We start from the raw sequence: 60948 nt of genomic DNA, 5'->3' as shown, positions 1-60948 counted from the left end.
TGACCACCTAGCTTTCAGCACATCACCTCAAGTCACTTCTCTGAGCCTCGGAGAGCTCATCTGTAAAATGGGTTGGCCAGGTCTACATCACAAGGTTGTTTTGAGGATCGAAAGAGATGTTTGGGAAGCCCTTGGGACACCCAAGCTCTACAACCCTTGAGGGTTGGCCAGGCCAGCAGCAAGGGGGAGGGCTGGGAAATAGTACTGACTGTGAAGGGGTAGTGTTTGCAGGACTGTGGGCAGTGCTGTGTTCACCACCCTGAAGGAAGGTGGGGATGGGCGATTTGACCTCAGGCCTTGGCTAACGGGTCAAAATGCGATTGCATTGGCCGAGCCCGTTATCCCCGGTAGAAGGGTAAGATGTGTAGGTTGAAACCCACTTGAGAGAAATCAGGGGTGCTTTTTACTTGTAGATGTAAATGATTCTAGCGAGGCTGGGTTAAAGCTCTACCTGCCCGCACAGCTCGCCCTCCCGCCCCGCACCTTCCAGCGCGTCCGCGGGTCGGGGGCGCTGAGCTCGGGTCGGAACCGCTCCCCCGGGCCCCGCCCCGCCCCTGCCCCGCCCCCGGGTCGCGGGCCCGGGTCCCCTCCTCCTCGGCGGGCGGGGCTCCGCGCCGGCTCCGGGCCCAGAGCCTGGTCCCCGCCCGCCCGCCGCCCGGAGCAGCCCAGCGCCCGCGGACGGCGCCGGCGGAGCCCCGCGCGCCCGGCCACACGTGAGTCCCGCGGGTCCGCTCCCGGGCTGGACGCCCCTGGGCTGTGGGGCTGGAGTGAGGGACTCGGGAGCGCTTTCGGTTCGTCCTTTGAAACCGAAAGTGCGGCGGCAGCTCGAGCCCCGCCGCAGCCTCCCCGAGCCCCGGGTGAGTCCCCGACGCGCACCCGGAGGGCGCGGGCCGAGCGCGCAGGGCGGCGGCCGGGCGGGGCCCGGGTCAGGGGAGGCGGGCGGGTGCGGGGTGGGGGGCTGCGCGGCTCCGGCCCGGAGCGGGCCTGCTGAGCGGGGCAGGGGTGTGGCCAGGACGCAGACGGGGGTCCCGGGCTGGGCAGCTGCTCCGGGGCGCGGCTGTTCCCTGGAGGGGCCAGGTTCAAATTGGGGTGCACAGGCGGGGGAGGACCTTCAGGCGTGCCCCGCACACCCGCCCTCAACTCCCCGGATCCTTCCCTAGGCCCTTAGGCACCCCCTTCACTTTTGCAAGGCTTTCCGACCAGAGCGCTCCAGAACGAAACTTTAATATGGGAATGAATGGAAATCTCTTGGAACTGTTCGGTTGAGCGTGTTCATTTAGACACGGCACACACGCGCGCACACATGTACACACACGCACACACACAGTACACGTGCGCACACATGTACACACCCGTGCGCACGTACACATATGCGCGCACACACATGTACACGCCCGCGCTCACACACACGCACGCACACAGCACACGAGCGCACGTACACACACACACACGGTGAGCTCAGAGGCTCTTAGAGGAAACCAAGACTCAGAGGTGAAATGAGTTCCCGGGGGACCCGCAGAGAATCGCGCCTTGTGGATTCCCCCCACCGCACTGCCTCCCCCTTGTTACCGCTCCGCAGGGTTTTGGCAATTCTGAGAATGTTCAGTGAATTCTGGGGCCGCGCTCTTGACTGCTAACCCCGCTGCCCACTTTCTCAGCTGGCTCTGCCTCCTCCTGCAGAGTTTCCATATTTGGCTATTTCAGATTTACTTTCATCAGAACCCAGTTACCTCGCTATGGTTCGCAGGCCCGCTCTAGCCGGCCTGAGGCTGGTGAAATGAGGCTGTCTCCCTGCCCAGGCTGCCCCTCTGCTCACCCCAGGCTCCCCAGCCCTGGGCTCTGACCCCTGCCCTGTGAGGACAGGCATCTAGTACCCCATTTAATTCTTGGGCACAGGTGCTGTGTGGGAACTGCGCTAGGGCCGGTGGGATGTGGTTCCTTCCTTCAGAGATACTTGCACTTTAAAAGAGCTGTGGAAGACATAACACGGGAAGAAATGGGTTGAAGTACTCCCGGGAATAGAACAGTTCTGGGTGTGTGAGAAATAGTTTTAAGCAGGGAAAGGCTGGCTAGGACTTCTCAAACCCAGAGTGCAGCTGCCAGCTCTGCCTTACACGCACAGCCGAAGGCAGGGCTGTTAGCACAATTGACGGTTTGGGTGAAAACCACACCGTCTGAACACTCCCACCCCCAATTCTAACTTGAATGCAAGAGACAGAAATTGCTGCAGGAGAGCTAACTGTGAGATGGGAGCAGAAAATGTCTAGCTTCCCTGAAGGTTGCTTTGTTTGGTTGGTTTTTTGTTTTTAGTCATTGTTTTCAACTCTTTGGAAGGGTTTGGGTCTTGGATCCTATAGTCGTCCTTCCTGGGTCTGGGACATAGGCAGGAAAAAGTCTTCTGTCTGAGCCAGCCTCTGGAAGTCCTGCTGCAGGGGAGGCCATGCAGGAGGTGACTTTCTCAGTTCCTCTGGGCCGAGGTCGGGGCCCTGGGGATAGGACAGTCAGTGTTTCAGTCTGTCAACAAGCCTCACCTGAATGCCCTGGCTATGGGTGACAGGGCAGTGGGAAGAATAGGGAAAGGAGATGGGGCCCCGTCCAGGGTCCTCGAAGCACTAACCGTAGCGGCTTGAGTACTGCCCTGGCAGTGATTTGCAGAGTGAAGGAGCTGGAACGGAACCTCTGAGTCAGCTCTGCTAGGCTAGCCGTGGGAAGGGCTCATCTGCATTTAGACAGGCCTTCCGTGATTATCTCAGCTGTGCCCAGGAGGACCCTGAAGAAAAGATGCTAATTCTTTGCCTGTAAAGCGTTTTCCTTTTTAAAGCATTTTCTCATTGCTCTTGTCATTTTGCTCTCATTTTGTTCTCTGTGTGGCCTTGTGAGTCAGGCCAAAGCAGGACTCCTCTCCACATCTTCCAGATGGTGACGGTGCAGCACAGAGTGTAATAGGCTTTTAGGCTCCACTGCTGAGCCAGCCCGGCTCTGCAAGGTGTCTGGTTCCTCTGCTCCTGGCTGCTCAGAGAGTTAAGGTTTCTCAGGGGTCAGAAAGGGAGCCCAGACTCTTGTAATGCCCGTGTGGTCTGTTCCCTCAACATGGAGCCAATTCTTCAGTAGATGCCCCAGCCACGGCATGAACAGCCAGCCGCTCTGTTAGCTCTACCAGCTGGGTGCACAGGGGCAAGTTCTGAGTCTGTTCCTGTTTGTTCTCTGAAATCTGGCACAGAGTAGGCCCAAACAAATGTTTGCATTGAATTCATTTCAGATGTGTCTCCCATGGGTTCTGAGCTGCCAGGGACTGATGGCTGGGAGCATGTGCTGGGTGGGGCTCTGCAGAGAGAGGCTGAGCTGCCAGCAGACTGGCTTAGATCCCACAGATCAGAATAGCAATGTACAATTTCCAAATAACCTCTTAGCTGAACTTCTCACTGCCTTCCTGAGAGGAAGGAGATGCACACACTATTTCTTTCACTTTACCTGGTTGCAGCTGGAGCTCAGAAGTGGCTTGAAAGATGTCGTAGCGTGTAGAGACCGGCCAGGACCCCAGCCCAAGTCTGCTGATTCTAATTCTTGGGCTTTTCTCTTAGTATTTTGGCTGAAGGAAGACGGGATTCTGGGCAGGAGGGCGAGGGAACCAGAACGGCATTTGTCAAAGGCTGTCTCACACCTTTGTCACTGACTGGTTCTTTAAGAGCTGATAGACCGTGAGAAGGGGGAGCAGAGGCTGGCCCAGTCTCTGAGGAGCTTTTCCTGCCCAGGTGGCGACTTTTTCTGTGGTTTTTCTGGGGCAGGAGCTCTCACCCAGCAGAGTGTAATAGGTGGGTCTTTGTGTGTGTGTTGGGGGTGGAGGGGAACATGCCACTGAGCAGAAGCCATCCCCAGGGCTGGTGGGCCCGTGTCACTGCGGAGGCCAGGGTTGGACCCCAGTGAATTGTTGCTTTGCCAAGAGGACAGATTTATTTGGAAGGTCAGACAGCATTGGACTCATACAGTTCCCTGCAAGCCCTGTCTTGTGAGGAAGTGGGCTAGAGGACCAGGGAGAAAATAGAAGTGAAAATACTGATCACTCCTGACAGAAAATTTCCAAGTCCACCTTCAGAGCCAGACCTGGCCCAGTGATAGTGATGAGCACACTCTGCATATTGTGTCTGGAGGCAGGTGGTGGTGTTTAGATGGCGCTGTAGCAAGAGCAGGTACACCCCAATGTGCATGCAGGGTCTGTGGGCCCAGTGCTTTTTTAAAAAAATTTATTGAACTTATTGGGGTGACATTGGTTAATAAATTATATAGGTTTTGGGCGTACAATTCTATAACACATCATCTGTGCATTGTTTTGTGTGTTCACCACCCCAAGTCAAGTCTCTTTCCATCACCACTTATCCCCCCTTTACTCTCTTCTACCTCCCCCGGGTGTTGAATGACAGCCAGACGGTGTCCCTCCTGGGGGAGGAGGGGAGGGAACCCAGCTTACTTTCTGCAGCTCCCCAGGCCTCACTTTTTGTCGTGCGCTCCGTCAGCTTCTACTCTCACCGATTCACAGCACCCCTGAGTGTCCCCCACAGCTTTTTTTCTCTCCTGTTCTCACCACCCACCAACAGAGCACCTTCTCCACCTACACTCCTGATTCAGTGCTCCCGACGCAAGACACAAGACGGTTCCCTTCATTACTCTCTTAAGACTGACTCCCTCCCCCGCCACATGCTTGTCTCTGTTAAGCAGTGAGGCCCCCTGTCCTCTGTAAGGTCCCCTGTCCTCTCGCGGGCACGCGGGCCTGTGCTCCCCTCCTCACTGGGTGCCTGCACCTGCTGCGTTGCTCCGACCTCCCTTTGAAGGCTCCAGGGCCTGGTGATCCTCTGTCGCCAGCCTGCTGTGCAGCTGCTGCCCAGCTCCCTGGAGGGTGCCACACCGTCCCCACTGACATTCCCTTACTTGACCTGGAGCTTCTCTTCCTAGCCCTGCAAGTGCCCATGTGGGGCCGGGTCCTCAGCTGGCTCACTGTTCCCTCTGCTCCCCTCTCTCAAGCTCCCTCCGCTCCCAAGGTTAACCGCCACGCTGAAGGACAGGCCGAGCAAGTCTCCTCCTGGCCGCTGTGATGTGTGATACACAAAATCTTCCCCGTGAAGGTCAGGAGCCCCTTAGGTGCTTGCCCCAAGCCACCTCTCCTCTGTGTTCTCCCTAACCCGTACAGAGGTCAGTGCTGCCCTCGGTCACCCCGGTCCTGTCTCCCCCCAGCCAGTCCTGAGCTAGTGTCTGTCCCCGCCCAGGGCTGCTACCTGAGTTCACGTCCCCCCGACCTCTTCCCTGTGCCACCTTAATTGGGCATTCGCTCTCCTTCCTGCCCTTTTAATTCTCTCCCACTGCTGCAGAGGGGCCTCCTCAATGCATAGCCTAATCAAGACCTGCTGCCTTCACTAATAGCATTCTGGAAATAGTGTAGACTTCGGAACCTGGCAGGCCTGGGTTCGATTCTGGATTTGTGACTTGCTGGTTGTAGCTGTATGGTCTGAGCAAGTTGCCCAACTTTGGTGAGCTTCTGTGTTCCCACTGGTAAGCAGAGATAGTAATGCCACCCACTTGGGATTGCTGGAAGGATTAAATGAGGAGATATATATATATATATATATATATATATATATACAGGCACATACCCAGAGCCTAGTGTCTGAAGGGCATGCAGTCAAGCTGGGATTCTTCTTGTGTTTGATAGCAGTAGAGAATTGTGGGGCCTCTGGAGAGGTAGAAAATGTGTGTCTAGTCTAAAAGCATTCAAATTTAAATTAAAAACAGATAAACAAAACAACTGCCCCTGCCAGGGTAGAGCAGGCAGACCAGAGGGGCCAGGGTAGGTGAGCTGAGGTGGGGCAGGACTTGGTGGGACAAGCCCTCAGCAGGCAGAGGACAGAGAGGAGGGCAGGCAGCCTCAGACGTGGACGCCCAGACTCAGAGGGCAGGTTTCAGGGGCAGGATTCGAGCCTTTCCAAGGGCCTGTGGGCTAAGCAGGTGTACCCTAGGAGGGAGAAAAGCACTGGGCAGGGACCCAGTGGAAGAAATAAAATGCACTTGGGATGCAAAATACAGGCACTGGCTTGATCACCAGGAGCAGAGCAGTTAGTTGCTTTAGCAGGGTCCAGCTATGAAGTCAGAGCAGGATATGGAGCGAGGCTGATTTGATGCGAGGCTGCCAGCCAGGGCCCTTTCCGTCCCCCTCACAGAGGGGGGACTCTGGGAACAGCAGGCTGTGCTCCAAGCCTTCCGTTAGCATTAACCAGGCCCTTGATGCTGGAGGGCGCAGGCAGGTGGGTGGGGTGGCTGCCACCTAGGAAAACTTACCAGGCTTTCCCAGGTTAGAGGGAAAATAACTTAATATGAAATGAAGGCTTATGTGCTGAGTAGCTGCAGAATGAAGAAGTGATTAAACAAGTGTGTGGGCTTATTCCAGGAAGCCTTCCTGAGGCCTGGGGAGGGGGGCAGGAGGGACAGGAGGGACACTGGACTGTGGGCAAAGGCAGTTCAAAGGGATAAAGGAAGGAGTCAGTAATTGCCCTTAATAAATGGAAAGTAGATTATTTTGGAGCAGATTGGTTTCCTTATGTTGAGGTGGTTTATTTGGGATGTCACTTCAACCTCTCAGTAGCACTCTCCGGACCTTTCGGAGAAGTGTGCAATGCTACATATTAGCTGTGGGCAGCCAGGCACTAAATTCTTTCAGCCCTTCCTTGGCACTGACAGTTCCCTGTGTGTGACTTCAGGTGGTTCACGTTCCTGACACTGGATCTTTCTCACAAGCATGACCTCTCCAGCTCCCATCTCTTCCATGTCATAACTGTAATGCTTGGCCTTCCCAGCACCCACTCTCTTAGGTCATGTTGAAGAGCTGTGGGGCCTCTCCACCTGACCTGTCTGCTCTGAACTTTCTCCACGTCATTTCTTCTGCCTAGAATGCCTCCTGTGTTAATCTGCAAATTAAAAAAAACCTTCAAAATTCATCTCTTCTTAAGACAGCCTCTGTGTTGGGACTCCAAGACCATGCCCAGGTTTGATGATTTCCCCGGAGGACTGCCAGGATTCAGCATATAGTCATACAGCGATGATTTATTACAGTGAAAGGATTCAAAGCCACATCGGCACATGAGGCAAAGTCTAAAGGAAACCAGGCAGAAACTTCCAAGAATCTCCCCAGTGAAGTCACACAGGATATGTTGACCTCCTCCAGCACTGGACTGTGACAACATGTGTGACGATGTCAACTGGGAAAGCTCATTCGAGGCTCAGTGCCCAGGGTTTTTTTGTTTTGTTTTGTTTTTAATCCTTACATGAGGATATTTTTTCCCATTGATTTTTAGAGAGAGCTAGAGAAACATCAATGTGAGAGAGACACATCAATTGGTTGCCTCTGGCATGTGCCCCAATCTGGGCTGGGTATCAAACCTGCAACCAAGGTAGGTGCCCTTGACTGGGAATCAAACCTACAGCCCTTCAGTCCGGGGGCCAATGCTCTAACCACTGAGCTAAACCCACCAGGGCAGGAGACTCAGTGACCAGGGTTTTTACTGAGGACTGATCACGTGGGCACCCTCTACCCATCCTATACCCAAATTCCAGACTTCCAGAAGAAAAACAGGTGCTCAGCGTAAACCACATTGTTTGCAATCAGTTTAGATACAGTGAGCCCCCCTATCGGTTAGGGGAACCTGCCCCCAATCCACCTTCTCAGACACAGCCAGGGGCCATCCTTATAAGCAGACATCTCTCAAGCCTGCTCTGTTAACTCTTACTGCACAGCTTCCCTGCCTAATCCGCCTGTCAGAGCCTAACTGTGGTTGTGCTGTAGAGAAAATCACCCAGAGAAAGAGCCAGAAGACATGGGTTCTAGCTCAGCAGGGTTACCTACTGCTAGGTGACACTTTGAACCTTTTAAATTCCATTCTCCTCCCTCATTTAGAAAAGAGGAATTGTAATTATTGTTTGTAGACCTCAAGGATGACCATAAGGACCAAGCGAGATGACATAATGTCCACTCTTGGTTGAGCACCCACTGAGTCTGAGGTGAGCGAGTGAGCACCGTGGAGAGTGCAGAGGGGACATGCAGTGTAGTGGCGTTGATGCGACACAAGCCTGAGATTGAATCCTTACCCAGCACTCACCAGCTCTGTTACCTCAAACACATTATGTAATTCCCCTGAGCTTCAGGACCCGATCCGTAAAGTGTGACCAGGAACAATAACATTAGTGCCCACTCCCCACTGGGTTGTTGTGCAGAGTGCGTGGAACAACCCACGTACAGCTCCTAGCCGCAGTATCTAGCACACTGTGGGCAGTTATACATTCACTGAGATATTCGAGTGCTTGCTCTGGGCCAGCACCTGGAAAAAGAGAGACACATCCCCTTCTATTTGCTGGTGCAGACAATTGGTGAACCGATCATTACGTAAAAAATGAATTGTAATTGTAAGTGCTACGAAGGAGAAATCCTGGGCGACAAAGGGCATATGATGAGGAAGGGGGGTCCTAAGCTGGCCGAGAGGGCACATGGGGCTGAGCTGAGTATGTGGTGCTTCAGCTGGGCTTGGAGGAGTTTAGCTCAGTGAGAAGTGGGGAGACGGAGGAGAGGAAGTTTGCAGCAGAGATGGAGGCCAGCCTTAGGGCGAAGGCTGTGAGGAGGGAAGTCTCTGCACTCCTACGAGAACCGGAGAAACTGCAGAAAGACCAGAGAGGCTGGAGGGTTAGGGGTGGGAGGGAGAGAGAGCACCGGTGACGCTGGAGATGTGGGCAGGTTAGGGATGTGGAACGGAGCTATGGGACGCTGGGTGAGTGACAGCAGCTTGACATTTTCAAAAGCTGAATCAGGCTGCTGTGTGGAGGAACAAGTGGAGGAGGGGGACCAGTCACAGAAGGCTGTTGCCGTGGCCCAGGTGAGAGGGAATGGTGGCCTGAGTCGGGGGTTGGGTGGGGGGGTGGAGAAGTAGGTGGCGTGTGTCCATGAGGTACATCCAGGGGAGCTCAGTGACTGATTGGATGTGGGGGAGGAGAGAGAAGGCCTCCCTGGGAATGATGCCCATGGGCTAGTGACAACAGCAAGGTAAAGAGTGGGTCTTCAGTAGCGAGCTCTGGGGTTCCAGCGGCTTAGGAGAGGGCAGATCGGTTCAATTTGGGATGTGTTGGCTTTGGAGTCAGAAGGAGACACTAGGTGGGCAGGAGCATGTGTGGGTCTAGATGCAGAGGAGGGAGACAACTGGGAGTTGTTAGTTCATGTGTGGCCTTTCATGCCAGGACAGTGTGGTTCCAGGGAGCTAGAGGGAGGGGGTATTTTAAAGTGTGTGTTTTCTGGGTAGGGGCAGTCAACAATGTCAGATGTTGCACAGAGGCCAGGGGAGGTGAAGACTGAGAATTGAACATTGGTGTTAGTGACCCAGAAGTCATTGGGACCTTGGTGAAAGCAGCCTGGGTGGTTTGGTGGGTGTAAGCCAGGCCGGAGTGGGCTGAAAATTGGATTGAAGAGGGGTCAGTGGAGATAGTGTGAGGGTGATGAGAAGAAGTTTGGCTGTGAGAGGGAAGAATGCTCGAGAAACAGGAGTGAGAATTTTTTTGTGTTGCTTTAATTTTAATAGAGATTCGGATTGTTTGAGTGCTGGTGGAAGGAGCCAGCTGAAAGGGAGAGCTTGACAATGGAGCAGGCAGGGGTGGGTGATAATCGACATCAAAAGACCCCTGAGGAGGACATTCTGGCCTGAGTCAGAGGCAACCTCTGCCGGGGCCCTGGGAGGGGAAGGGAGGAGCAGGGGCCCTGTGCAGGTAGGCACGGAGGTCTGGTGGCAGGAAGTGGAGGTAGTTCTGGTCTGAAGACTACTGTTTTTTTCTGTGCAGTAGGAAATGAAGTTTGCTGGTAAGACTGGAGGGAGTGGTCAAGGCTTGTGGAGACGAGAAACGTTTGAAATAGAGATTAAAAACAAGGGAGTAAGCAGACAGGACAACCTGGCCCTGCCCTTTCTTACCCATTGACGTAATGAAGTCTCCAGAAAAGGGCCAGCAAATGTGATTTGAGATCTCTCCAAGGTAAGGACCCCATACATGTTTATGGAATTGAATTGTTGGCCTGCCTACCTCTGAGTCCTTCTCAGCATTTCCCCCTCCTTCCCAGGTACCTGGCTCCCCACTGTGGTGTCTCACCAGAAGCTAGGTCACAGGAGTAACGATACCAGTCAAGACCTACTCTTCCAGCCCCAGAGGCCAGCCCATCCCCTCCTGCCATTGACTGCCCTCCCCAAGTCAGCATCATTACCAGCTTTGCTCTCTCTACTGTAACTGGTGGGATTTCAGGACTTTGCAAAGAGTTGAGATGAAAAGTTTGGGCACTGGGAGGCACGCTCAGGGGGAGAGAAGCTGCCCTGCTTTCTGCAGACACCATCAGGAGGCCGTTCAGTCTCTATAAGTACTTACTGAGCACCCCTCAGGTGCGCTGGTCTAAGTGTGGTACCTGAGTAAACAGAAGAAACACCCCTGCCCTCATGGAGCTTGTGTTCTGGCTCAGGGAAGACAAGCAGTGACCAAGGAAACATGCAAGAAGCTAGAAGGTATTAAGTGCTTTGGAGAAAAATGCAGCAGGCGACAGGGCTACCAGGGATGTTGGGTTTCCATGTGGGTCGGCAAAGGCTTAGCTGGGCGGTAACGTTCGAACAGATACCTGAAGTGAGGGGACAAGCCATCCAGGTGTCGGGGAGGAGAGCATTCCAGATGGGGGTACGGCAAGTGGAAGGCTCTTCTCCTCATCAGGAAAGAGCTAGGCTGGTGTGGCCGGAGCGTGTGAAGGGGGAAAGGCTAGGGACTGAAGACAGAGAAGCCAGAGGCCAGATCGCATGCGACTCTAAGGACACTGGCATTTGCCCTGAATGAGAGGGGCCATAGGGGCAGAGGAGTGACATGTCTGAAAGGATCACTGTGTTTGATAGGGTGACCCTGGGTGATGGGTTATGAATAGACTAGAGGGGCGGAGGCAGAGGCAGGAGACTAATGCTGTAGCCAGTGGGGAGATGACCATGTTTCTACCAGGGCGGTTCTGCTGGAGGTGGTGAAGAGTGCTAGGACGCTTGGACAGGCCCATAGGACTTGGTGTTGTGCGATGGAGAGTCAGCCAAGGAGGACTCCAGAGTTCTGGGTCCAAACAACAGAGTGCTTGGTGGCACCATTTCACTGAGGAGAAGAGGGCTGTGGGAGGAGCAGGTTGGACGGGGGTTGGATGTGTTACCTCGAGATGCCTCGTAAACAAACATAGAGTGAGGGCTAGGCGGTTGGAATGACTCGAGTTCAGGTTAGAGGTCGCGATTGCGACCTTAGGTGGCATTTAAGTCAGGAGCCGAGGTGAGCAGATAGAAAAGCAGAGAGGTCCGGCACCAGCCTGGGTGCTCAGAGAGATGGGAAAGGAATGGCCCGTGAGGAGGAGAAGGTGACCAGATGCTGGCACGGTGGTCCAGTTTGGTGCATGGTAACAGGCTACAGAATCTAGCCCAGGAACTTGTTAGAAAGCAGACTTCTAGCTGCTATTGAGAGATCCTGATTCTGAAATCTACTGACCACAAATAGGATCCCAAAACAGATGTGTGTTTTTTTAGGGTAAAGGGCCCAAACCAGATTTTTATCATGCTCCAGGGAACACTCTTAGGACCTAACCACTCTGGAAACTGTGCTGCCCTTTGTGCATGGGCATGAGCCCCACCGGGACTGGAAACCCCTTGGGGATGGGAACTGACTGGTAACTGGGGTCCTGTTCCACTTCACCCCCTCGCACAATAAGATGAGACACAGGCCTATGCATGCAGCAGGCACTGAATAAATGCTGGCTGGTCCTGGAGGACCAGCGTGAGTGGACATTGAGTGCTTAGTTATATGTCAGGCTCTGTGTGCTAGTCATTCACATGGATTAACACATTTGATCTCCATTCCAAGCCTTAGGGGCAGGTCCTAAGTATTGTCCCATTTTCTAGGTGAGGAGAAGATGGCACAGGTAAATGAGTGGCAGAAGGGGCTGAACCCAGAGGTCTGGTTCCTGAGCTGGTCTTGAGGCCTCATAAAGACCCTTTTGGTGTTGGTTGGGGTGTACATGTCCTCCAGCCATGACACAGACCAAAGAAAACAAAACGACCCTGCCCTACCATGTGCCAGCTGTGTGATTGGGGGGCAAGTTGTTTGACAGCTCAGGGCCTCAGGTACCTCATCGGAAACATGACGATGATAATGTGGCCACAGGGTTAGTGCGAGGACTGGGTATAATGTTGTAAGTAAAAATACAGACTGCAGAGTACTAGTGTGTGTACATGGTGTCATTATTAGTATTCTCATCATCATCATCATCTTGGAAAATCAAGCTGTGGACCCTGTGAGGTGACCCAGCAAAGCTGCCCAGGGGTGTAGATCTGAGGAAACCCAACCAGCCTTGCTTCAACCAGTTCCTCTGCACACTCTTTTTTTTTTCCTGATGTTTCTGCATGAGATTTGGTTTAATGAGTTTCACTGTTTTTAAAAAACTGAAACTCTTGCTTAGTCGATCACTTAAGTCTTCCACTGTTGACTGCCTCGGTTATGGGGGAAACTCACTCTTTCACACTGTTTTTGCTTCTCGTGAGTCCCCTCTCTGGGCTCCCCTCCTGCTCTCCCTCTTCTCTTGTCCCGATCAAGCCCGTCAGTCCCAAGAGCCCAGTGCCCAGTGTTGTCATGAGGCCCTACAACATTCTGTGAGCTGGACTCTAGGACGAGTGCCCACAAGTAGGCTGGGCATTTGGAGTGTGCCTGGGGAGGCTTAGTTCAGGAAGCTTCTCTGCTCAGGCCTGGATGAAAGGGCTGTCTCTGGCCCTGTCTGCTTCGTCCCCAGGCTTGGGCCAGGGCTGGCCTTGCCACTGGTCAGGAGGGTGTTGCCCCATTAGTCTCCCACAGAATGCTGACTCTGGTCCCAGCCACAGACTCTCCCAGCCCCGGGCATTTGGCAGGTGACAGCATGTCACATGTCTGTGGTCAGCTTGAAGACATGAACCTAACACAGGGTAGCTGTGCAGAGCATTTATGGGAAGCACAGCTAGACTGATGCTGGCCTTTGGGAGTCAAAAGTCACCAAAAGGTCAAGCCAAGGTTTCTGAATCCTCAGCGTGTCTGTTCTGTAACCCATCAAGGGTGATCTCAGGTCTCTCCCCTTTCCTCAGAGTACCCTAAGGCCAGGAAAAGGGATTAGGTTTCCTTGATTCCTACCCACCTTCAAGCCTCCTAGTCAGCCTCTAAGTCCTCTTGGTTCTACTGTGAAATGTATTCTAAATTCCCCCGGCCTGGTCCGTGTCCCCGCCAGCACCACGTCCAGGCCTGGCCATCTGTCCCCAACTACTGAACCCTCTCCACCGGGACAGTGTCCTAGCTGCTCTGCCCGCACCCTGGCCTGCCACAGCCCCTTCTCCAGTCAGCATCCAGAAGGGTTAGATTCCAAAGCAGACAGTGCCATTGGCTCCTTACAACGTGCGTTCTGCTCTTAGAATAAGCCCAAGCCTCTTCCCATGGGCCCTCAGGCCCCTGTGGTCTGGCTCCTGCCCTGTTTCCTACTGGGCTGCCTCTTGTCCCTGACACCTCTGGCCTCCTTTGTGTTTCTCAAACATGGCAAATCCTTTTCCGGAACTGATTGCTACCCTTGTTGTCCCTTCTGCCTGGAGTGTCCTTCCTGCCACTTCCTCCCACTTGCTCCTGCTCATCCTTCTGGTAGCTGTTCGAGTGTAGCCTCCTCCGTGAGGCCTTCCAGTCTAAGTGGCTGCCCCTGTTTCTCTGTCTCAACATACTGTTTGTTTTCGTTAAAGAACTTATCACTGTCCATAATTACCTCCTTTACTTGTTGCTCTTTTGTCTCCTCCATTAGGCTGTGAGCCTCACAAGAGCAGGCTTAGACCACTCTGTCTTGCTCTTCCCTGGCCCCTAGAGCCTAATACAGTGCCTGGGTTGTCAGGCAGTCAGGTTATCCTCAGAGTGGGGGATGCTCTTGAAGGGGCTCAGGGGCAAATGCTTGTTCATAATAATAGCCCTCATAGCACTTACTGCCCACCACCATTATAAGCTCTTCATGCGGGGGGGTTAGAGGGGAAGGGGGTGGTCAGCAACCTTTTTCTGTAGAGAACCAGATAATAAATAGTTGAGACTTTATGGGCCATACGGTCTGTGGTGCAGCTGCTCATCTCTGCCAGGATAGTGCAAAACCAACCATAGATGATTTGCAAACGAATGAGTGTGGCTGTGTTCTGATAAAACTTTATTTACAAGAACAAGTGGTGGGCCGGCCGACCCTTGATGTATAGTATTATGTTATTTAATGTTCAAAAATCCTGTAAGGTAGCTACTGTTATCATTGTCACCATTTTGCAGGTGAGGAAACTGAGAAACAGAGAGAGTAAGTAGCTTGCCTGAGGTCACATGGCTACTCAGCAGCAGAAGCCGGACTGGAGCCAGGCAGGCCCACTCCAGAGCCCGAGGTGGTGACTACCAGACCACACGGCTCTTGGCAGACCTTGGAGAGGCAGGAAAGAGCCCTGGTTCCTCCTTATCACCTGAGGCTTCCACTGTTTCCTGGGCATAGGACCTCTCCAACATCAGATGGTTGCCGTCAGGATGCAAATGAGACAGAATGTGAATTAGCTGGTGCTGAGCCCAGACACAGACTCCATAACTGTAGCCCTGACCCACGTCCTATTCTAGCCCTTAGGTTGCATTCACATCTTTCTGTATCACCCCATGGATTGTTTTCATGGCCCTGCTTCCAACAGCCCTTTTCCACTGAGGCCTCACATTAATTCTGAATTTCCCTTCTGATTTGCCAAACACTGATTGAGCACTCTGTGCCAGGCAGAGGGCTGGCTCTGAGGGCCTGGGGGTGAGGGAGGACGGCCCCTCCCTCCAGGAGCTGGCTGAGCCCGCCCTGAAGGGCAGTGGGGGCTGAGATGCGGTCAGAGCTGAGGGTGGGGGCTGCGAGTTGTAGAGTCAAAGCTTCCTGAAGAGGAAGGAGTTCCTGCGTGGGAAGATCAGTAGCGTTTTCTTTTTTTCTCTTAGTCTAAGTTCTGAAAACAGACCTGAAAGGCCTGCAATCTTGCTTGGAGCCAGGGGGACTCTGGATAGTTCTGAGCAAGAGAGGGAGTCCCATTCTAGGCTTCCCTGCGAGTGAGACCAAGGTAGGGCCCCGGAGGGAAGTGGGGAAGCCCACCAGCCCTTGAGCCCCTCCCCTCCCCAACAGTGCTTTGCTGCGCTCCCAATAAAATGAGGAACCAGAGGTTTCTTGACAGCATGAAGAGAAATGACACTTCCCTTCAAAGGAATTAAGGCCATACCCACATCGTTGTTTGTCCTGTGCCCAGGAAAATGCTCTTCTGTGCAAGTGTAAGGAAAAAGAGAACACAGCCAGCTTCTGCCCCGGAGACGCCGGAGCCAGCTGCCCCGTGGGCAGGACGGTGCGTTGGTGGCCTGCCGTCACACGTTGGCTGGTGGCGGCGGTGTCCCCCAGTCCCTGCGTGGGCGCCTCGCCATGTTAGGCCTGGTGAAAACCGCCTCTGTAAGCCTGCGCTTCTCTAAGGCCCTTTCTCCTGTCTCACCTGCGTGGTTAAAGGTATAATTAAGGGAAAAGCAGCTTCTCCCCGAGGCGCACGGTGGCCGTGTTGTGTTAAGCTCTGGGGCCAGCGGAGAGGGAGAGAAGGGGCCGTGCAGAGGCCCAGCTGTTGTCTGAGGCGTCGTCTGCAGAGCTGGGGTCTGCCAGGCCCCGAGGCTTTGCTGGGGACTCCGAGCCCCCCGCAGCCCTCCCTGGTGCCCTGTGGATACTGCATGACGGGCTTTCTTTCCTCCCCTGGCACCCCGGCTGCGCCTCTCCTCCTTCTTTCCTTTGGTTGTAAGTGTCCTCCCTGGAAGAGCAGGATCTCGGAATCCAAGGGCCAGAAGCGACCTTGAGGGAGGGCACAGCCGCCCTCCGGGCAAGTGAGCGCCTGTCACCCAAGCCAGCTGGCCCCTTTTCCGGTGCTGCCCAGGGCAGGGACTCCAGCGTCTCTTTGGGTCATTGCATCTTGGGATTGACATTTTAACTCTTCCTCATTGCTCACCACCATCTCTCCTCTTTAATTGAAGCCCAGGCTCCTTCAGTGGGTCTTGGTGGCTTTGAGGAATAACATATTTGTACCCAGCCCCTATTGTCACATGCGAGCATTAGGGCACTGGCTTCTCTTTTTCTTTTTTTTTAATATATTTTTATTGATTTCAGAGAGAGGAAGGGAGAGGGAGAGATAGAAACATCAATAATGAGTCATTGATCAGCTGCCTCCTGCACACCCCCTACTGGGGATCAAGACTGAAACCCAGGCATGTGCCCTGACCGGGAATCGAACTACAGTCTTCTGGATCCTAGGTCGATGCTCAATGGCTGAGCCAGGCCGGCCGAGCAGGGTGCTGGCTTCTTATGCTCCCAGCAAGGCCTGAGCAGAGCTGGAAAAGGGTAGCTGACTTCTAGCGGCCTGTCCTCTGATGATGAGTCATAGCAGGAAGCTGTCCACCCCCCTGTACACCACCCCCCCACACACACCCCACACATACACACACCCGGGAGCTAGAGGAGCAAGGGCGTAGATGGTGCTTCTGGAGCTTAGGAGCTGGGCACCATCCTGGCTGCCTGGCAGGAACAAGTCCACAGAGAGGGGCCACCTGGTGGCGATTAAAGCCGTGGAGGAGACCCAGTCAGTGTGAGATGCTGCCCACCACCAAGGGATGGGAGAGAAGCGCTCTGGCTTCTCCCTTCCGCTCACCCTTCAGTCTCCTGACAGTGCCTCTCATTGGCTGAACCCAGACAGGAGCCGGGGAGCCCAGGAAATAGAGTTTAGGGGGTCAACCCTCAGGGCACCTCATGAAGCAGACCAGCGAGAGGAAGAGCAGAGGAGACCTGAGAGCCGACCGGCAAGTGGCTGGCACGTTCCCTTAATTCCACTTCAGCCACAGTGAATGATTAACCGTCCCAGAAGTTTTATGACACCCTCTGGGAAATTCTTTTATCACTGCCATCTAGAAAATGCCTCCCCCTTCTTCTAGACCAGCTGAAATCAGCAGACACCTCAGAAAGTGTTAGCTACACGTCCTCTGGGCTCCTGCAGTTCTTTGTTAAATCTCGCTTTGTGGTACCTGTCACTGGGGTATTGTAATGTATCATTCCACGTCTGATTTCCTCCACTCAACTTGGAGACCCTCAAGGACAGATGGGGTATCACAGGTCTCTGCAGTCTTGGGACCTAACTCGAGATATGTGGGGGTGTCTGCCCCAGGTGTCATAGCTGGTGAGAGGCAGAGCAGGGATTGAGCCCGGGTCTCTGGCCCTGTGCCCTTTCCACTCTGGGGTTTGCTCTGTAGTCACCAGAACTCCCAAGAATTAGAACTTGAAAACCCTGGAAACCTAGTTCCTGGGCTTATATCTTATGAAGTATAATGTAACATATAAAAACATCCCTGAGTTTTCTAGACCTTCATTAATCTAAACAAGATGCTGGGGGGCTGTGGAAGTAGTTTGGGCACGCCGACAAGGACCTGCCTTCCTATATTAAATCTAAGACTGAATTCTGCTAAGATATGTGTCCTTTTATTGTAACCAAAAGCCAAACTCACACTGCTTCAGAATGTTAGATTGTTTATGATGTGTTCCCCAAAAATGAATCAGAAGAAATGTAAAGAATTAAAAAAAATAGTAAAGAATTTAAAGAAATAGTAAAGAATTTAAATCATGACACCCACAGCTTTCCTTTGGAGTACCTAGAAAATTCTAAGGGAAAAGATGCATTAATTTATAAAGCTAAAAAAATGGCATTAAAAAAAACCCTCAACCTTTTCACCCAGAGATCCCACTTCTGGAAATATATCAGAAGAAACCCAAAACACTGATTGGAAAGAATATATGCACACCTATGTTCATTGCAGCATTATTTATAATAGCCAAGATCTGGAAATAGCCCAAGTGCCCCTCAGTAGATGAGTGGATAAAAAAGCTGTGGTACGTTTACACAATGGAATACCACCCAGCCATAAAAAAGGAAGGAAATCTTACCTTTTGCGACAGCGTGAACGGACCTGGGAATTATTACACTAAGTGAAATAAGCCAGTCAGAGAAAGACAAATACCATATGATCTCACTTATATGTGGATCTAATGAACAAAATAATTTAACAAACAAAATAGAAATAAGCATAGATACATAAAACAGACTAGCAGCTGTCAGAGGGTTGGGGAGCTGGGAGGAAAAATATAAAGGGGTTAAACAAAAAATTACACATATATATGCCACCCTAATAAATTCAATAAAAATAACAATTTTTAAAACTCAAGAAGAGTTTTTAGGGAGCAGATGAGATGTGATTTTCTCTTGTCTATTTTGGTTTGAGTTAATAACTCTTCAGATGGAGGACTACATTGTATGTTCCACTGGTGGCAGGAATAGGCAATATTAACTGCTGTAAGGAGATATACAAGCTCTATCAGTAATTATGATGGCTTTGTTTCCTTATTTGCAAAACCTGAGCTCTTGCTGTTCTTGTTATATAAGCTATTATACCCAAAGGAGAAATATTTTAATAAAATGGAACTCTTTTTGATTTCCACTAAATAACTGCCTGGGAGTGACAGTGTACCAGCTTCCAATGTTGAATTAATTAGAGAAATGTATTTGTTAGGCAAAGAACGGTCAGCCTTTATAGTTCTGTTACTGGGGCTCTCTCACGTCAATGAGCATAGTGAATTGATTTCATTTTTGGAGCCACATCCCAGGCCTGAACTACAGAGGGAGGAGACAGACCTTGCAAAGCTGGATTTACATAAAAGAACACCACCCTGAAACTCCTAAAGTCCATATTGTATAGCAAAACAAAAGTGCTTTTTTAAAAACGTCTCATGAGATAAAAATTCAGTTTCATAGAAGCAAATACTGAACAAAGCAACAGATAAGGGGATGCACAAGGCCAGTGGATGACCTAGGCATGCTGGTGAGGGCCAGGCAAGGGATGCAAGGGAAGGCAGGGGGGGAGCGGGGCGTCCAGTCCCCAGGCCTCTGCTGGTCCTTTACCAGGAGCAGGAGTCTGTCTGCTGGGCCTTGACGGTTCGAAGACTGACAAGGCCCAAGCCCACCGGCAGCCTGATAGAGCAGCGGCTGCCAAAGTGTGCTTCAGGGGCCCTGGGGGTGCTGGAGCAGCTCTTATCAGGAAAGCAGATAGTGGGCTCTTACTTAGTTCCGGTATGTTCAGGCACGGAAATTGAAAAATTTCCCCCAGCAGAGCAGATTGTTAAACATTTGCCACCACACAACTGTCTGGGGCTCCCTGAGACCCTTTCAGGGGATCTGCATGGGCAAATCTACCTTCATAATAATTCTAAGCTATCGTTTGACATTTTTACTCTCCTTTCATGAGCGTGCAGTGGTGTTTTCCAGAAACTACAGGACAGTGATACTTCAGCAGACTGAATGCAGGAGTAGATATGAAAATCCAGCTATCTTCTATTAAACCCAGAGTGTGCAAAAATCTAAAACAATGCCACACTCTTCTCACTAATTTTTGTTGTTTGGAAAATGGTTATTTTTCATAAAAATTTTATTTATGTTAACATATGACTGGCTCGTTACTATCTTATTGTGAATTAACAATATTTTTTAAAATTTCTCAATTTTAATCTCAAATTTGATAAATATTGATAGATATAACCCACATAAAAACTCTTTGGCATTCTTAATTTTTTTTAGAGTGGTTTTAGGTTCCCAGCAAAATTGAGTGGAAGGTACAGAGATTTCCCTTACACTCCCTGCACAGCCTCCCCCATTGTCAACATCCCTACCAGAGTGAACATTTGTTACGGTTTATGAACCTACATTGTGTGCAGGGAGGAAAATAATTTTCCCTCTACCCTTCTGAGCTGGGACCAGTGTAATAAAAGACAAATTAACAAGAGAAAACCAAACAGAAGTTTATGTATCTCATGTATACTTGGGAGATACCCAGGGAGAGGAGGAACTCTCCAAGGTGGCTTAGAACTCAGGCTTGAACACAATTTGAAAAGCAAAGGGGGGGGGGGGTGTAGGCCTTTTGAGGGAGAGTAAATGATTTTCAGGAAAGATGAGTGGGACCTTAAAAGAATAGATGGGAGATGAGAGTTTGTAACAAAGTTTGTCTAGGTGTCAACTGCTAGTTTCTTCTTCTTTGATGAGTCATTCTTTCCTGATTGATGAAACTCCAGAAAGCAGAGTTGTGATAACTGAGTTCCTTTTTTTTTTTGGAGGAACTATCTTTAGGAAGATAAGGTGTTCAGAGAAACCCACTTTCTGAATTTGCTATTTAAAAAAAAAAAAATGTCTTTATTGATTTCAAAGAGAGGAAGGGAGAGAGAGAGACAGAAACATCAATGATGAGAGAGAATCATCATTGATGGGCTGCCTCCTGCACACCCCCTGCTGGGGATCGAACCCACAACCCAGGCATGTGCCCTGATTGAGAATCGAGCCGGGATCTCCTGGATCCTAGGTCGATGCTCACCCGCTGAGCCACACTTGGCAGGGCTGAATTTGCTATTTTTCAAGTGTCTACAATTCAAAATAATCTATACACCAATGCAGCATATTTTGGGGTGGCATGTCCTGAACTTCTTCAGATGCATTTTGGGGTGGCAGATTCCACTACCCTTCATTCGACAGATCATTATCACTCAAAGTCCATAGTTTGTATGCAGCAAGAGGTGTCCTGTGTGCCATGAGAAGTTTTAAAACATGCAGCACCTGACTAGTTAGGGGCACTTACCTCTTTCCCCTTAGATTGTCAAATTAAAAATGACAACAGCCAACAACACAACAATAGCCATCTGGTGTAAATGAATCAAAATTGTACCTACTTTTTTGGTCAGATTTACAAAAACTATATTTTTTGGTGTGCCGCAGAATTTTAGTAATTAGTTTCTGTGTGCCACAAAATGAAAAAGGTTGAAAATCACTGTACTGTGGGTTTGGACAATTGTATAATGACATGTGTCCATCATTATATTATCATACAAAGTAGTTTCATTGCCCTAAAAATCCTTAGTGATCCGCCTACTCATCCCTGCCTCGCTCCGTCCTAAGCCCTGGCAGCCACTGATCTTTTTACTGCTTCCATAGCTTTGCCTTTTCCAGAAAGTTATGCAGTTAGAGTCTTTACAGATTGGCTTCTTTCACTTAGTAATATGCATTCAGGGTTCCACCATGTCTTTTCATGGCTTCATAGCTCATTTCTTTTCAGCGCTGAATAATATCGCATTGGCTGGATGTCCTACGCTTTATCCATTCACCTACTGAAGGACACATGGGTCACTTGTGCATTTTGGCATTTATGAATAAATGTCGGGTCTTATGTGGACATAAGTTTCCAGCCTTCTTGGGTAAATACCAAGGAGTATGATTGCTGGATCAGATGGTAAGAGTATGTTTAGTTTTGTAAGAAACTGCCAAACTGACTGCCAGAGCGTTACGTTTCTACCAGTAATGTAAAAGAGTCCCTGTTGCTACGGGTCCTCGCCAGTGTTCTTATTTTGGCCATTCTAATTTTGGCCACTGTCTAGTGGTACTTCATTGTTGTTTTAATTTGCATGTCCATATGTGATATGGAGCATCTTTTCGTATGCTTATTTGCCACCTGCATACCTTCTTTGGGGAGGTATATTTTGGGTAACATTTCTTTATCATATATATCTTTTGCAAATATTTTCTCCCAGTCTGGCTATCCTCTCATTTTCTTGACAGTGTCTTTCACAGAACAGAATTTTTAATTTTAATGAAGTCCAGCCTATCAATTCTTTCTTTCATGGATTGTGCCTTTGGTGTTGTATCTAAAAAGTCTTTGCCAAACCCAAGTTTATCTAGATTTTTCTCCTGTGTTATTTTCTAGGAGTTTAATAGTTTTGCGTTTTACATTTAGGTCTATGATCCGTTTTGAGTTAATTTTTGTGAATGGTGTCAAGTCTGTGTCTAGACTCGTTTTTTGGGTGGACTCACAGTTGTTTCAGCACCATTTGTGAAAAGTCTATCTTTGCCTATTGTATTGCCTTTGCTCCTTGGTCAGACATCAGTTGAGTATATTTACAAGGGTCTATTTCTGGGCTCTCTATTCTGTTCCTGTGATCTACTTGTCTGTTCTTTTACCAGTACCACGTGCTGTCTTGATTATTACAGCTTTATAGAAAGTCTTAAAGTTGGGTAGTGTCAATCTTCCAACTTTGTTTCTACTTCTTTACTATGGAGCTGGCTATTCTGGGTCTTTGGCGCCTCGATTATTAAGAGTCTAAAGGGGGGAGGGGAGCGCCGAGACCAAAACTTTTGAGAACTGTTGTTGTAGAGAAAGGTGGACAGACACGCAGATGAGTGCATTAAATTCTTGTGGTAGGAAAGAGGGTAGAGTGTAGCGGAGGGGAACCTGAACTGAGTTTTGTACATCCTACAGCCTTGTTCTGGGGGCTGAACACTCTGCTGCTTGAGGGCTGACCACTCTGCTGCTTTAGGGTGCATCTCTGAGTCCAAATTTAGATGCTGTGTGACACAGACGTGAGCCTGGTCTCAGGAGAGAACCCCAGAGAGGCATAGGTCATGAACTGTCAACTTGCCTCGGGACTAGAGAACACAGGGCAGATTGGGGCCCTTTGGAATTGGTCTTGCACTTATCCCAGAGCAAGGCGGGTCTTGGTTACTTGGGTTGTGCATGTAACTCCAGGGCTACGCCTGTTGGTCTTCGTAACTAACAGGTTAAATCTCAAGAGTAAACCATGTTAAAAAGAGGAACAATCACATCTGTACTGATCACCTACCACCCTCTACGTTCTTCAGAAAACACATGCAGAGAGGAAACCCCAGGACAAAAAATAATATATCCCCTGGTCTTCTGGACTCCTCCGGGGAGAAAGCTTTATTTGCCGAAAAAGGCCAGTTGCTTCCTCTGCATCCCTCACCCAGGCCACACCCCAGATTCAGGCCCCTCCCGAAGTGAGAGAGGCCAGCAGCTGGCTTGAGCAGAAGTTTGGGTTGAATGGGGCCGCCCTACAGAGTGAGCCACGCAGCTGCTCCGTGGCCCAGTTGACCTCATCAGCTGCAAGGGAATCATGAGGAATCCCTAGAGTGAGCCAAAGGAAGCAAGGCTGAGGCCAAGCCTTCCTGTGCCCTGGCTTTGTGCAAGTACATCCCCCCCAGAGACAACCCCAGACAGCTCCCCATCCATTAGCCATTTGTCAGACACATCCCTGCTCCTGGCACTGTGCCAGAAGCAACAGCATTCTTGCTGGGGAGGCAAGGCTGTTGTTAACCTGGGGAGCCCTGGTGCGTTCAGAGGGTCCCTGAATGTCCGGACGCCAGGCATGTGTGTTATTGTCCAGGGAGAAGGCCTCGAGTTTTCACCAGATTTTCAAAGGCAAGGGGAAGTTCTTTCTCAAAAAAAGGTTAAGAACCACTATGTTAGAGGTCAAGTCACTATAGCAGCTCTGTCGAGGGTTTTCAAAATGTTCACTTAATAACATTAATTCAAAAAGTAGCTGAGTTGTTCTCCAAGCCTGGCTCAGTGCTAAGGGCTGGAGATGCAACAGTGAGCAAGACCAGATGCCATCTGTGTGTCACTGAGGGTCACAGACACAAATCAAACAACCTCACAGTCACATGTCGAGTTTCAAATCACGTCTTGCCATGAAGGAAAGCACCCTGGTTTTATAACCGGTACAACAGTGGGTGTTTAGTTTTTGTTTTTATATGTTTGTTTATTTTTGAATAGTAATGTATTCATGTTTAAAAAATTCAAAAGGATTATACAGTGAAACCCCCCACCCACTCACCCTATCCCCTAGCCACTCCCTGGAGGCCAAGCATGTTCTCCAGACTGATGGGTAGGCCTCCTGTTGTTAGACCAACGAGAGAAGAGCAAGCTTACCTGAGAATATGAAGCTTGAAATGAAACTTAAAGCATGAATGTGAGTTGATTAAGTGAAGGGGATTGGAAAGAAATAGGGGAAACACTCTAGACAGAAGCGACAGCTTGTGCAAAGGCCCTGTGGCAGGAGACAGCATGGTGGATTAGAAGAACTCAAAGCAAGCCTGTGGCTAGAATGCAGGAAGCAAGGGAGCGAGAAGTCCAGGATGCCGTGGGGTGGGGGGGATGCACTCCTGTAGACTGCTCAGCGTTATAGCTTTTCTCCTGGGAAACCACTGAACGATGAGGGGAGACGCTTGCATTTTGAAAATATCACCCTGGATACTGTATGGAGAAGGGATTGGGAGGGAAAGCAGTTAGTGGGTTCTTATTTAGCTCAGGTGAGAAATTATGTTTGTGGTGCTTTATCTACTTACAGGAAGTCGTTGAATAAGTTTTACTCAACATTGTTTTGTTATAATGTTGATGAGATGCCTTGAGAACCTAACTCTTGTTTATATCAATTGGTCTACGTTAAAATTGTCTTTGTTATGCCTTGTTTTGTGGCAGTTCCAAGAATCTTTTGATGGCGTTATGTGTGGACTTACTGTATACTGCAAGCAATGTATTGGTGTGTGTGGTTCTTGCTTCTGAAAAACGTTAGCAAAACATTTGTTTCAATTCTCTCAACTGGATGGGAGAAAATTCGTAACAAGAGTTTGCTTAGAATGTAGTTAACTCCTGGCTAGATTTTGTGTAAGCATGTGGCCGAACTGACAGAATAATTTAGCATCCTGTAAAAAGGTTGCTGGTCATAGGGCTGAGTCTCTTAGAAAGTGGCTAGAAGACATCTGGTCCAGCCTCCCACCCGAGCACCCCAGATGTCTCCCCTCTGCAGGAGCCCCCAGTGGCAGGAGGTTGTCACTGTAGTTACAAGATCATGACAGAGTGACCATGTGGGCGATGTTCGATAATTAAACTCCCAATGTCTGTAGTTGTTTCGATATGTGCACACTTAATTTCCCTTCTGTTCTCCTGACCCCCCAGAATGGCTTATTCTGAGGAGCAAGCAGGCGTCCCCTGTGGTTTCATCCGCCAGAATTCCAGCAACTCTGTTTCCTTGGACTTTGAGCCCAACTCCGAATACCAGTTTGTGGAGCTGTTGGAAGAGCGATACAAATGTGCCTTCTGCCACTCAGTGCTTCACAACCCCCACCAGACAGGCTGTGGACACCGCTTCTGCCAGCACTGCATCCTGTCCCTGAGGTGCGTGGGGAGGTGACCTCCAGCCACCGCAGGCCAGAACCCCAGGGGCCTGTCCTGGGATCTAAATGTCAAGTGTGGCCACTCAGTTGTAATCATGGTTTTGGAATTGCCGTGGTTGGCGACAGAACTACGAATCTGGGGAGGAGCTCTCCCAGGGCCCTTCTGTCAGATCCTGAGGAGCAATCTTCATTTTTTGCCACTCACTTACTGATTTTCACCTTTGGTTAAAATTCAGACCACACCTGCTTTGCATGGGAAGGCAGACCTAGCAGCACAGTCTGTGTTGGAAAGGACCCATATTTCTCCAAGGCCTGTAGTCACCCTGACCCTTCCTTGCCTTAAGGCAGTGGTGGTGTCCCATCCAGAAGGAGTCTCGCTGCCACGGTGCAGTTCACTCCTCGGTGGCTGTAAAACCTGGATCATGCCACATTGAGGATGCAGACCAGGAGAAACATAAAAGCAGGCATTTGGGGCTTTGTAGGGGCAGTAAGGAAGTTGTGTCCTGCCCAGCTTAGAAAGGGGGTCATTACAGCACATACCCGCTCATGCATGGGTTCGTTCACTCAGTGCCTGTGTGTTCCAGGCACCGTGCTAAACTAAGCTCTAGCGTCCAGAGTTGAAGAGCTAGAGGGCCCTTGTGGAACAGGACCCAGTCTCTGCCTTCTGGAACCTTCCAGAGAAGCAGACCGATTGTGGTCCAGTGTGATAAGCAAAGGACTGCCGAGGGAGCCCTGGAGAGGGCATTCAGTGAGTCTGGGGGACTCACTATTTCACTTGTGTCCTGGGGGATGAATGGGAGTTTTTCAGGCTGACTGGAGAGGTGCTGAAATTGGGGTGCAGGGGGGCCTTCTGGGAGAAGGCAATAGCATGAGTAGAGACAGGGCCTGGCCGACTCTGGGGGACTTCAGAGGGTCGAGCATGGCTGGAGGGCTGGGGCTGCTCCAGGAAGAGCTGTCGAGGTCACCTCTTAATTCCTGCTCCGTTTTTATTTTTCTTTCCAGAGAATTAAATGCAGTTCCGCTCTGCCCTGTAGATAAAGAGGTTATCAAACCTCACGAGGTAAGAAAATCACTGCTTTGGGTTAGCAGCTCTCTAGTTGACAGAGAAGCCAGTGTCTTGATTGGACATCGAGGCTGGAGCAGGAGGACAGGAGGATGGACCTTCCTGGAGTCCACGTTCCTCTGCCGAGGGGTCGGGTCACACCCCTGACTGTGACCTGCTCGAGGGAGGCTTGTTTGGGTCCTTACTGGCTCCCCACGTTTCCCTTCCTGCTGCTTCCTTACGCTCTTCCTACACTCGCTCCAGCCAGATCGAGTCACTTGGAGAAATGAAAATATCCTGTTTCCAGGAATTCACTTTCTTATCTGGTTAATCGCTAATACTTCCTTTTGTTGTTATGTCTGACAACGACCTTATCAAGATATAATTCATATGTCACCAAATTTACTTTGAAAGTATACATGTGCCTTGGGTTATAGTAGGGGTGGAATTACTGGGTCATATGGTAGCTCCATGCTTAACATACTGAGGACCTGCCAGGCTAGTTTCCAAAGCAGCTGCACCATTTTGCCTCCCGCCAACCGTGTATGAGAGTCTGATTTCCGCTGATCCTTGCCAGAATTTGCTATTGTCCATCTTTTTTTTTTTTTTTAATATCTTTATTGATTTCAGAGAGAGGACGGGAGAGGGAGAGAGAGAGAGAGAAACATCAATGATGAGAGAGTCATTGATCCGCTGCCTCCTGCACGCCCCCGACTGGGGATCGAGCCCGCAACCCGGGCATGTGCCCTGACTGGGAACCGAACCCCGATCGCCTGGATCCTAGGTCGGTGCTCAACTGCTGAGCCACGCCCGGCCGGACTGTCCACCTTTTTTTATTATAGCCTTCCTCGTGGGTATGAAGAAGTGTCTTGTGGTTTGATTTGTGTTTCTGTAATGATTAACGGTGTTGAGCGTCTTTTCATGGGCTTGACCATTTGTATATGTTCTTTGTAAAAATGCCTATTCAACTCCCTCGCTCAGTTTCTCAGTGGATTATTTGTCTCTTGTTGAGTTCTAAGAGTTCTTTATATATTCTGGATACAAGTCTCTCATCAGACACATGATTTGCAAATATTTTTCTCCCATTTTGTCTTTTCTCTTTCCTTTGAAGCACAAACATTTTTCATTTTGATGAAGCCTTCTTTATATTTGTTTGTCTGGTCGCCTGTGCTTTTAGTGTTGTATCTGAGAAACCCTTACCTAAGCCATGGTCGTGAAGATTTTTCTCCATTAAAATATCCTTTTAAGCTCTGTTCTCTTCCTTTAAAACTCTGTTATGGGACATTCTAGCATCACCCCCACCAGGAAGCCCCCTGAACACCTGTCTGACACACATGCTCCTTCTCTGTGCTCTTGTGATGCCCAGCAGAGGACAGAGCTATACTTGTGCCTGCCTCGCCCAGTAGGCCAGGGGTTGGCATACTGCAACACGGGATTTTTTGGGACATGTCCAGCCTACCACCTGTTTTTGTATGGCCTGTGAGCTAAGAGCAGTTTTTATATTTTTAAATCATTGGAAAAAATCAGAGGAAGGGAACACAGGAACTCTGTACTATTTTTGTAACTTCTTGTGAGTCTTAAACTATTCCAAAATTTAAAAATTTAAAATAAAAATAAGCATAATGTTTTGCGACATGTGAAAATTACATTGCACTATTCATACATAACGTTTTATTGGAACATAGCTACGCCCACTCATTTTAGTATTGTAGATGGTGGAGTTGAATAGTTGCAGCAACGACCATTGCAGTGTGGTCCGCAAAGATGAAAATATTTACATCTGATCCTTTACAGAGAAAGTTTGCCAGCCCCTGGTTTGTGCTGAAATATTAAGTCAGCATAGCTTCAGTGACACTACCTGATAACTAATACAAACCCTTCTGCTGGGACAGGAAGCTGAAAGCATCACCCTCAGCCACAGCCCCACCTCCTGACCTCTGAGCATGTGGGGTCAAGGTCACCATGAGATTCTCCTAGCTGCAGCCTGCTGTGCTGCGCGTTGAATGACCTGGCTTGTATGTTTAGTGACCTGTCAGAAGTATGTATCGGAGACAGCTTTTCCTTTTATGGTGGTGAATCTGGTATTTCCATGCCAACCACTGGTCTGGAAGGTTTCGCCTGCCTTCTGTGATGTACTTGACGACCACATTAATAATGAATCATGCTGTTCTAAAGCGTTGGTGTGAGACCTATCATGTTTATCTTTTAGGTGTTTAAAGACAATTGCTGCAAAAGGGAAGTCCTCAATTTATATGTATATTGCAAAAATGCTCCTGAGTGTAATGCCAGGATTATTCTGGGACGATTCCAGGTTAGTATTACTCACAAACAATATTTACATTTGCCAATTCCCAGTGACGTGCATTGAACACCTTTTTGTGATAGTTACTGAGCTAAGCCTGGGGCTGGGGTGGTCATTGGGTTGCCCTCAGAGAATTCACATCTAGAAATTCTGCAGCACACCACACCTAGGGCTGTGGTGTGAGTGAAGAGATTTGTTCCATCTGGAAGGCTCGGAAGACACGCTCCCTGTACTAGACCTTAAATTGTGAGTGAGAGGCATGGATCCAAAAGTGAAGATATGAGACATGGTGGGCAAAAGGAACACTTAAGCAAGGACATGTTATTTGGGGGGAAGGATTTGGGGTCCCTGGGGCAGGAGTCGGGATATGACTGCCCAAAAGCATTCGCAGAGGCCAGGGTAGGTGGGCCCAGCAGCTGTGGGCCCTGGCCTCTTACAGTTTGTGATCGAAGGCAGAAAACAGGTCAGAACAGAGATAGAATGGAGTTTAAAGGTGAAGCATCGTTATGAGATGCAAACAAAAAGGTATAAGGGAGACGAAGGGGAGTCAGCTTCCTCTCCAGTGAAACTGTCCTACCCACTCTTCTCTCCAGCAGGAAGTTTGTTAAAATTCGGGCTGAAAATGTGGTTCTGCCATGGCAGGCAGGCCGGTATCAGGCTTGACCACACTACGGGTGAATGAGGCTCAGGCATCTCAAGCTTCAGGAAATTGCCTGGAGGCTGCTGAATTTTCCACTCCTACCCACGCATTTTAGAATACATTTCAGGCGACTCTTTTCTCCATCACTCCTCCAAAACCCCCCAGGCACCGAGCTTATAAATGTGCAAATGATTTCCTGTCAACCCAGGGAGTTCTTTGGAGCTTCAGGGAACTTTGCCGGGTTTTCCTGTGACAGTCCCCAGCCGCCTGTCCCAGAGCAGGGTCTCTTTTCCAACTTGCTTGTGTCGTCTCTAAGCCTGAAAAGGAAACAAGGCTCAAATGGACCGTTGATCAGGCTTTGTGACCAGATCATCAGCTTCTCGAGGACTGGCTGATTTCTTTCCACCTCTTTCTTTCCCTTCATTCAGTGCTCTCCTCACTTCGCCTGATAGGGTGTGGGATCTCACAGGTAGCAGAATCTAGATGAATGCTGACTGTTTGGGTGAGTTGAGGGTAATATCAATGAATTTGGATAAGATGTGGATTTCAGCTGTCATTACCATTTGTTTTTTACTAGCAGAGGCAAAAGAAAATAGGTATATTTCTTTATCTCCTATAGAAAAACTCTATCCTCTTTTTCTCCTTCAGAGAAGGGGTCAGCAAATTGTTTCTGTCAAGAACCAGACAGTAAATATTTTAGACTCTGTAGGCCGCACAGTCTCTGTCACAACTGCTCAACTTTCCCATCTTAGAGGGAAACCAGCCACACACCATATGAGAACAACTAGGTATGTGGCTCTATTCCAGTCAAACTTTATTTACAAAAGCAAGTAGCAGGCCAGGTTGGCCCAAGGGCCATAGCTTGCCAGCCCTGTTTGAAAGGATTTTTCGGGGAGACAGGCTTGTTAGGATTTTGATAACTTGTCAGAATCACAGTAACTTATAGTCATTCAAAGGTGCTCTTAAAAGATGCCTGTTTCCATAAATCTCTAATGTGAAGACAACTGGAATGAACACTATTTATATCACTATCCTCTTATATTCTAGTTGAAAACATTTCCTGACCTTACAAGACTGGCCCTTCTCAGCTCCCCTTGGGTCTGGGATCCTGTATTCCCTCTGCCTCCTTTTCATGACCACTTCTGGGCCAGCTTCCTCTCCTTCCCTTTTCTTCCTATAATCCCATATTTTCTTCCCTCTTTCCCCTCTGTCCTGCTGGCCTTTACCACCTGCAGGTCAGGACTTGGTGCTGGGGTGGGAATAAAGAGTGCCCAAAAGGAGTAAAACTGTCCTGGAAGATCTGGGAAATTCACTGGCAAGCCTAAGGAAATATCCAAGAACCAACCTGAGACTATGAGCCGGTTCCTAGAAAATCGAAAATAAACTCGTTATGCCTCTTTCCTTACCATGTTCCCCCGTCCTCCTGACTCCCACGAGGCAAGGCTGGCTTTCGCAGCCCGGGTCCCAGCAGGCCTGTGCTCGGCAGAGGCGGGTGGCCTCCGCCCAGGGCCCGAAGGCACGTTGCCCTTCCCTGCCCCGCAGGTGCTGAGAGGCCCCTGGCCTCTCACTGGGCCTTCCGGGCGCCACCCTTCCAGCCCCCCTGTTTTGCGTTGCAGGACCACCTGCAGCAGTGCCTATTTCAAACTGTGCAGTGTTCCAATGAGAGCTGCCGTCAACCTGTCCTTCGGAAAGATCTGAAAGAGCACTTGAGCGCAGACTGCCAGTTTCGAGAGGAAAAATGCCTTTATTGCAAAAAGGATGTGGTAGTAATCGATCTACAGGTAAAAAAACACACAAAACAAGATTCATCACCTTTATGGGGCTAAATTCTGCTTGAGCGATCAGAGTGAACCAGGTGGGCTACTGGAAGCACCTTTCTGGATGCATTCTTGTACAGAAATACTAGGTCTAAAGAATAAATGTGTGAGAGAAGTTCTGTAAAAGACAAAAAGCCTTCTTGTCGGTCGGACCATATTCGTTTATTCTTGGCAAAAATACTGTTTGAGCACCTGCTGAGGGTGTGTGCAAGGAGTGATGCTAGTGCTGGGTCACAGGAGGTGGCGATAGTGTCTGTCCTCGGGATGCTGTGATCTGACCCGAGAGGTTGGATGTGGGCCTAAAACGAAAGCATGGACACCTCTTACCTGTGCCAAAGGAGCCATACTGATGACTCCCGCAGTCTGCCCTCTATGAGTCCTGTGCCCTCTGACTTTCTTTTGGAGTAATTGGAAAATTGAATGTAGTTGAATTCCTTTATACTAAGAAAGCAGCCATCTATATATAATCCGTTCTGGAACTAGGCCATACCTTCCTGTAGATGGTAAGCCACATAAATAGATCCCCAAAGAGACATATGCATAAACACTGCAGGCATAAAAGGGAACCCTTGAGAGCAGGGCAGTTTTGTTTTATCACATTTTTTTCCGTTTCAGAATCATGAGCAAAACTTGTGTCCCGAGTACCCCGTCTCTTGTCCCAACAAGTGCCTGCAGATTATTCCCAGAACTGAGGTAACTATAAATAATTCTCTCAGTAGACCTTACGTAAGATAAAGTTTTAGCAATCATGATGCTGTGTGTCTGACAAAATCGCCTAGGCAAAGGCCCGAGGCTTAAGTGACACCCATGATAACCGAGTCTCTGTCTGCCCTTCCCTTTTCCCTGAGAATTGGCCTCTGTTTTCGCCATAGCGCTCCCTCCACCGGGCCTTAGCGTGGCCTTTTCCTTCTCCTGTGCCCGCCCCTCTCCCCAAGCCAGCCTTGGCTCCCTGCTTGCTGCAGTCACACCGGACAGGGGGCGAGTTGCTGATGACTTTCTGTAGCATGAGGCTGTCCATTTCATAGGTGAACGAACACCTTGCCATGTGTCCTGAAACGGAACAAGACTGTCCTTTCAAGCACTATGGCTGTCCTGTGAAGGTATGGAGTGCCTTTTTGTTTCTGCCTCTACATTCTACTGTGTAATTCACTGGGTGAGTTCCTTGTACCCTGATTCCGTCTGGGATGCAAAAGGACATTCACTTATGAGAATTTTATGGCTGGCAATTGTATTGGTCAGGGTTCACCAGAGACATGGAACCAGCAGGAGATATGTAACATATATAATATATAAGTAAATGTGTATTTATACTTATATATTTATGTTTGCATATATAAATATATACATGTGTCTGCTGAATATTTATTTGTCTTTGCTCTAAAAAGGGTAGGGGGCTTACCTTTTTAGTGCATGAAATACAAACTTGCTTTCTAGCTCTGAAAGGGAACTTCTTTATAGTTAGGCCCAAACTTCCACTTGGGTTGTGTTCCAGAACTTAATCAGTATCAGAGCTGGGGAAGGGAATTACTCTCTGGACAAGGGACCAGCCCTAAACAGAAGGGAAATTGATGACACATGTTTGCTTAGAATCCATGGATCACTCAGAATCCCTAAAGGTTTGTTTTTATTAGTAATTTAGGCACTTTGCAATGATTATGAGGGCAGCAAATTTGCTTGGGTTGGGATTACAATTAGGTTGCATACCTTTGGCCTATGATAGCAGGGCAGTGATAGAAGAATCGAAATGTGCTTGGTCAGAGGGAGAACTAACCTAGGCTTAGAACTGATCTGGAGCTAATTCACCTGGGAGACAGGTTTTATATGGGAATAGCTGAAAGATGGTAATAACCACATTTAACCCACAGTCACATATTATTCCCAGGGCAAGGAAGGAAATCAGTGTTGAGAATTTTGATAGTGGACTGATTCTCTGTCTCTATGAGTTTAAAATTGTCTCATGGGTACTGTAGAATCTTGGAAAAGGGAACTGGCGGGGCTATTTTTTCTGTAACCCACCTTGAGACAAGTAAGCAGAGACTACAGAGTTCTGCTTCGGTGGAGTATCCCACCACCATGCTCGTTTGGGGAGACTTTCAACAGCCTGACATATTTTTCTCTTCATACCGAAGGGTAAACGGGGGAGCCTGCAGCAGCATGAGCACTCAGCCTTGCGGGACCACATGCTTCTCGTCTTAGAAAAGAACTTCCAGTTAGAAGAGCAGGTAAGTAAGTATTCAAGGGGTCAGGTCAAAAGGGAGGTGGCAGAGCTGCTGGGATCTGCAGTTCTCCGCATTCTGCTTCGGTGTAAGCCGACTGGGGGTAGGTCTTTTTCTACTAAGTGGCCAGACAGAGTCATAGGACCATAGGCTATTAGAAGTGGAAGATGCCTTTGAGATCCTCATTCAACAGAGGAAGTAACTACACTCAAGGAGATTTTGATGTGTTTGTGGCTTGTGTCAGGATTCGATCTCCAACCCATGTCCCCATAGTCTTGTGCTCTCCATGAGATACCATACTGCTTGTCTGTAGCCTCTCCACACACCATTTGGTTAATAATAACTGGCACCTACTAGGTGCTTAGTAGATGTCTGATGTGTTAAAATTAAATTTATATTACCATGAAACAACAGTTGAGAGTCTGTTCTAGGCACTATGGGTTTTGTATATTTCGTAGTAAGTCCTAACTCTTGCCTTGAAGAAGCTTTGCAACCTGATAAATACATACCTACATATTTATTTCACTGAGTTGCAGTTATCAAGTGAAAGTATGTGCGCAAGTGCTGATTTTATTGAGTAATTATTATAAAAGTTAATTGTTTTGTTAGAACATCTCAGAGGATCAGACTTTTCAAGCCCACATAGGGAAGAAAACCATCCATCTGCAGACAGGGAGCTGGAATTTTCTACCTCAGATTATTTTATGATGTGTGATTCCAGATTAAAGTGGTGTGCGAGTTCTAGGGTCAGATCCTGGAGGACATTAGAAAGACTGATTAAACTGTAACTTCGGTAGAAGCCATGCTGCCTAGTAGCCATTCCCAAGTTCTTCCTGTACCGTTGCTTCATTCATCCATTTGCTCATTGAACAGACCTCCCATCTGTCAGGTTCAGTGTTAGTTGCTAGGGACACTGAGTTGAGGGAGGCGCAGCCTTTATCCTTGCAGAACTCAAAAAAATATAAACAGGTATGTTGCTGTGCCTCACGGGACATGCTGTGAGGGTACCCCGTGTCTGGGCTCAATCAGTTGAAGGAAGAGGAGGTCTGTCGGTTAAAATGTTGTGGAAAGAGGACATTCCAGAAGGAGAAGTTTGCGCCACGGCGGGGAAGCAAGAGAGAGGCCGATGGTTCAAGGAAATGTGCTTATGGGGTGGAGAGACACCGAGTGTGAGACAGGGAATGGTTGGAGTCTGGTCTGTTGGATCCAGATTGCAATGGCCTTCCATGTAAGCTAAGATATTTTTTAACACTGTGCATTCAATTATTTTTTATTCATTAATATTCTGTCTTATATCAAAAAGGATTTAAGGGCTAAAAACTTGAACTAATGCTTATCAATAATAGGGAGCTAATGGAGGCTTTTAAATTGAAAACATACTTGGCCGGCTAATTGTCTGTTTGGTTTTAGAGAGTAAGACAGCAGGCGGTAGCATGGAAGATGGGGAGAGGGAGAGGAGAGGAAGAGGAGCAGCAGGACCAGGCAGAAGGGCATTGCAATGAACTAGACAGTGCAGCAGTAGAGCTTGGAAACTGATGAGCAAGGGGTCTGGTGCCAGAGTGCCTGGGTTCCAGGACTGGCTCCACACCAGTCATGTGAGTTTGGGGATGCTGCTTAACTTGTCTCTTCCCCAGTTTCCTCGTTTGTAAAATGGGGTTGTGGTGAGGGTTAAATGAGAAAGCATATTTAAGCTCTTAGCACAGTGTGTGGAATTTAAGCATTTCAATATTAGGTGGAGGCAAGATGCTGGAGCAGGTGATGGTCATGGTCATGGTCGTGGTCGTGGTCGTGGTCGTGGTCATGGTCATGGTCATGGTGATGGTCGTGGTCGTGGTCGTGGTCGTGGTCGTGGTCATGGTCATGGTCATGGATCACCCAAGGCTGCGTCAGTGGGGATGGAAAGAGGGCATTGGGAAACATTCAGAGGTTGGACTGGGATGCTGTGAGCTTAGAAGGCAAGGGACATGGTAATGTTCAGGAACATGTTAGATGTGAGGATTGGGAGACTCCTGAGTTTGCCTTTGTTCAGGGAGATATGTCTGGTGTGTAGGTGGAAGTCAGCTCTAGGAGTCCTAATAGAGGATCCTGGGTCAGAGATCAGATGGTTGTTGCAAACTCTTTGTGCATTCACTCATAAAACATGTATCAGATGTCCTCTGTGTGCCAGGCACTGTGTGAGGCTTTGGGGGTAAAGAAATGAGATGTAGCCTCAATAATTTAGTGAAGGAAAAAAGGACTTCACTAACCAAAAAAAAAAAAAAAGGCAGTAAGAGCAATGAGGGTAAGTTATACACTAGATTATGATCCGGGTGCCATGGAACTTGAGAGTGGCCTAGGTAGGTGGTCCTAGTGAGGAAATATAGTTCTGAGAAGATGTGCTCTTGAGCGGAGGCTTAGGAAGCAGTACTTTCTAGACGGAGGGGGCAGCGTCAGAGAGCAAGGCCTGATGGGAAATAGAAGTTATGTAGTCGCACTGGGCAGCGCCCATGTGAAACCTGAGTGGGCACGAGGCCCAGACCTGTAGGGCCTTGGATGGCCTGTAAAAGGCCACTGGAGATAGGTAAGTGGGGGTGACAAGACCAGATCTGTCTCTTCAGAGTATTGTGGACACCGTATGGAGTATGCATTGGAGGAAAAGAAAACTAAAGACAAGGAGAGCATTCATTCGTTCAACAAATATTTATCAAGCACCTACTGGTGCCAGGCGCCAGGCCAGTTGCTGGGGTTGCAGTGGCCTGTGGGATCCATGCCAGCCCCCACTCCCGTAAGGCTTCCTTTCTGGTACGTGTGTGAGGGAGAGTGTAGGACCGGTTGGGCGCTGTTGTAACTGTCCAGGAGGGAAGTTAGGAAGGTTGAAATGAGTATGAACCAAGATGAGATGAAATGAGAAATGGATGTAAGAGTTGTTTTGTTTTGTGGTGTGTTAGGAGTTAAAGCTGGCAAGTATTGCTGAATGAGTGGGTGTGAGGATGAGAGAAGAGTTGTCTAGGGTCACTCTTAGATTTTTGGTTATTTCTTTCAAATAGATTACAAATTCTGAGGGAGTGGCACATTTTGCCTACCCCTGGCTAGCTCTATGCTGGGCAGATTACTTAAATTCTCTGCCTTTGTTTCATCATCTGTAAAATGGGACTGATATTCATACCCAACTCACAGGGTCCTTTGAGAATAAAAGAGGTAATGAGTTATAAGGGTATGGTAGACATTCAGCAAATTTCAGCTATTACTGTCAGTACTATGCACGTGACATCTAAGGTGGTATGGTGATCAGCACTGGGGTTGTTTAACAAGTACCTACGGAGTGAATGAAGTGAACCAGTTCAGTAAATTCAGCCAAGTGATGTCACTATCATTAGATGAACCATCTTAGCGGGTTAGAAAAGGCTGACGAGAAACCTGGGGATCAGGTGTCTTTCAGAGCACCTGCAACTATTTTCCTAGCGTTATATAGAAATCTACTTGTAAATATTTTCCTAGAAATATATATATGTGATATATAATATATATACAGTTTTCCTAGAAACACTTTCTTACCTACAAAATTTTCCTAGAACTACATTTATTTTAATTTGTTTGAGTGCCTTTAAATGATCTCATTCACATTCCTGTTATTAGATTTCCGACTTATATAAGAGCCTAGAACGGAAAGAAAGTAAAATCCAGGAGCTAGCGGAAACTGTAAAGAAATTCGAAAAGGAGTTTAAGCAGGTCGCGCAGCTATTCGGCAAAAATGGAAGCTTCCTTTCAAACATCCAGGTGAGAAATGACCTTTCTGTTCATAGCCAAGATTTAGCCTTCAGTTAATTTGCAGTGAGGGTTTCTCTTATAACTTTTTAAATGGAAATAACTTCAAATGTACAGAAAAGCTGCTAGAATAAGATAGTGCAGAGAGCTCCTGTATGTTCTCCAGCCACACTCACCCGTTGTCAGTACATTGTCCCTTTGGCTTCATCATTCGTCTCCATTCATTCATCTCTCTCCCCCTTTGACCTTTCTGCACCATTTGAGAATAAGTCACATATCGTACGGCGTTTTACTCCTACATACTTCAGGATGTGTTTTGTGAGAATAAAGATCTCCTTTTACATAACCCTAGTACATTTAGCAATATCCGTAAATTTAACATGGGTACAATACTTTTGTGTCATTTCTGGCAGTTAGGGTTTTCATTAACTTTGGGCAGATATTAGTCACTTGAGTTCAGAGCCACTGAGGACATCTATAGTTCTGCAAATCAGGTGGAGGGAAGTTCAATCGAGGGAAACTATTAATTCCCTTGGGAAGAAAATGCTTTAAACGCCTCTCAAATATAGCAAAAATTATTTGCAAATCATGAAATACTATGAACAGATTCTTAATGCATAATGTCTTTATTATGATTATAAAATTCATACTAAAAAAAATTTCAAGATATGTGGTGTGGGCAATATTTTTGCAATTTGGATCCAAGATGATGCAGGCCATATAGTGTGCATACTTTGTCAGCACACTACGTGTGTGTGTGTGTGTGTGTGTGTGCACACGCACACACACACACACGTGTTTAGAGAAAAGGAAATGCGTTATAAGTTACTCTCTCAGTTCTGATCTTTTTCTAACACAGTGAGCAGTCAGAATTAAGGCAGTGAGGGGCAGGGTGGAGGAGAAACATAGTTGTAGTTTTATTTAATATCCTTCATCTAAAGAGAGCAATCGGAAGTTCAGGCATCATCTTAGGGCACTTGTGTTCCACCTGTCGTGCTTAGGCCAGAACAGGGGAGCTGACTTCCAGTTCATTCCCTGCCTTCTAGCAGAGCAGAGGTGAATCAGGAGAGTAGCTTCGAAGAGGAGAAGGCAGCGATAAGGTAAGAGGAGAGACAGCCCGAGAACAGAGGTAGATCTAAAGCTAGGTTGGAGAACCAAGTGGACAGACACTGAGAGGGGAGTAAAAATCAGGCGGAGAAGTTCAAAGCTTTGGAGCAGGACCTGGGATAGAGAGGAGGGGGAAGGTACAGGTGACTGATCTCTCTGCGCCCTTGTTGAACTTTCTGTTGTGGACTGTGTAGTTTTCATTTCACTAGTTGATTAATTAAATGTGAAATGTCTGAGTTGAAAAATGTAATCTCAATGAATTACTAAGATAAGGTATTCATTTGCTAAGATATTAATATCCGTTTTGTACTGAAAGGTTCTTGCCAGTCACATTGACAAGTCGGCTTGGCTAGAAGCTCAAGTGCGTCAGTTATTACAAGTGGCAAACCAGCAGCAAAATAAATTTGACCTGAGGCCTTTGGTGGAAGCGATTGATACAGTGAAACAGAAAATTGCCCTGCTAGAAAGCAGTGATCAGAGATTAGGTATGTCTAATATTTTGTATTCCCTTCTGGTGACTCGTATGTCTGCATGTGTTTATGAAACAAGCCAATACCTGGCCAGGTGGAGAGTCACAGCTGTCCAGGATAAACTATGGTCGAACCTGGTGGCTGTGAAACAGAGGAGCATGATATTCTGGCTACTCAGACAAAAACTATGAAGAGCCATGAATGGGGGCCGGAAGAGGCAATGGGTAGAAGAAGACCAGGCAATTCCAGGAACAAGGGAATGACGGTTTTTAACTGAGTGGGAAATAATGAGAAAGCTAAGAAAGAGATGTGGCGGGAACACTGTTTCAAGTAGAAGCATCCGTCAGAGATATTGTGGGTTTGCTTCCAGACCGCTGCAATGAAGCAAGTATCACAATAAAGTGGGTCACAGATTTTTTTCGTTTCCCAGTGCATATAAAGATTATATTTACACTCTACTGCAGTCTATTAAGTGTGCAATGGAGTTGTCTGAAAAAAAACAATGTACATGCCTTAACTAAAGAGTACTGTATCGCTAAGAAATGCTAATCATCATCTGAGCCTTCAGTGAGTTGGAATCTTTTTGCTGGTGGAGGGTCTTGCCCTAGTAACATCAAAGATCACCGATCACAGATCACAACAAATGCAGTGAAAAAGTTTGAAATATTGCGAGAATTCCCAAAATGGGACACAGACACCAGCAGGGAGCAAATGCTGCTGAGAAGATGGTGCCAATAGACTTGCTCACCACAGGGTAGCCACAGACCTTCGGTTTGTAACGACAGCAATGCCTTGCAAAGCACAACAAAAAAAGTTGCAGTAAAGCAAGGTCTGCGTGTGCAGAGAGATGCAAAAGGGTGTGGCTGTTTAAAAGCATCCGGGTTGAAACCCGTGGGTCCCCCCCAGCACACCCTAGCTGAATGCTGAGCGTGTGTCGTCCCTTCACGCGGGCGAGCCTCAGCTGGAGGGCGCATTCGAGTGTGCTTGGTGCCACTCTCGCCACGACACGAGATTCACCGAGCTGATGTCATCAGCACGAATGGCCCATTGGTGGACACTGAAGTCACTTCTCCTTTAGGATGTCAGAGTTGTGTTGCTTGTTTGCGGGTAACAAAATTGCAGCTTGGGCAAACTGTAAAGACAGCCCAGGCCTACAGTGTCTGTTTCTCTTTGCAGTTGTTTTGGAAGGCGAGACGAGCAAGCACGATGCCCACATCAACATTCACAAAGCGCAGCTGAATAAAAACGAAGAGCGGTTTAAGCTGCTGGAAGGTGCCTGCTACAACGGGAAGCTCATCTGGAAGGTGACCGACTACAGGGCGAAGAAAAAGGAGGCGCAGGATGGGCACACGGTGTCGGTCTTCAGCCAGCCCTTCTACACCAGCCGCTGCGGCTACCGGCTGTGCGCCAGGGCCTACCTGAACGGGGACGGGGCCGGCAAGGGGACGCACCTGTCGCTGTACTTCGTGGTGATGCGGGGGGAGTTCGACTCCCTGTTGCAGTGGCCGTTCAGGCAGAGGGTCACCCTGATGCTTTTGGACCAGAGCGGCAAGAAGAACCACATCACGGAGACCTTCAAGGCCGACCCCAACAGCAGCAGCTTTAAAAGGCCCGACGGGGAGATGAACATTGCCTCCGGCTGTCCGCGCTTCGTGGCTCACTCCACCTTGGAGAACGCCAAGAACACCTACATTAAGGACGACACCATGTTCTTGAAAGTGGCCGTGGATCTAACTGACCTGGAGGATCTCTAGTCGCTATTTCTGGGGTGGAAAAGGGACTTCTTTGGTCCAGACGCGTGGAGGAAGCCTTTGGTGAGCACGGGGACTGAATTTCAACTCAGTACACGTTTGTACTTGGCTTTTTGCCCTTAGTGTTTGAAGTCAGTTTAAAACTTCCTAAGTGCTGTCTTCTTTTTACATTTCACCCTGTCCCAGTTTGAAACTTAAAGTGCTTAGGATATCCTCTTGTTATTTATATTTTTCTATCTCTTGAAAGATGGTGAGTTTCTTAAAAGCACGTTCTGGGGCAAGTTCTTTTACTGGTGCTTAGATGGGGTCTCAGGGTAGGCAGGCACTCTGTGTTTGGTGTTATTGAGGACACTGATGTGGAATTCCCAATTGAAAACGCATTGGTATTTTTGTTCCGCTGGTTCTAGTCTTGACTATACACCTGCAGAAGCCATTTTTTGGGGTAGGTTGTTCCAGATCAGCAGAGGGGTGGTGTACTTACAAAGACAGTATGTCCAATTGGAACAGATTTTTTTTTTTGGTCAGATACTAAATTACTATACCTCTAAATATTTTCATGAAATTCACCAGTAGTCAGCAGACACAGTTTTGCAAGGCTGCATGAGACCTGGTGACGAGAGTATCTTCATTCTTCCTGCTAAAGTACAGAAGGAACTACAACATAGCATGTATGTAAGGAAATATAAACATCCAACCAAAGTCCAGATGTTATTAGGTTCAGCCATATGAAAAACTGTTTTCATAGATCAAAAACAGTCAAATATTAAGAGTTTAATAGGGTTTAGCTTAATGTATATATGTGTATGTACGCAAATAATTTAAAGATATTTTGGTAATAATAGGACATTAATGTTAGGATGGGCAGAATTTAGTATATGATGGAGAAAGTGTCATAAATGGATAAGAGGAATTTAAAACCTAGGGAAGACATCATTACAATTTCCTATGAGTGTCAGAAGCACTCCCATCCAAAACTGATTGCTAAAAACAGTATCTCCTGTTCTTTTTGAGAAAATTTTGAATTCATAAATTGGTATGAAAGTGGGCATTTATATAAACTTGTGACTTTTCTTGTCAAAGTCCTGAGTACTCTGTGAAAAAATTATTATCTTCTAATGCATCTATCCGTTTGGATCTGAGGGGGTGTGTACAAGTTGAGATGAGTCCTTCTGACTCTTGATAAGCCGGAGGTTTACAAAAAATACCCAACTTACCTGAGCCCTGATTCACTGTTGTGCAACTGAGCATTACTCACACTTGGCCTGGCCTCCTTGATCCTGCTAGGACAGATGCCATGGGCTGAGGGCCACGCAGCACAGCTCATTCGGGCAGTGGCCATGCACCTTACAACTTCTGAACAGCTAACCAATAGAAGAAGCATGATTTATACCAGTGGCTTCTGGAGTAACTGAAACTTCCTTAATCTCTTCTGTGAAATTTTCAAGATGCTAAAGACTCATCCCAAAGGATTAAATTCAAAGAAGTAGGTTCCCAATAGAAATATACTCAAGAACTACACTGTAGCTGCTGGTGAACTCTGGTACAGCGGATGGTCAACACATCAGGACAAACTCAGGAAGCCCTTCTCTAGACCACACAGGTGATTCTCTGCGTGTGTTTTCAGTGTTTCTCATCAAGTCCAAGATCACCCTCTGTACTCCTGGGGAGTGGAAGTTCATATTGTTGTAACTAGTTTTAAGTAGTTGAAGTGAAAAACATTTTAAAGTGAATTTATCAAAATACTGGTTTTGTGTTTTAACCAACTTGTCTACATAAAAGTATACGTCATGGCATGGTTTGCTTACGAGTTCAGAGTCCCTTCCTCATTGAAACACTGATCACAGAACAAGGTATTCTAGAGTAAAAAGCACTCCTTTACCACAAAATAAGAGTCGTAATTTTTGTTTTAAAGAAGTAGACCCATGTAAACTATTTTTCCTCTTTTGTAATATGAAATCATTTTTAATCTATATCAGTAAGATTTAATTTTTATCTCGTTTGGTTTGATAGCAATTCCTGGTGAAAAGAAAACAACACACTAGGCATAATAGGGGAGTTAACCTTGAGAAAGATATGTGCAGGATTAAAGTAGGGTGGGGAGGTGGGGTACATATTAATGCATATTAACGGATCTACATTCTAACCCCTGATCTCCAAATTTGATGCTTTCAGAGATGGTCACAGCCAAGTTCAATTCATAGTGCCAACCTTAGATGCAAGTAAATAGGACCGAGAGCCACCAACCTTTTGTGGCAATCCGTCCACACCGCCAACTACCTCTTTTCTCTTAGAAAGTGGTTGGACACGTGGGTCTTACTCTTACATAAGAATTCTGGGCTGGAGATAAAGCTCTGATAGATGTGCCCAGTGAGAGGAGCCTACAAAGCATTTGAAGAAGGAATGGTCAGAGGTAAGGGAAGTACAGGGAGGTGGGAAAGGAATGTCCACAGGACCAAATGCCACCCTGAGGACAACTGTTCCTGGGCACCCCACAGCTGACTTGAACTCAGTTTCCACCCCCGTGCTGCTCCCTCCTCGGTCTGTATCTCTGACCTTGGCCTTTGCTTAAGCTGCAGACTCATATAGCCAAGTACCTGCTGACCGTCTAAACTTAGAAGTCCTACAGGGACTTTAAAGTCAGTGTCACCATAACTGAACTGGGAATCTTCCCACTCTTCCCAGCACTGCCAACCTCTGACTCCTCCTGTGTATTCTACCCCCTTTGATGGTATCAGCATCCAACTGAGAAGTTTGGACGCTATTCTAGATTCCTCCCTCACTGTCCCTATCCAGTCACCTACCCAGTTCTGCCAGTATGAGCCCCAGATAACTTTTAAAAGTCATTCCTAACTACTTATCCCTACTGCCTACAACTACCCTATTGCAGCCTACATTTTTTTTGCTACACAATTATTCCACTTTTTTCTTTCACCTCTTTCAGATCCAGCCTCACACTGCCACACGGTAACTTCTCTAAATGAAAATCTGAGAATGACTCTCCACCCCACCCACTGGCTCCATCACCCATAGGACAAAGCCCTGCCTCCTTGGTGTGGCGAACAAGGCCTGACATGCCGACCTCTGGCCCCCAGCCTCACCTCCTGACAGTTCTGCTCCTCATTTAGCAATAGCACACCAAGCTGTTTGCCGTTTGTGCTTGTGACACACTTCTCCCGGAATGTTCTTCTCTGCCCTCACCTCCTTCTTTGGTGAATTCTTGCCCTTTAAGATCCTGCTTTGGCCTCACTTCCTCCAGGAGGCCCTCCTAAACCAGCACTACTCACTGCACACCCTGCCCTACCTTCTCTAGGCCAAGAGTCCCTGCTCTGTGCTATATATTTCCTTGTCTTTACCTCAGTTAGTGAACTCCCCCCCGCCCCCCTAGAAAACAAGTATAAATTGACTATGCATTTGTCAGATTTTGTGTTAGGTGCAAATGGAACAGATACTGTCCCTGTCCTCATAAAACTTATAATCTGGAGTCAACAAGTGGTGAACCAAAATGATCAATGTGTAAATGTTCCCAGTCTCCCCTGTCTGGTGAAGACTTTGCCTCTCAACACCACCACCACCACCCCTGAAATTGTATCTCTCAGGCCAGTTCTGAATGTTTGTGATGCAAAATGAAACAACGGGCAGGAAGGATTTCGAGAGAGAACCCTAGGAGCAAAATATATGAAAAGACTGCACCACTCCACATAAGGATTGGGAGAATTAAAGAAAAGAGAAAATGGTTTATGAACCTATGGGACCTGTTGGGATTGTGACTTGAAGCCCCTTTGATGCTCTTTTCCCTTCTACGAGACAGCTGAAGACTAATGTACATTTAAACAGTATTTTTGGCTGTTTGAATTACACTTGTTTGAATGAAACTCCATGTGGAGACTGGACTCTGGCTCCAGGACTTATAAGGCACTTGAACAAATAAGTATATAACTTGTGGTAAATGCCTTGAAGAAAATAGCCCAGTGAAAGAGTAATAGGGCCTCGGTGGTAAGAATGTGTATGTACTTAGGGCTGTCAGAGGCCTTTGTGCTGCGGTAACATGATATGCAGTGTTCATATGACATGTTTTCTGAATGCCCCTCACTTGTGTACACGCTTATAACATTTTAGGAACTTCCTGTGAGAAACTTGCCTCCTGATCCCCTTTGTAGCACAGGCATGTGACCGAGGCCCTCCAGCCAGGCATAAGCCGTTCCAAGCTTCAACTTGAAAGACGAAGTTGGAAAGATTCAACGTTTTTTGCGAGAAAGATTTGCAAGATGGAAGAAGGAAATGCACCAAACTCTGGCTCCTCGGCGATGGAGGGGTGAGGGTATCCAAGACAGAGCTCTGGCACCCAGGCCGTATTTCGTAGCCCGTGTGTGTGGAAGTCACAGGTTTAGTGTCTAGTGGCACTGGCAGCAGTGGGTTTTCACTAGAGCGCTGGTTGTGTCACACCCACAGCTGGCCTCTGGTCTTCCTGGACATTCTGTGGGCTCCATAAATCCATGCCGTCCTTTCCCAGGCAGAGAAGATCCTGTTGTTTGTAACTAAGAACCCAACTGAATCAAGCTGAGACCTGAAAGATGAGTCAGCCATGGGGAGAGCAGGTGGAATGAGCGTTTTGGGCAGAGGGCACTGACGAACACAGTCACACGCCACATAATGACACTTCGGTCAACCATAGACCTCATGTATGACAGTGGGCCCATAAGATCATAATGGAGCTTACAAATTCCCATCACCTAGCGATGTCCTAAAGTCATCGCACAACACATTGCTCGTGTGTTTGTGGTGACGCTAGTGCATACAAACCTACTGTGCTGCTAGTCGTAGAAAAGTATAGCACATACAGTTAGGAGCAATGCATTACACTTGATAATGATAATGACTTACTGGTTTATGTACTTGCTATCTATACGTCTTACTTTTATTTTAGAGTACACTCTATCTACTTACAGAAGAAAAGCTTGCCGCAGAGCAGTATGCCATGTTGCACCAGCAGCAGCCTCATACATCCCGTGTTTACTGCATCTTGATTGCATCATTTTTCTTGTGCTTGACTTCATATCCTGTTGTTTTGTGCAGTAAAGGCTTATAGTCCAGGAGGAATGGGCTCTCCCGCATAGCCTGGTTGAGGAGTAGGCTAGGCCACCTCGGTTCGTGTAAGCGCACTCTGTGATGTTCGCCCAGTGATGAAATTGCCTAATGGCGCATTTCTCAGAATGTGTCCTGGTCGTTAAGCAGTGCACGACTGTAAAAGCATTGCTTTAGGAACTGAAAAGAGGCCAGTGTAGTGAGAGTCCATGAGAAGAGGAGAGTGGCACTTGATGCGGTTAGAGAAGGCAGGGCCCAGGATCTAGTGTTAAAGTTGCGGCAAGGAGTTTGTGGTTTATGTGAAGTGTAATGCAAGCTGCTATGACTTTGTCAGGCCAATGTGTTCTGATCAAGGTGTTCTAAAAAATTGCTCTGTGAGGAGCACAGATAAGAAAGGGCCAAGAGAGGACGTGGAAAGAGTATTAAGGTTGCATCACACTGCAATTGTGTTGACTAGATCATAAACTCCTCAAAGCCAAAATCCATGTCTCATTCAAGTGCATAGAAGGGGCTCAGTGTATTAAACTGAACTGTATATATACAATAATTCATTGCACATAGGCAGGTATTATGCCCAATTCATAGATGAAAAAACTGGTTATTAGAGAAATCTATGTGCTAGGCACTCAGAAATCCTAAGAAGTTGACACACTAATTATATATTAATGTACTAATAATCCTCACAGCAATCTTATGAGTTATATGCTATTTTATCCCCATTTTACAGATGAGGCAACTGAGGCACAGAGAGGTTATGTAATAAGCTCTACATTACATAGCTAATAAGTGGCAAAGCCAGAATTTGAATCCAGACAGTCTGGCTTCAGAGGCTCCATTCTTAACCACTGTATGAGAATGCCTCATATGGGTACTGATTTATTCTACATGGCTATATAAAAATATACATTTAAGTGAGTTAAAATATAATAAGAGTAACCACTAGAATAAAAATTGAGTATATAACTTTCAAGCCACTAGAAAAAAAACTGGAAAAAGAAACTTTATCAAACCAAAGAAAAGAAAATAACAGGAAGCATAATATACATAGGAAAAACAATTTAGAATTAAATCCAGACATGTAATTACTATTAAAAGAGAAAATATGTCTAATGTGGGGGGCACATGCACATGCTTTTTAAATACATATTGAAAACAAAACAGAGCTGACAGCTCCATCCCCTGGTATATATTCAGAGATACTCTTGCATATGTATACCAGAAGAAACAAGAGAGTTTACTACCAGCATTGTTTATAATAAAACAAACAAATAAACCAACAAGAGATGGCATGGATGTGGAGCAACAGAAACTCTCCTACCCTGCTGGTGGAAGGGTACACTGGTACAAGCACTGGAAAATAATTTTGCAATATCAAATAAAGTTGAATTGTGAAAACCCTTAACCCTTGCAATTCCATTTGTAGCCATGTACCTAAAATTTTTGCCTGTGCCCAATATGATATGCGCAAGAATGCTCATTAATTCATGCTGGAATGGCAAAAATCAGCAATTGTTAAATTATTAGTAACAGGAGAATGGATAAATTGCTTTATGGTCATACAATGGAATACTCTTCAGCAGTGACAATGAAAAAGCTGGAACTACATGAATCAACACAGATGACTTTTACAAACATAATTTTGGGTGACAAAAGCAATTACACAATGAAATCATTTATATTAGGTATAAAATATACAAAACAATACTATACGTTACTCATCTGGCTACATACATATGGAGCATGTATAAAAGCTTTCATGGGAATGATAGAAACCACCTTCAGGGAAGGAGTTAACTTTGGGGAAGAAAAAGGGAGAGTGAGACTGAAGGAGGGTTCACAAGAGGCTCTAACTGGATAGGTAACATTAAAATCTGAAGGAAATGCGGAAAAATGTTAGAATGTGATAAAGTGAGGTAGCTGGTATATAGGTTTTCATTACATTATTCTTTGTAACTTTACACATTTGTAATATTTCGTATTAAACATTTTAAAGAAAAGAAGTTTTCAACTTGAGGATCTACAAAAAGTACAAATAAACCCAAAGGAATAAGAAGATATTAATAAAGGCATAAATTAAAGAAAAACTTCTAAAATAGAGGTTATCAATAAAATCAAAAGCTGGTTCAATAAACGTGATCAAGACAAAGAAAAAAAATGACTTCGATAGAATATACAAAAATTAATAAGAACAGTATAAAATCAAAAATGTCAATCATACCGTGGACAATTTTATACCAATCAATTAGAAAATGCAGATGAAATGGGTACCTTTCTAGGAAAAAATACTTATCCCTTGAAAAGGCGCCACAGCCAAACAACTTTAAAGATGAGTGCTCCAAAAACCAAAGGAACGGATCATCCACACGCTACGTTTACTCTGGGTCATATAAAAAGAAACTCATTCGCCTGATCCATTCTGAGACCCCAGCATAAACTGATACCAAAGCTGGACGAGTTCTCTCGACAACTGAAGAAAACCAGAGGCCAATCTCAATTATGAACACAGGCACAAAACCCCTAAATTAAATGCACAGCAAATCGCACCCAGCAATGTACTGGAAGAACATATGCCAGGACTGTAAGGACAGCTCAACATTAGAAAGCCTGTTGTTGTTGTTCTGTTACTGGAGGCTAATGGAGAAAAGCGATATGGTCATCTCTCATCTATCAGACCAACACTGAAAGTATTCGGTAATACTCAATACACATTTCTGATTTTAAAAAGCTATAAGATGACTCGACCAACCAGGAAAAGAATGAAGCGCCTTTAATTTTTAAAAAGGTTATCTTCCAGAAACCTTCAGAAAGCATCGCGAACGAAACGTAATGGGCATGCTGCACAGTGTTGTACTGCGTTCTTGGGGGAAGACAAAATTGTTATTTACAGGTGAATTCTTACCTACAAAATCCAAAAGAATTATCAGAATACAAAGGCTCAGTGGAGCAACCAGACAGATCAACAAACCAAAAGCCAAATGATCGCAGGGTCCATCAGGAAGGGTAAACCAGCCCAGCAACAGAAGCTGGTAGGTAGAAACCTCAAAAGAAATGTGCAAAGCAGCAAGAAAGCTGCAGGGCTTCACACGAATAACAAGGGAAGACTTGACTTCACGGAGAAATAGCCACATTGCTGGATGGTCACCGGTATCAAATCTGGACAAGTTATTCTACCAAAAAACAAATCCCGGGAAAACTCGGCCACTTGGCGACAATCTGTATCAGTACTTGAAATGGAGTCGCACACAAATTCTGGGAAAACGCTGCCGTTTGTTGACGATCGGTTGCAGAATCCGGCCCCGCGATTTGAGGTTCTGCGCGATGTACGCGGATAAGCTCTGCTAAGGGTCAAACCCCCGAGGCTCAGCCTCCATCGCGCCCAGAGCCCGGCGAAGGCCGGTCCCGGAAGAGCCCTGGGGCCCCGCCCCTATCTGTGCCGTGGGCGGGACGTTTCCGGAGCTGACGTGCGCATGCGCGCGCCTGCGCGGAGGCCTCGTCCCTGCTGCCGCTGCGCAGAACCTCGTGGTGCGGCGTCGGGCTCCGCGGCGCCTGCCGCCCTGGTCCCTCAGCACCCTTGGGCCCGGGCTTGAGCCCGCCCAGGAAGGCCGTTTCCTCTGCAGTTTCCAGTAAGTGACGGTCCGCAGTCTTGTGGTTAGAAAGAGGCCGCGCCGGCATTTTCTTTGTACCCTCCCCCCCAAGTCCCTCCCCGACCTCTGGTCACTCCAGAGCTGGCGGCCGCTCATCTCCAAATCCGGGGCCGCTCAGGGCTTCCCCAGAGGATGAGCCCGTTCTGAGAAGCGTTTCTTAATCGTAAACAGTCACTGGCTTCTCTTATCTACAGTAAATCTTCAGTGTCGTGGGCGGTTTCTGTGACTTTAAGCAAAACTAGTATAAGGAGAGTAATTTTTTCATAGGCTAATAGATATAAACAAGCACAGTTCCTAGAGCATCCCATCAGCCAAACCGTTGAACAAAACCCCGTTATTTTGGGTCCTCCTGTACCCTACAAGGTGTGTTTTCGGTCTGACCCTGCTCTCAGCTCTCCCTCCCGTTTTGAGGGCCCGCAGACACCCCCCTGGAAATGGTCTTTCCTCCTGCTCTCTTTGGGAATATACCCTTTGTGGCTGCTCAGAACCTTCCCTCTCTTAGTGAAAATCTATCCCAGGGACCGCCCACCTCGGCACAGGGCGCCTTCCTAAACCTCTCTTCTGATTAAATAAAGGAAACAAGGAAAGAATGCCTTTAGAGTAAGACTGGCCTAAGCATTTTATGCTCGTTGTTTTATTTAATCATCACACCACTCCGTGGGTGGGTACCAATGAGAACACAGAGGCAATGAGAAGTTAAGTAATTTGCTTGAGGTAACAGCTCGGGTGTGATGGAGTTGAAATTTGAATCTACTGTGTAGCTTACCCCAAAGCTGGTGCTCTTACCCGCTTTCTCTTTCCCAAATACCTGGGCATCCCCCTTTTAGTTGCTTCTCCTGAGGAATTTTTTTTCTGAATGCTGTCTAGAATGTTCGTTTCTGGAAATCTGGCCTCTGTCTAAGAACCTTCCCAGAGCTTTCCACACACGCCCTTGAGTGTTCCCTTTTATCAGGTATCTAAGCTTTGAGTTTAGTAGTATTTGACATCCTCAAAACGTACTTATGCCTCCTTGAAAAATGTGCTTCTAACCCAGTGCTCATTATAATCAGCCGCGTTTCCCTGCGTTAGTATGTCATTATCGTGATCACTGTTCTAGGCAAACATTTGAGCGGTTTGTATGAGACAATAAAGATAATTGCAGCCCTCCTCTCCAAAGCCTACATGTTAAAAAAAACAACACCTGATATAGAGAAATAAAATGAACTGCAATTCAAAAGGTAAGACAGAACCAGATGTGAAGGGCCTTTATCATGTAGGCAGCGAGGAACCATTGGAAGTTTAAGAAGATAACTCTGGCAGCAATGTGAAGGATGTGGGGAAAGGCAGTGAAACTCATTGGGCAATAGGTGGAATTGTTTAGGTAGATAGTTTAGGAGTTATTAAAGGGCTGTGCCAAGCAGTATTGGGCTTAGGGGGAAATTGCAAGACATTTTGGCAAGGCCGAATCAAAAGGACTTAATATCTGACTGATTATGGAATTGAAAAACAGGAAGGAGTCAGTGATAACAAAACTTGAGGTTTGTACAGCTGCAGTTATGTCCCTTCTACTTTGTCTTGTGTTTAATTGTACTAAGTCATTTCTATAACATACATACTCTAAGAAGAGATATCTTTACTGATGATGACAGACATTAAAAAGCACGATAAAGGAATTCTGTAAACAACTCTATACTTATCAATTTAACATCTTCGATGAAATGGACCACTATCAAAACTACCAAAATTCACCCAGGAGGAAAGAGATAAGCTGAATAGTTCTATAACAAAAAGGAAAACTCTCCAGTGCCATGTAGTTTCACTGGTGAATTTTACCAAACATTTAAGGACAAAGTAATGGTCATTCTAATAAGCTGTTTCAGAGAATAGAAGAGGAAGGAAAACTTCCCAACTCATTTTATGAAGCCAGCGTTTCCTGATACCAAAACCAGATTTCAAAAAAAAAAAAGAAAAACAAATCAATGTCCCTCATAAACAGAGATGCAAAAACTCCTCAAAAAAATATTAGCAAATTGAATGCAGCAACGTGTAAAAGAAAAATACTTTGTGACTGAGTGTCACTTGTCCCAGGAATTCAAGGCTGGTTCAACATTTGAAAATCAGTATAACTCACCATATTAACAGACTATACAAGAAAAACTACATGTTTTCCTATCAATAGATGCAAAAAAAAAGCACTTGGCAAAATTCAATATCCATGATTTTAAAAACTCAGCACCATGAACCTAACAGGTACAACTGTGTTCTTTAAAAAAAAAAATCAGCTCAACCAAGATGAGAAAAATTGTATTTTGAGTCCTAAACAGAGTCTAATCCATCTAGAGCAGGGGTGGGGAAACTTTTTTCTGCCAAGGGCCATTTGGATACTTATAACATTTGCGAGCCATACAAAATTATCAACTTAAAAATTAGCTATGGAAAAAGCTCCTAGGTTTATTGAATTTCCAGTCCCTCCTGCAGTTGCTTTGACAGGGCCAGACCAAATGATTTCACTGGCTGTATACGGCCTGCAGGCTGGACGTTCCCCATGCCTGATCTAGAGGTCAGTGGTTCTTTAATAGCTGTAGAAATGACCACTATCTGTAATCCAGAGGACTGGCAATGTGACTTGCTTCAGAAGAGGGCTCAGTGGCAGGAGCTCCTGGCCAGCCGAGCCTTGCCTGGCCTTGCCTTCCCAAACAAGACTCTGCACCTGCAGTTCTGCACCCCTACCCCCATCCCCATCAAAGAGGCTACATTGCTGAAATGGCAGAGATGGTGAGTTGAGAGACGGTAGCATATGACGGTCTTGGTAGTCTCTCCAGGAGATGGCATTCACTACTTCTCTGTACTTCTCTTTCTCTCTTAAAAATTTTGTGTATTTATAGAGAGCAAAGAAATTGAACGTGTACATAAAGTTGTGGCTGTCTTCATATCAGTGTTCGAAAACACAAATGAATAAATAATCAACTAGGAATAGAAGGGACTCTGATAAAAGGCATGTGCAAAACTTAGAGCTAGCATCATACTTAAGGGAATGACTGAATGTCCCCTAGCTCCAATGTAATACTGTATGTCAACTATAATTCAGTCAAAATTGTTTTCAAAAGATCATATAGCTGTGCTTTGTGGGGAAGAGATTGTATAAAGGTTAAAAGTAAAAGCGGGAAACTCAGTTGGAGTTAGTTGGCTGTTACAGTACTTCAGGTAAGAGATTTTGGTGGTTTGGATTAGGACAGACTTTCTCAGTCTCATCACTTATCGTTGGGGCTGGGTTATTCTTTGTTCTGAGGAGCTTTCCTGTGCATTTAAGATATTTAGCTATATCCCTGGCCTCTACCTGCTAGATTCCAAGTAGCAACCAAATTGTGACAAGATTCCAAGCTGTAATAACCAAAAATTGCTCCAGACATTTCAAAAAAACCCCGTATAGACCAATAAAATAGAATAGAGTGCCCAGAAATAGACTCGTGCATATATGGTCAACTCATTCTTGACAAGAGGACCAAAAAATACAATGGGAAAAGAATCACTTCTTCAATAATTGGTATTGGGAAGACTGGACAGGCACATGCAAAGAAATGAAACTGGACCACATCTTACACTACACACAAAAGTCAACTCAAAATGGATTACAGGCTTGAATGTAAGACCTGAAATTAAAACTCCTTTAAGAAAACATAGGAATAAGCTCCTTGACATCAGTTTTGGTGGTGATTTTTAAAATTTGATTTGTGTTTTTAATCATATGACTGTGCTTGGTCACAGATCAGATCTGGATACTCCCCTGCTTAAAACCCTCTAGTTGCTTCCCACTGTACTTAGGATGAGATCCCAACTCCTCCACATAAAGCTGCTTTTATACTCTTACATTGCCTGTCCTTGTTTACCTCTTGCCTCATTTCATACCATTCCCCTTTGACTACTGTGCTTGAGATTTACCTACCTTCTTTCTGAATATCAAAAAATGCTAAACTTGTTGTGTCTCAAGGCCTTTGAACCTTATCTTCCATCTGATTGAAAGTTCTTTCCTACAACTTTTTTCTTTCACATGGCTGGATGATTCTTATCTTTCAAATCTCAGATCAAATGTCACCTTTGTAGAAGCAGACATTCTTACCCACAGAGCATTATCAATTATAGCATTTGTTTATTTTCTTCATAACAATTATCTTTAGGAATTATTTTGTTTCTTCTCCCAAAACTAGAATATAACTCTGTGAATGTACAAATCTTGTCTGTTTTGTTCACAACTCCATGTCCGGTACTGGATCAGGGGCTTAGGAAATAAATTAGGTGTATGACTGCATGTACTAGGACAAAAGTTGCTTTACCTACAGGAATGGCCAAGTCTCCAGAAGAGCTTAGTTTTACTTTAAAGTGCAGGGTGGTAATAGTTGTTACAAGGTGAATGGTTATTAGAGATGAGGGATTGGAGAGCTGGACAAATAAAAGGGCCAGAGGAATAATGTATTTATTGAAATTGTGTGTCGACACGATATTTCTGAGAGCAGTGTTTCTCAAAGTGTGGGATCAAGGCTTGCATTGCTAGAGGTCTTCCTCCAGATCCTCTAATGAAGATCTCTGGGTGTGGAGCACAGGAATCTGCCTTTTTACAGTTCCTTTGTGTTTCTTCTGTGTACTGAAGTTTAGGGACCAAGGGAATAGGGACAGAGAGGAGCAATCAAAAGATTCAGGACTGAACCCTTAAGGTAGCCTATTTTTAAGGGTGGGAGGAAAAACTGGCACCCAAGAAGGAGATAGGAATGATGTGCTGCCGGCACCAGGGGGAACATCTCCGCTCTGATGGGCAGCCACAATCGCAGCCAGCCTTGACTAGGCTAATAGCCTGCTCGGGCAGCCACAGTGCTACAATACCACAGACTGCATGGCTTTTAAACAACAGGAATTTATTTTCTCATAGTTCTGGAGGCTGGAAAGTCCAAGATCAAGTTGCAACGGTATGTGGTTTCTGGTGAGAGCCCTTTCTGGCTTGCAGATAGCCTCCTTCTTGGTACATCCTCACATGGCCTTCTCTGCTGTGGTGCCCTTGTGTGTGTTGGAGGGGGTTATCTCTTTCCTCTTATAAAGCCACCAGTCTTATTAGATTAAGGCTGTGCCGTTATGACCTTGTTTAACTTTACCTCCTAAAGGCTCTCTCTAAATACAGTCATACTGGGGGTTAGAGCTTCAGTAGTAAATGACTTTTCAGGGATGCAATGCAGTCTATAGCAATTAGTGTTTCCCTTCATCAATGAAGAAAACCAGTTTGACATAATGTAGTCCTAGAGTATCACCACATCCATACTAAATTCTTGTTCTTTTAGGCTATAAAGCAAAATTCAACTAAAACAGGCTTCTTATTTTGATCAAATCTGTATGAGATTTTTACCAAGGTTATGGAAATACTTAGTTTTTGTTTTGATGACCCTCAAATTAGGTGTATGAATGGTTACCATTTAATAGAAGTATAAAACTATTTTGTGAATAAATAATACCTGACCCTCCTCCCATCCAGAATTTAAAATGTGGTTTCCATCTCCTTTGTTCCAAAAAACATCGTTTTGATTTTAAGCTCTCTAATTACTGGTCAATATTTTGGTTTTACAGCCATGGCAGGCAGGTTTTGTAGACATGAATAAGAAGTCCCCATGCACAAGTCCTGAAGATGCCGGGACCGGCAGAAATGAAGGTGGGGCTTTTCTTGCTTTAAGACCTTTTGAGTAATTTAAAATATGCTTTATAAATTATTTTGTTTCTCTTTCATTTGTTGCTAGTATTTGAGAGAATAATTGTATCATATCTTATATCAATCTAAGGTAAACACAAACAAAAGGGGGAAAAAAGGGAAAACCAAACACATCACCGATCCCAACACAGATCAACATCTTACTCTTCGGATGACTGTGTGTTTCCCTCTTCTTCTTCCTCTTCTGGAGGCCAGACAGATTCAAGCACCGAAGGTACGTCTACCACCCTCTGAGGGTTGTTTGTTTATAAGCTAGATTATTTAGAAAAACATTGTTAAAATCCTTTATAACTTCTGTTTATTCAACAAATGTTTATTGAGAATACTCACTATGCGCCAGGCATAAAGGGTAAACATGCCACAATCCCATCAGCTAAGGAACTCTTACTATATTGGGCAATAAAGACAAATAGCCCGTTACAGTGCAATGAGTGTGTGACTTGGTATGCCTGTGTTAAGGAGGCCAAGGAGAGCTTTGAAGAGGAAGTGATATCTAAATTGGCAATTGGAGGCTGGATAAGCATTTTCCAGACAAATCCAGGGGAGTGGAATTCAGGAAGGTTTATTATAAGCTAAAGGAATTACATATGCTAACTGACCACTGTTGACATTTGGGTTTCTGATTCTTTCTCAAGTAATATGCTTACACTTCTATTTCTTTATTTACTCGTGGACTAATAGTTCTTGGTTGTAAGCAAAGGAAACTGACTCTGGCTGATTTAAATGGGGGAAGAATTTATTGAAAGGATACTGAGTAACCCACAGAACTGCCAGGAAGCTAGGGAATTAATCTCTGAGTATGGATAGGAACAAAGTGAAACTGCAGCTAAAACCGCAGGCAAAGTCATGCCACAAAGCTCAGTCTGGTAAAGGCACACGACCACCAAAAGCTGCACCTGGATGCCTCAGCTTGCACTGCATGGGCACTAAATGCTGCCACTGCAGCCACTAGACACTGGGCATTTCTGCCCCCGCTAAAAAATGGTTTCTTCATTATCTCTACTTCTTGTGTCGCCCCTAGGCAGTGATTGACCGAGCCTAGATCACATGTCCATGTCCCAGCTACATAGGAAACTAGGAAAGCAAGTATTGGCCTTTTCAGAATTGATGGTGGGAGGCATACAGAAGACTATTCACCAGACGTGGGAAGAAGAATCAGATACTGGGCAAATTATAGCAGGTGTTCTCCAATTCACCCCTAGACAAGATCCATTGATTAGCTCACTTTAACTTACTCTTTTGTCTTACTACCCTTTCCTTTCAGTGTTTGCTAGTCATATTATAATCAGTTTTTCCATTAATTTGGCATCAATAAATATTATACTTGTTATTCTACTTTCTGTTCCATCAACTTTAGTCAGTTATTTTACTCTTTTATTTAGGCACCCCCACCCTTTCCTCCATCTTTTCTCCCTACTGTATTTTTTTATGTTTTCAGTAGTTAACATTTATAGTCTGATCTACAACCAGAACTACCTCATTTAGTTTTTTGTTCATAGATTCACTTTAAAGGTTCGCAACCAATAATCAGCATTTAAATTATTATCAAGATATAAATAGTGTTATTGCAATGCCAAGTCATGTGCTAGAATTATATTTCCCTTTCATGAATTTAATATCCTGGTTATTGGGACTCTCAAAGGAGAATGTTTCTAGCCACATCAAGTACATTTATGTTCCATCACTTGCTTAAAACCACGCCATGTCTTAGTATTGCTTCATATTTGAACCATGACTTTTTTGTACAGTTTTTGTTTTAATTAGAGTTTCTAGTTCTTTTTTTAAAATACATCTTTATTGTTGAAAATATTATAGACATCCTCCTTTTTCCCCCCATGCCCCTCTCCACTGAGCTTCCATCCCTCCTCAGGTTTTCCCTGAACTGTTGTCTGTCCATGGGCTATGCATATATGCATGTAAGTTCATTGGTTAATCTCTTCCTGCCCCCTCCTCCCCCTGAAACACGTCAGTCTTTTGCATGCTTCAGTGTCTCTGGATCTTTTTTGTTTGTCAGTTTATTTTGTTCATTAGATTCCACATGTAAGTGAGATCATGTGATACTTGTCTTTCTCTGACTGGCTTATTTTTCTTAGCATAATACTCCCCAGATCCTTCTATGCTGTCTCAAAGGGTAAGAGATCCTTCCTTTTTACAGCTGCATAGTATTCCATTGTGTAAATGTACCATAGTTTTTTAATCTACTCATCTACTGATGGGGACTTGGGCTGTTTCCAGATCTTAGCTATTGTAACATTTGTTTTTTATTGTTGACAGAAAGTTAATGTAACTTCAACATAATAAAAAGATTTCTCATCCTTTGGATCATGGAGTTTATTTCTTTTCCCTAGAGATGTTCTTGCCTGCCTATTATAAACTAGACCACTTCTAATTCCTTTTAAAATCTAATTCTTTTAGATGATACCAAGGGACAAGTTAAGAGAAAGAGAGGACAGAAAAGGAATAAAAGGAGAAAAGAAAGAAAGGTAGGTAATTGTGAATAATTTAATGTAAGATTTGGTTATAGAATTCTGCACCTTATTAAGGAAAACAAAATCTACAGGCAGTTTTGATGAGATATAAGGGAGGGAGTGTTCAACATGGTAGTTTTAACATAGAGCTAACCTAATAGTTTCCTTTTTCTTTTTAAAAAATACTCAGAAAATTATACAGACAGATAAAACTTCCTAACTTTGAGTCCAGTTTCAGGAGTAAAGTGGCAGAGGCATGGATGCGGGGAAGATACTCACCTAATTCTCAGTGTTATCTGTTCATGCAGGTGTATTCTGAGATGTCCATCATTCTGTCTGGCCACTGAGATGTTTCCATTCCTGTCTGCCTTTCCCTTCAGGTATCGTGGCTCTTTCTCTGTTACACCCATGTCACATGTAGAGGCGTGGGCATCATTCTGCTTCCTCACTGCCTGCCATGCAGGGGTACTGAATGCAAGGCTATTTAAAGCGTGGTCAGCATAACCTCCTCTCCCAGTCATTCTTACTATCCCAAGGCTCCTTTTCCCCTACCTTAGATTCCACATATTCTGTGGAATTTTACTGCTTCCCTGGGGTGCTCTGTGAATCAGGATACAGGGCCCCTTTTAAAGAATCTATTACTGTCTATGCCTTTGCCACTTCCCCACGATTTCTTCTTCCTCCTTAGTCGGGAAATTTCTGTTTTTATTGCAAATTGGGGACAGGTTGTGGGAAGGTGAGACTCATTCCATTCTTTCCAGTTGTATTTCTCCCAAATATTTTATCTACATATGTAGAAATCAAGTTCAGAAAGACTTTTGTCTGTTTACTACCCTGGTTTATTTCTTCCTAAAGCAGTGAGCTCACAGCTGCCTAGCTACTTAAAAAGAGTATAGGAGGAGTAATAAGGAAAAGACGAACTAATAGGAGCAAAAAAGGTATTTCAAAAATAGTATCCTGTGTTATAAAAACTTGTTGAAATGACAAATTTAGGAAATAATATTTGCTAATATTTATCAATATTTACTATGTATCAGACATGCTTTAAGAACTTTACAAGTATCAGCTAATGTAATCATTACAGTAATTAAATAGGTACCATTACTATTCTGATTTTACAGATAAGGAAACTGAGATACAGAGGAGTCAAGTAGTTTGAGTTTTTTTCAGTAGTCTCAGAGCTTGTATTCAAACCCAAGAAGTCTGGTCTGTAGTTCACCTTCTTTACTACTATGTCATTGGTCCTCAAATGACCACCCCCTCCAAGGGACATTTGGAAATGCATGGAGGGTATAGATCTAGTTTTCATAAGGACTGAATAACACTATCAGCCAACTTGATATATCTATAGAACACTTCATCCACAGCAGCAGAATGTACATTCTTTTCAATCTCACACTAGACATTCTCATAAATGGCTTCACTGGTGAATTCTAGCAAACATGTAAAGAAGAACTAGTGGCAATCCTTCTCAAACTCTTCCAGAAAATAGAAAAGGAGGAAACACTTCCAACTTATTTTAAAAGGCCAGCATTATGTTAATACCAAATACAAACAAGGGCATCACAAGAAAGGAAAATTATAGTCCAATACCCCTGATAAATATAGATGTAAAAATCCTCAACAAAATATTAGCAAACCAAATTCAACAGGACATTAAAAGGATCATACATCATAATCTAGTGGTTTCTTGATTCCATAAATCAATAAGTATGATACATCACATTAGCAAAATAAAGAGTAAAAAAATCTCATAATCATCTCAATAGAGGCAGAAAAAACATTTGACAAAATTGAACATCCTGTCGTGATAAAAAATTCTCAACAAATTGGATATAGAAGTAATGTACCTCAACATAATAAAGTCCATCTATGACAAGCCCACAGTCAACATCATCTTAGTGTTGAAGGGCTGAAAGCTTTTCCTCTAAGATCAAGAACAAGACAAGGATGCTAACTCTTGCCACCTTTATTCAACATATAACTGGAAGTTCTATTCAGAGCAAATAGACAAGGAAAAGAAATAAAAGGAATACATTGGAAAGGAAGAATTAAAACTCTGTTTGCAGATGACATGCTATTATATACATGGTGGAACAAATGCAGGAAAATGCAAGTCAAAACCACAATGAGGCTGTAGCTGGTTTGGCTCAGTGGTTAGAGCATCAGCCTGCAGACTGAAGGATCTTGGGTTCGATTCCTGTCCAGGGCACATACCTTGGTTGGAGGCTCAGTCCTGTATGGGAGGCAACCAATCAGTGTGTCTCTCTCTCTGTCTCTCCCCCTCCTTTCCACACACTCTATAAATAAAAAGAAAAGAAATCCTCAGGTGAGTATTAACAAAAACAAAAACACCACAGTGAGATATCACTTCACATCTGTTAGGATATCTATTATCAAAAAGACAAGAGATAACAAATGCTGCTAAGGGTGTGGAGACGGGGAACCCTTATACACTGTTCGTGGGAAAGTAAATTGATACAGACACTATGGAAAACAGTACGGAAATTCTTCAAGAAATTACAAATAGAACTACCATATGATCCAGCAATTCCACTTCTAGGTATATACCCAAAGAAAACAAAATCAGTATCTTGGAGACCTATCTGTACATCCATGTTCATTGCAGCATCATTCACAATTACCAAGATGTGGAAACAATCTGCTTGTCAACAGATCCACAGATGAGTGGATAAGTGTGGTATATACATATATGCAACAAAATATTATTCAGCCTTAAAAAAAGGAAATCCTGAATTTTTTTACAATATGGGTGAAGGTGGGAGAGCATTATGCTAAGTGAAATAAGCCAGACAGAGAAAGATATACACTATATGGTATATGGTATCACTTATATGTAAAATCTAAATCTAAGAAGTCAAACTTCTAGATAACGGAAAGTAGAAAAATAGTTGCCAGGGACTGGGGAGATCGAGGTTGGTAAAAGGATACAAATTTTCAGTTATAATATGAATAAGGTCTGAGGATCTAATGTATTACAAGGTAACTGTAGTTGGTGGTCCTGTCTTCTGTAATTGAAGTTTGTTGAGAGAATAGAACTTAAATGTTCTCACACACAAGAAAAAGAAAAAAGAAGAAAGGTAAATCTGAGAGGACGTGTTAACTGTGGTGGGAACCTTTTCACAATGTACGCACCTACCATGATATGTATCCATCAGGTTGTACACATTAAATATTTTACAGTTTTGTCAATATAGCTGTATAATGCTGAAAAAATATTGGCACATACTTGGATGGACTGATTAATTAATAGCACAGGAAAGAATACATACAGATTTAACATGATAAAGGAGTCACCTCAGATCAGAGGGAAAAGCTGGCTTACTTAAGAAAGAGGGTTGATATAATAGCTATCTGGGAAAAAAATTAAAGCTAGTGTCCATACTTCAACCTTATATTATGATAGATTCCAGATGAATCAAAGATTTAAGTGCAAAGAAATGAAACCATAGAAGAACTATAAGAAACCATTGGGAGAGTTAAAAATTTTTATTTATAGATGGAGGGGAAGGCCTTTCTACATATGTCACAAAACCCAAAAGACATGAAATAAACATTGATAAAGTATATCAAACACATACGTAGCATGAGCCCAAAGACCTAGCAATCCCACTCTTAGATATGTTCTGTGGAGAAACTCATGCACTTTTGCTGGAGTATACCTGTACAAGAGTGTTCATGGCAGTGTTGGTCGTCATGGTAAAAAATGGAAAGAACCTCTATATCAGTCAACAA

At 45.8% G+C, this 60948-nt stretch overlaps 1 protein-coding gene across 3 annotated transcripts; it reads left to right on the top strand.

Annotated features, from left to right (window-relative positions):
- Positions 1-627: 627 nt before the first annotated feature.
- On the top strand, positions 628-42155 carry TRAF5 (TNF receptor associated factor 5). Of its 3 annotated transcripts, XM_081122002.1 has the most exons (13): positions 633-713; positions 9859-10047; positions 10133-10565; positions 24967-25185; positions 26187-26244; positions 28436-28537; positions 30785-30949; positions 31601-31678; positions 32011-32085; positions 33115-33207; positions 36817-36957; positions 38369-38537; positions 39699-42155. In XM_081122002.1, the coding sequence occupies exons 3-13, from the start codon at positions 10549-10551 to the stop codon at positions 40274-40276; spliced, it is 1695 nt and encodes a 564-aa protein (XP_080978128.1). In that variant the 5' UTR covers positions 633-713; positions 9859-10047; positions 10133-10548; the 3' UTR covers positions 40277-42155. The 3 variants fall into 3 exon arrangements, with proteins under 3 accessions (XP_080978129.1, XP_080978128.1, XP_080978130.1); XM_081122003.1 differs by lacking the exons at positions 9859-10047; positions 10133-10565 and having other exon boundaries at positions 628-713; XM_081122004.1 differs by lacking the exons at positions 9859-10047; positions 10133-10565 and having other exon boundaries at positions 663-857.
- The last annotated feature ends 18793 nt before the right edge of the window (positions 42156-60948 follow it).

The sequence above is a fragment of the Miniopterus schreibersii genome, assembly GCF_964146895.1.
Source record: "Miniopterus schreibersii genome assembly, chromosome: 19".
NCBI classification, from domain to species: Eukaryota; Metazoa; Chordata; class Mammalia; order Chiroptera; family Miniopteridae; genus Miniopterus; species Miniopterus schreibersii.
Note: the sequence above shows the minus strand (reverse complement) of the source record. Positions and strands in the feature narration are given on the sequence as shown.

Excerpts from the sequence above, each read along its gene's own strand:
- TRAF5 (XM_081122002.1), top strand. Across the intron at positions 25,186-26,186 it reads CACTGCATCCTGTCCCTGAG|AGAATTAAATGCAGTTCCGC; the intron begins GTGCGTGGGGAG and ends TTTTCTTTCCAG. Across the intron at positions 30,950-31,600 it reads TGGTAGTAATCGATCTACAG|AATCATGAGCAAAACTTGTG; the intron begins GTAAAAAAACAC and ends TTTCCGTTTCAG.